At 40.4% G+C, this 72,089-nt stretch overlaps 4 protein-coding genes and 2 pseudogenes across 5 annotated transcripts; 5 read left to right on the top strand and 1 right to left on the bottom strand.

The window, feature by feature from the left end:
- Window positions 1–8,475: 8,475 nt before the first annotated feature.
- Window positions 8,476–10,351, top strand: LOC125580096 (annotated as a pseudogene).
- A 23,109-nt stretch (window positions 10,352–33,460) lies between these two features.
- On the top strand, window positions 33,461–36,307 carry LOC106382279 (cytosolic endo-beta-N-acetylglucosaminidase 2-like). The gene is made up of 7 exons (XM_048744719.1): window positions 33,461–34,444; window positions 34,524–34,633; window positions 34,701–34,812; window positions 34,888–34,995; window positions 35,081–35,193; window positions 35,278–35,359; window positions 35,516–36,307. Exons 1-7 carry the CDS (start codon window positions 34,280–34,282, stop codon window positions 35,546–35,548), a joined length of 723 nt encoding a protein of 240 aa, XP_048600676.1. The 5' UTR covers window positions 33,461–34,279; the 3' UTR covers window positions 35,549–36,307.
- An 837-nt stretch (window positions 36,308–37,144) lies between these two features.
- Window positions 37,145–40,146, top strand: LOC106382272 (receptor-like protein 35). The gene has a single exon (XM_013822273.3). It carries the CDS (start codon window positions 37,375–37,377, stop codon window positions 40,021–40,023), a length of 2,649 nt encoding a protein of 882 aa, XP_013677727.2. The 5' UTR covers window positions 37,145–37,374; the 3' UTR covers window positions 40,024–40,146.
- Window positions 40,147–59,131: 18,985 nt separating this feature from the next.
- LOC106382281 lies at window positions 59,132–62,348 on the top strand (annotated as a pseudogene).
- On the bottom strand, window positions 62,086–63,930 carry LOC111202778 (trihelix transcription factor ASIL1-like). Of its 2 annotated transcripts, XM_022695667.2 has the most exons (3): window positions 63,731–63,930; window positions 63,165–63,635; window positions 62,086–63,062 (listed from the first exon to the last, which is right to left on the bottom strand). In XM_022695667.2, the coding sequence occupies exons 1-2, from the start codon at window positions 63,794–63,796 to the stop codon at window positions 63,165–63,167; spliced, it is 537 nt and encodes a 178-aa protein (XP_022551388.1). In that variant the 5' UTR covers window positions 63,797–63,930; the 3' UTR covers window positions 62,086–63,062. The 2 variants fall into 2 exon arrangements, with proteins under 2 accessions (XP_022551388.1, XP_022551387.1); XM_022695666.2 differs by having other exon boundaries at window positions 63,165–63,845.
- Window positions 63,931–69,116: 5,186 nt separating this feature from the next.
- LOC111202654 (uncharacterized mitochondrial protein AtMg00860-like) lies at window positions 69,117–69,830 on the top strand. Its single transcript, XM_022695495.1, has one exon. The coding sequence runs from the start codon at window positions 69,117–69,119 to the stop codon at window positions 69,828–69,830; it is 714 nt and encodes a 237-aa protein (XP_022551216.1).
- Window positions 69,831–72,089: the final 2,259 nt, after the last annotated feature.

Below are 72,089 nucleotides of genomic sequence, written 5' to 3'. Positions count from 1 at the left end.
GAGCCAATTTGAATCTCCGAGCCCTAGATATCTTCATTTCCGTCAAGGCTACGCAAGATTGCTCTCCAGAGCCTCCTCGTGCCACCAATGTAGTAATCGAAGTTGTGTGAGAGCAAAAGCCCTCTCGAGAGCTGAGGTATTGCTCTATTCAGGATGATCGGCTCCTATATATGTATTTTAAGATAAGTTTTGATAAAATTATACAAAGCTCTTTTGAATTTGGATTAGGGCTAATGTTTCAGTAGGCTTTGCTCCTGTTTCAACTCTAATATTAACAATTCACTTGCTATGTTTCAGATGAGTTTGTTGTTTTCTTGAAGCTGTTTCTGCGCTTTGTATACTTGTGTGCGATCTTGTTTAATAAGTTTGTAGAGTTGGACATGAATGTAATGATGCTCTTGTAGGCTAAATCATCAAGCGTTGAAGCATCTATGTAGTTTATGGCTGTGACAACTCTGCTGAGGTTGACGTGGGGATTGTATTTACCGAAGTTCAAAAGACTTCCCACTCCTTTAAGTTCCTGTCTTTACTTTTCGACCCATGACTGGCTTAAGTTTTCTTCTTGTAAAGAAGGTTTTCTCGGACTTTCTCTTGGTCTTCTCTCAAGCAAGTACACAAGCTGCCTACAGGGTTGCGTGGCCTTAACATTATAGAACCGTCTCTCTCTCTCAGTCTGCTTCGAAATCAATGAGGAGGGAAACTGGGACATAGTATGCTTTCTGCATTGAAAGTATACTATTAAATATGACCAGAGAAATTTCCACATATCATGAACTTGATATCGATTAGGAAAGTTTTATCGCAAGTATAAACATAAGCATAGTAAGTCTTTCGTAAGTAGTTGTTTGGTTTGGAATTTTTTGTTTAAAATTTTTCGTAATTAATTTAGGGTACCAATATGTGTGGAAATTGATAGTGGATTTCGACGTGATGTATAATGGATTTTTCTGTGTAATAAATAGATGGGTATGGAAGCACGTTACTCATCACCAATTTCCTTGTTCTTTTTGCTCTTTCTTTATTTCATATTCAAGAAAGATAAATTAGCTTAAAGAAGGAATGAGAGGCTTTTGGAACTTAACGAGTACCATTTCTCTTACTCTTTCTATACTTTACTTATTCGTTTACAATGATGAGGACGTGTCTGCGGTTCCTACTAGACACTTGTGTCGTCCTGATCAAAGGGATGCACTTCTCCAGTTCAAGAACGAGTTTGAGGTTCAAAACTCTTCCATTTCTTATTATAGATGTATTTATAGTGGTATTAAACCTCATGAGAAGACCGAGTCATGGATGAATAACAGCGACTGCTGTAACTTGTTGGGTTCCTCCTAGATGGAGGTAACCCATTGGGTTTGGTTTTGACAACTAAACTTGGTGTTGGACAATGGTATTAGCCCATGAAGTTAGTATTGGGTCTTGGGAGTTAATGACCCATAATGTAAGTCTCCTAACCTAATTTGGAGAGTGGTTGCAGACACAACACGAACAGACAAGATCAGACTCACAATAATAAAGTTTAGAGAGAGAGAGAAAGAGAAGAGAGAAAAAGAGAGAAGAAAACAGTTTTCGTCTCAGTTTGTCAAGACATATTTGGAGGGTCAAACGGAACTTGATCGGGCTGATATTTTGTGGGAAGCTTCTTCAGTCAGTGGGTTAAAGGTTCACCGAAGGGATTTGGATTTCAACGGTTGGATCTTCTGTTGTCTGGGTTTTAGTGAAGCTGGTCGTCACAGCTCTTCAGCAAGGCTGTTTTGGCTGTTTGGTAAATCCAACGGTAAAATATTCTCTGATTGAGCTGAAATTTGGCAGATGTATTGTTGACTTGTTTATCTTGGATTTGTACGGTGAGATTAGTCTCTGGTTTCCGGAATCCTTATGAGCTGAGGTCGTTTGGATGCTGCCGGTTTTGAAGCTTTGTGTTGCTCTCTTGTTGTTGTTGTTTGTGTTGGAGATAACTCTTTGAAGCTAGTGTCTCTGTTCTGTTCTGATTGTTGAACAGGGAGGACGTGGTTGTACTCACAAACATTTATATAGTGGATTGTTGAGTGGACTACGGTCCCGTGGTTTTTTCTTCTCACATCGAGGAGGTTTTCCACGTAAAAAGTGATTGTCTCATTTACGTTTCTGCTTATACTATATTCTGCCATCGTCAAAGTAATTTCTTCACAGGTTCACACAAGGTCAGGGGAACACGACTTTGAGTATTTCCGCTGCGCCGTGAGACTTTCCCCAACAGAGTGGTATCAGAGCTTCTGGTTTTAGAGCTTTGGTTTTGATAACTTTGGGTTATTATTTGCTTGTGTGAAAGATGGAAAATATGAGCAGGATGATAAGCTTGAATGGTGCTAACTATCATCTATGGAAGGGCAAGATGGAGGATTTGCTCTTTGTTAAGGAATTCCATGTTCCAGTCTTTGAGGAGCAGAAACCTGAGAAGAAGACGGATGAAGAGTGGAAGCTGCAGCATCGCCAAGTGTGTGGGTTGATAAGGCAGTGGGTAGATGATAATGTGTTGCATCATATTGAGACTGAGACGGATGCTCGTTCTTTGTGGAAGAAGCTGGAGCAGTTATATGCTAGAAAGACCGGAAACAACAAGATGTACATGATCAAGAAGTTGATTGAGCTGAGGTATCAGGAGGGGACTCCGATGACGGATCACTTGAATGCGTTTCAGGGATTGCTCAACAAGTTATCTGATATGGGCATCAAGTTTGATGATGAGATTCACGGTCTGTGGCTTCTCGGTACTTTACCGGACTCTTGGGAGGTTTTCAGGATGTCTCTTTGTAACTCCGCGTCGGAAGGTGTTATTTCGATGGATTCAGTGAAGAACAGTGTTCTTAATGAGGAAGCAAGAAGACAGTCAAATGCGAGCAGTTCGCATTCAGATGTCTTTGTTACTGAGTCAAGGGGGAGAAGTACAAGTAGAGATCCCAAGAGAGACAAGAACAGGAGCAGGAGCAAGTCTAATAGATTTGCAAATATGGAGTGCTATTTCTGTCATAAGAAAGGGCACATGAAGAAGGATTGCTGGAAGTTGAAAAGCAAGCAGCAAGGAAATCAAGAAGAAAAGGTGGATCGGGTGACTCTCACCGAAGATCAGTTTCTGATTCTTCTTGAGGGTGATGCAATTAATGTCGCATGCTAGGACACCAGTTGGGTGATTGACAGTGGAGCTACTACTCATGCTACATCACAGCGGGATTTGTTTTCTACCTATACTACCGGTAATTATGGTTCTGTGAAGATGGGGAATGATGCGATGACTCAGGTTGCTGGCATTGGTGATGTTTGCTTGGAGACTAGTCTTGGTACTAGGCTGGTGCTTAAGGATGTTAAGCATGTTCCTGATATTTGGATGAATCTGATATCAACGGGAAGACTTGATGATGAGGGTTATTTCAGTTTGCACGGTGATGGTAAATGGAAGCTCTCTCGGTTCTTTGATTGTGGCTCGAGGTGAGAAGTCTTCATCTTTCTATTGGATGCAGGCTAAGGTCTCCAAAGATGTTGTTAATGCGGTGGAGAATGATAATGCCATGGAGTTATGGCATAAGAGACTCGGTCACATGAGTGAGAAGGGAATGGCTGTGTTGTCTAAGAATGAGGTGATCTCAGGAATCTCTGGTTTGCACAGTGTTCGCATTGCTTTGCGGGAAAAAAACACAGGGTATCTTTCAAGTCTTCCGCACCTTCTAGGAAACCCGAGGTACTGGATTTGGTACACTCAGATGTGTGTGGTCCAATGAAGAAAAGATCTCTTGGCGGCGCATCATATTTTGTGACTTTCATTGATGATCATTCAAGGAAGTTGTGGGTATTTCCTATGAGGACGAAGGATCAGGTGCTGGGATATTTCAAGCATTTTGTGGCATTGGTTGAGAGACAAACGGGGAAGAAGCTGAAGTGTGTCCGCAGCAATAATGGTGGAGAGTATCTTGGACCAGTTGATGCTTATTGCAAAGAGCATGAAATAAGGCATCAGTACACGCCGCCTTATACTCCACAGTTGAATGGGTTGGCTGAAAGGATGAACAGGACGATTGTCGAGAGGATGAGATGTTTGATCTCACAGTCAGGCTTATCGATGACTTTCTTGGCAGAAGCTTTGAACACGGTGGTTCATGTGCTGAATTTGTCACCAAGTGCTCCATTGGATGGTAATGTTCCAGAGAGGGTTTGGACTGGTAAGAATGTTTCTTACAGTCACTTGAGGGTCTTTGGGTGTAAGGGATTTGTTCATATTCCCAAGGTTGATAGATCGAAGCTTGAGATGAAGTCGCGGCAGTGTGTGTTCATCGGTTATGGTCAGGATGAGTTCGGGTACAGATTTTATGATCCCGTTGAGAAGAAGCTCATAAGGAGCAGAGATGTTGTGTTTATGGAAGATCAAACGATTAAGGACATTGACAAGTCCAAAAAGCCAACTCAGATTTTTGAGGGTTTGATCGATACAGAGGCTACTCCTTCTACATCGGTTCACGGTGAGGTTGAGGTTGAGGTTCAGGATAATACACCCAGTGCAGATGCTCCCGCACATGAAGATGGTAGTGGTGATCATGGTGACGATCATGGTGAGACACCAGCTGCTGAGAACCAACCTACTATTGTTAGAAGATCCGAGAGAGGTCTTAAACCGTCGACAAGGTATGATCCTAGTGAGTATGTATTACTTACTGATGGGGGAGAGCCTGAAAGCTATGATGAAGCTTTGGAGGATGAACACAAGGATATGTGGTTTGGAGCCATGGATGAGGAGATGGATTCTTTTGAGGAGAACCATACTTTTGAGTTGGTGGAATTGCCTAAGGGCAAGAAGGCTCTGCTTAATAAGTGGGTGTACAGAATTAAGCATGAGGATGACAATTTGCCACCTCGACACAAGGCTAGATTGGTTGTGAAAGGCTACAGCCAAAAGAAGGGAATTGATTATGATGAAATCTTTTCTCCTGTTGTGAAGATGTCATCCATTCGGGTTGTACTTGGATTGGCAGCGAGCCTTGATCTAGAGGTTGAGCAAATGGATGTGAAGACTGCTTTCCTTCATGGTGATTTGGAGGAAGAGATCTACATGGAACAACCGGAAGGCTATGTGGAAAAGGGCAAAGAAAATTTGGTTTGCCGCTTGAAGAAAAGCCTTTATGGATTGAAGCAAGCACCAAGGCAGTGGTACATGAAGTTCAAGTCTGTTATGGGGGAGCATGGTTATGCAGAGACTGATTCAGACCATTGTGTATTTGTGAAGGTGTTCGGTGAGGATGATTTTATCATTTTGTTGCTGTATGTCGATGATATGTTGATTGTGGGCAGGAACATGGACAGAATTAAGGAGCTGAAAGAGCAGCTAAGCATGTCCTTTGCCATGAAAGATATGGGTCCAACGAAACAGATTCTCGGTATGAGAATTATTCGAGATAGAGGTGAGAAGCTGATTCACTTATCTCAGGAGAAGTACATTGAAAAAGTACTTAAGCGGTTTCACATGGACAAGTCTAAAGTGTTGAGTACTCCTCTTACTCCACACTTAAGACTGAGCAGTCAACAAAGTCCGAAGACATATGCGGAGAAGGAAGATATGGCGAAGGTTCCATATGCTTCTGCAGTGGGTAGTTTGATGTATGCCATGGTCTGTACAAGACCAGATTTAGCCTACGCCGTTGGAGTTGTCAGCAGGTTTCTCTCCAATCCGGGAAGAGAACATTGGAATGCTGTGAAGTGGATTTTGAGATATCTCAGAGGGACTTCTGATCTGAAGATTACATTTGGGGGTAAGAAGCCTTTGCTGGTCAGTTTCACTGATTCTGACATGTCTGGAGATGTTGATTCTATCAAGTCTACTTCGGGTTACTTGATAACATTTTCGGGTGGAGCTGTGGCATGGCAGTCAAGGCTGCAAAAGTGTGTTGCACTATCTACCACTGAGGCAGAGTTCATTGCCGCAACTGAAGCTTGTAAAGAATTGTTGTGGATGAAGAACTTCTGTGAAGAGATCGGTTTCAAGCAAGAGAAGTATGTGTTGCTTTGTGATAGTCAAAGCGCTATTTGTCTCGGGAAGAATTCTACATTTCATTCGAAGTCAAAACACATTCAGAGGAGGTATGATGTGGTTGCTTCTAAGGAAGTGGAACTTGAGAAAGTTCATACGGATGATAATGGAGCTGATATGATGACGAAGTCATTACCGAGGGGGAAGCTTGAAGTATGCCGAGGGATAGCCGGAATGGCTGTTTCCTCCACCTAGTCGGAGGGGGAGTTTGTTGGGTTCCTCCTAGATGGAGGTAACCCATTGGGTTTGGTTTTGACAACCAAACTTGGTGTTGGGCAATGGTATTAGCCCATGAGGTTAGTATTGGGTCTTGGGAGTTAATGACCCATAATGTAAGTCTCCTAACCTAATTTGGAGAGTGGTTACAGACACAACACGAGCAGACAAGAACAGACTCACAATAATAGAGTTTAGAGAGAGAGAAAGAGAAGAGAGAAAAAGAGAGAAGAAAACAGTTTTCGTCTCAGTTTGTCAAGACATATTTGGAGGATCAAACGGAACTTGATCGGACTGATATTTTGTGGGAAGCTTCTTCAGTCAATGGGTTAAAGGTTCACAGAAGGGATTTGAATTTCAACGGTTGGATCTTCTGTTGTCTGGGTTTTAGTGAAACTGGTCGTCACAGCTCTTCAGCAAGGCTGTCTTGGCTGTTTGGTAAATCCAACGGTAAAATCTTCTCTGATTGAGCTGAAATTTGGCAGATGTATTGTTGACTTGTTTATCTTGGATTTGTACGGTGAGATTAGTCTCTGGTTTCCGGAATCCTTGTGAGCTGAGGTCGTTTGGATGCTGCCGGTTTTGAAGCTTTGTGTTACTCTCTTGTTGTTGTTGTTTGTGTTGGAGATAGCTCTTTGAAGCTAGTGTCTCTGTTCTGTTCTGGTTGTTGAACAGGGAGAACGTGGTTGTACTCACAAACATTTATATAGTGGATTGTTGAGTGGACTACGGTCCCGTGGTTTTTCCTTCTCACATCGAGGAGGTTTTCCACGTAAAAAGTAGTGATTGTCTCATTTACATTTCTGCTTATACTATATTCTGCCATCGTCGAAGTATTTTCTTCACAGGTTCACACAAGGTCAGGGGAACACGATCTTGAGTATTTCCGCTGCGCCTTGAGACTTTCCCCAACATAACTGGGATGGTATCACCTGGAACGGCAAGTCTAGTGAAGTGATCGGGCTAGACCTTAGTTGCAGCTACCTAGGTGGCCAGTTTCATTCCAATAGCAGTCTTCAAAACCTTCATTCTCTAACCACTCTTGACCTTACAGGAAATCGTTTTAGTGGACAGATCATGTCTTCAATTGGAAACTTTTCTCATCTCACCTCTCTCAACCTTTCACAAAATAATTTCAGCGGGTTCATTCCTTCTTCGATAGTAGACCTTTCTTATCTCATCTTTCTTGATTTTTCTATTAATAGTTTTTCGGGTCAGATTCCATCTTCGATTGGAAATCTTTCTCATCTCACCTATCTTGACCTTTCTTCTACTCAAATTTTGGGTCAGATTCTATCTTCTATTGGAAATCTTTATAAGATCACTTATCTTGACCTTTCTAACAACAATATTGTTGGTGAAATCCCATCTTCTTTTGGCTATCTAAACCAGCTGACCAGCTTATATGTTGGTCTCAATAGGCTCAATGGAAGCTTTCCCATTGCACTACTGAATCTGACAGAGTTGTCATCTTTATCACTTAGCTACAACCAGTTCACAGGCATAATTCCTCATAACATCACTTCACTCTCCAGCCTTCTTCCCTCTTCACCCTTCCTTCTATGGATGTTGTTACTTTCTCTGATAACCAACTCAACGGAACTCTTGAGTTTGGGATTATATCTTCACCACCTAAGCTACAAGTGTTAGCCGTTGGCAGTAATAACTTGAGAGGGCCAATCCCAGAAACAATATCCAAATTTACCAACCTTGAAGAACTTGACCTTTCCCATTACAATACACAAGGTCCAATTGACTTTAGTATCTTCTCACATCTCAAGTTGCTCGATTATCTTGACCTATCCCATGTGAACACGACCACTACCATTGACTTGAATGATTTCTTGTCAAATTTTAGGAGGCTCGATGGGTTGTTTCTCTCAGGCAACCATGTTTCTGCCACAAACAAGATTCCAGTTTCAGGTCCCCCATTACTGCGTTATTTGCACTTGTCAGGCTGCGGTATGACCGAGTTTCCGGAGTTTGTAAGAAACCAACAATAAAATCAAAGGTCAAGTGCCTGGCTGGTTATGGACGCTACCAAATCTTACTTACCTGAATCTTTCCAACAACACTTTCACCAGCTTTAAAAACTCAACGAAACATGGGCTATCTATGATAAACTTGTTAGCCTCCAACAACAATTTCACGGGAAATATTCCATCTTTCATATGTGGTTGGCGCAGTCTTGCCACTCTTGATTTATCAAACAACTACTTCAGTGGTTTAATCCCTCTTTGGCTGGGAACTCTCAAGGAGGAATTCCGGAGACTATATTTGAAAGCTTAAGAACGCTTGACGTTGGTCATAACCATCTGACCGGAAAACTTCCAAGATCTTTGATCCATTTCTCTAGTCTTGAAGTTCTGAACATGGAAAGCAACATTATCAATGATATGTATCCATTTTGGTTGAGTTCTCTACCAGAGTTAAAAATTCTTGTGTTACGTTCCAATGTTTTCCATGGACCGATACATCAAACTTCATTTCCTAAGTTGCAAATCATCGACATATCTCACAATCACTTCAATGGAGCTTTGCCATCAGACTTCTTTGTTAAGTGGAGTGCTATGTCATCACTTGGGACAGTTTATGATCAGCAGAACAAAATGTACATGGGGGATTCCTATTACCATGATTTAGTAGTTTTGATGAATAAAGGTTTAGAGATGAAGCTACAGCATATCCTAAAGATCTACACAGCACTCGACTTTTCAGGGAACAAACTTGAAGGAGAGATCCCAAGGTCCATCGGTCTACTAAAAGAGCTTCATGTGCTCAACTTGTCGAACAATGCTTTCACCGGCGTCATCCCTTCATCTATGGGAAACCTGACAGCTCTTGAGTCACTAGACGTTTCCCAAAACCAGTTTTCAGGAGAAATTTGCAAGAGCTAGGGAGCCTCTCATTCCTTTCCTACATGAACTTCTCTCATAACCAGCTTACAGGTCTAGTACCAGGCGGCACTCAGTTTCGAAGGCTGAATTGTACTTCCTTTGATGGTAACATGGGACTTTTTGGCCCTTCTCTTGATGAAATTTGCAAAGACATTCACACTCCAACACCACATGAAACGTCGGAATCAGAGGAAGAAGAAGAGGAAGAGGTGTTGAGTTGGATAGCAGCTGTAATAGGAGTCATACCTGGTATTGCCTTTGGATGGGTGATTGGATACATACTTGTTTCCTACAAACTAGAGTGGTTCATGAACCCTTTTCTCCGAAACAAACGCAGACGCAGCAGCAACACAACTCATTAAAGAGGTAATATATTCGAGAGTTTTAAGTCAACTTGTTAGCAAACATTTGAAGAAACAAAAATATTATAGTCAAATCTCCTGAATAAACCTCCTTGTTTTCTTTGTATAGGTCTTTTATAACCTACCTGAGGAATCTGAAAGATGAAATCGGAGGCAATCACTATGTTTATCTGTATCAATGAGGATTTGGAGTATCATCTCCGGTTTAGCTTGGTGTTTTCTCATTACTCTGTTTTTACTTTTTATTGTTAAGCTAGACGGGCTTCCAACCTAAAAGCAATTGGTGATAAGTGGAGTGGTCCATCTATCTTATATATTACTTAGGATCCCTTCCAACTACCGATGTGGGACACTTTGTGTCTAATACGCCCCCTCGAGATGATGGCTCTTTGAGCGTCAATCTCGGAATGCTCGGGAAAGGATCGATAGGCCAACTTGGGCCAGATCGATGGATCGGATTGGACTTCGTGGATCGGGCTCTGATACCATGTTAAGCTAGATGGGCTTCCAACCTAAAACCAATTGTGATAAGTGAAGTGGCCCATCTATCTTATATACTACTAAGAATCTCTTCCAACATCCGATGTGGGACTTTGTCCCTAATACGCCCACTCGAGATCATGGCTCTTTGAACATCAATCACAGAATGCTTGAGCAAGGATCGATGGACCGACTTTGGACTGGATCGATAATAGATCGGGTTGGACTGCGTGGATCGGGCTCTGATACCATGTTAAGCTAGATGGACTTCCAACCTAAAACAATTGGTATTAGACACAAAGTGTCCCACATCGGTAGTTGGAAATGATCCTAAGTAATATATAAGATAGATGGACCACTCCACTTATCACCAATTGGTTTTAGGTTGGAATCCCGTCTAGCTTAACATGGTATCAGAGCCCGATCCACGAATTCCAACCCGATCCAAACAATCCAATTCGATCCTTGTCAAAACATTCCGAGATTGACGCTCAAAGAGCCATCATCTCGAGGAGGCGTATTAGGGACAGAAGTCCCACATCGGGTATTGGAAGTGATCATTAGTAATATATAAGATAGATGGGGCACTCCACTTATCACCAATTGGTTTTAGGTTGGAAGCCCGTCTAGCTTAACATGGTATTAGAGCCCGATCCACGAAGTCCAACCCAATCCATCGATCTGGCCCAAAGTTGGCCTATCGATCCTTGCCCGAGCATTCCGAGATTGAGCCATCATCTCGAGGGGGCATATTAGACACAAAGTATCCCACATCGGTAGTTGGAAGGGATCTAAGTAATATATAAGATAGATGAGCCACTCTACTTATCACTGTTGTAAATAGAGGGTTTAGAGACTGAATATTTCTCTGTGTGTTATTATTGATCAATAGTGGTTCCTTATATAAGGATTACAAAGAGTAGATAAAAGGAAAGTATCCAAAACCTAATCCAACAGGAAATAGGAAAACTAAAGATAACAAGGAAAAAGGAAAACATCATAATCCTAAGACGGTCTAAACCGACCGTCTCTCTCTCCTCGGACGACCGACTCTCTCTCCTCTTGGTCACGGCCACGGCTGGGCCTGGTCGTGGCTGATGGGCTTTCTCCTCTTGTCTTGGTTAATGGCAATCCACTCCATGATTTATAACACTCCCCCTTGGATGCCATAACCATACAGGATTTGTAGTACGCTTCATGTTGCCTCATTAAAACCTTATCAGGAAAACCCAGTGGGACAAAACCATGATGAAGGAAAAAGAGTACAACACGAACTACTCCCCTTGATGTGAACCTCAGTGTCGGTTCTACATTCTACGCATCTTGGTGCGTGATATTTCCTATATGTATAGGATGGGAGTAATCGACCAGTTTCATTACTGAACCGTAATTAGACCACTTCGACTTCTTAGGTCGTTTCTCATGTCCTTTGACATCGAGTGTCCCGGTAAAGCTATGTGCTAAGCAATGTGAATCACATTGTCCTCGGAGATCACTATTGGGTCTTTGCAAATTGTGTTTGCATGTGTCCATGGTCTAGACGTGTTTGTCTACTGTCAAACTCTTTTCTTTGACCATTATAATCACCATCGACCATGTATCAATCTGGTCGATCTATGATCGGGTCATAGACCTCGTCTATACGTGTCCACTACTTGTCTCATGAGTGTTCAAGATCAATGATCATTACTGTGAGTTTATAATCTCTAATTATGGCTCTGTGGCCGAACACTCTCATGGATGTGGACATCGATTTCTTTGCCTTAGGTAATGCCGTATTCATTATTCTTTGCATTCCTATCTTAATGATGATGATGGCGTCTCATGACCTTAGTTGCTGTGGATCACATCACACGCTAAGTATACATTATTAGGTCATGGACTTCGGCTTTCACGAGCTTATGGACTACAATACTTTATATCCGACAGGTAAGGATAGATTAAACATCTCCTCTTACCCTTACGACAAAACTTTGTGGAGTTTATACAGCAGCAGACCGTTCTGCTATGCCGGATCCTTAAGGGATCTGATTGTCGGATTGCAACCTGATGGTTGATCTTTTCTACTAGCCCGTGATCTAGAAGAAAGGACGGACACCTTAAGCTGAAGGGCCGGACGCATTTTATGGCCGATGGGCTTAGAGCCGGATGCCATTTAGCAGAAGGGGCCGGATGCCATTTAGCAGAAGGGGCCGGACGCTTTTAGCTGAAAGCCGGATGCCTTTTAACTTAAGGGTTGGACGTCTTTAGTCGAAGGACCGGACGCCTACAGATACATTATGTATCAGTCTACTAACCTCCTTTAGGTTTAGTACAAACACAAGGGATTTCAAATGTATATGGACTGTTATTGGATTGTCTTTTATACAACTCCAAGATCATGCGTGATCGCTTTCTTTTACATACTATATGCAGCTGATTTTCAGTCGATGAATCAGCTTAGGAACAAAGCTGTTCTTTCAATTTTATCCAGTGATCCATATGCTGCTTACTACATCGTTGTATCTAATTTCTTTCTTATGACCAGACCATTTTCAATTTCGAAAATCTGTAGCAGCATCAACCACATAGGAGTTTATCTCCTTATAATATGTTCCTTTGATCTCTGTGAGTACAAGCTATAATCGAATGCTGTGAATAGGAAAACATGAACACCTTTACATCATGTACATCTCTCACGGTTTCTTTACTTCTCACAGGATCCATCTATTTCACTGGTTTATAGGATGGCGTTTCTGTATATATGTATATGGCCAATACGCCCATCACTTTCTTTAGATACTTTGAACCTCCACGTTTTACCTTTTCTAATCTCTATGATCTTTTATGATTGTATGAGTACTCTTTCGTGGGTTCATGATCCTCGTTCATCTCTTTATGTTCAAGTGCTATAACTTTATGTATCTTTATACAAATGTGTGTGTGTGTGTCGACACTTTCATGTGGTTCCATTATGTTCCAGACATGATCTATAGATTTGAGATCTTATTATCCATGACCTTTGTTACCTAGTAGCTTGGCGTCCCAATACTACATGGTTTGGTACCTTAGATGTGTAGCTGCACAGCCTTTTCTCAATGTCTGTTTGGTTTCTAGTATGATCTCGGATCTATCATTCCATGCACCATTCTTTTCTATCCGAGATCCCTTTATCTTATGGAACACTTGGCCTATCTTGTATAGACTCTATAGCAACTTGATTATGTCTCTTCTAGGACATTCATTTGGTGCTAAGCTGGTTAGTCATTTCTCGGGTCAGTGTCTGGCATTTCGATTAGCATCTTAATTAGCTATCTTTATAATCTTTCTTTGGACGTCTTAAATCATAATCTCTAGTCCGAGGATCTTTGCCAAGACAATGATGGTTAAAATCATTCTTATCATTCTTTTATCCAGCTTATAATCTTTCTCCTTTAATGTTTGGATAGATGGATGCAATCCGTGTACTTGGCCACAATCCGATCACCCATGTTTGGCTCAAGTTTTCTTTATAAATCGTGGGAGAAAGTAATACTCCTATCCAACATATATTCCCAATCCTCTTCTGAGGTTCCATCTTAGACGGCACATATATGTATGTGGTGGTTTATTCAAAATCTCTTAAGATGGTATATGTCTGGTTTTATGACCCGTATTCAATCTGAGATGGGAATATCTATGCTCACTTATATGGCCTGATGCATTTTGTCATTTATATACATGTAAATTCATAATGTCTCCAAGCTTATAGACTTTATAGTCTTATCCTTATAGGTAATGGCTTACATGGCCGATATCTTATAGGTAATAGCTTACTTGGCCGAATCCTTATAGGTAATGGAACGTGTGCGGCCAAGCCTGCACTATGCGGCCAAGTCACGACCAAGTCACGGCCGAGCCGTTTATTCTCATGGCCTCTTTGGTTTGGCCGTTTGTATCATGGCCTCTACGGCCGAGGAATGGTCATTTATGGCCGAGTAATGGCCGAGCCATACACGAACTTGTAGTATTGATCATGGGTTTATCCTCTCTCCCCCTCATGACCATACTATAAGTTCGTGGTGCTTGGGACAATTAAGCCTAATGAGTTTCCCTTTGTGTACATGTTTCACAACATGAGATCTTTTACGGGATAACTCTGTGCCTTTTCAATCTTTGCATCAAGTTTAGACTTTAGGATGGCTAATCCTATCATGCCATATAGTGTAAAATTTCGTGGTGTTATCTCAATATGGTTACCACATCTCTTGCCTCTTTATCATACTGATCTGTAGCATAGTTTTGATCAGTAGAGATCATTGGTATAGTCTCGACTACTTTCTTTCAAGGTCTTAGGCGTTTTTCTTCTTAAAAACTAAAGGAACTTGTTTCCTTCCTTACCCATTGTTTCTACTTGGAAACCATACATTATAACTTCAATGGGTCACATGTTCTTTTGGGTGTGTATAATGCCTTTTAAGGCAATGCCTTAGCCATAGTTTCTTTACTATGCTTACTATACTCATTCATGATTTCTTACTTGGTTTTATGCCCTTTAGGCAACTCTTTAAAATCATTTATATGTTCAAGTAATATCAGGCAAGACAATGAATTCAAAACCAATTCCATTGTATATATAAAATCGTGAACCCTCAAGTAGGTTAAAAGCAAATCACAAAACAAGGACTTTAAAATAAAATGTCGAGATCCCTCTTAGTTAAATAGATAAGCCGGCCTGTCCATCTATTGCATTGGACACGGCTGCCTTGGATTCATCTTGATCCATTTCCTCAGGATATTTCATCTCACTGCTTTTCTTTAGTACCTTGTCATTCTCAATCACCGTTAGGCAAGAGATCAGGTCATTGTAAGTGGTAGAACCTCTTTCTATGTAGATATGTTTTGACAACAAAAATCTTCTGGATGGAATGTGGAGTATGTCTTGAATAGACAATCATTATCTGTTACCTCTTCTCCACATGATCTCAGTTGGTACACGACCCTGGACAAGGCAAAGTGAAACTCGGCCACTGTCTCAAAGTCTTGGAATCTGAGACTCATCCATTCATGTTTGACCTTTGGTAATAATACAATAGTGTATCTGGACTTTAATTCTGTCCAAAGGTCACGAGGATTCTCAATATGTAGATACTGATTTCTCAGTTCCTTAGTGAGATGATGGCTCATAATAATTATGGCTCTTAACTTTTCACTTTCAATTTCATCATTTCTTTCAATGATACATTTCCCGAGTCCTCTAGACTTCAGGGCAATTGAAGTGTTCATTTCCCATTCTAGATAATTATCTCCGAGAGATTTAGAATGGCATAATCCATGGGTTCAAATCTCGGCATCTGAAATCATATTATCAATCAATTCATTGATTTAGAATTCTTGCAACCAATTTAAATAATCAGTGCATATGATTTCATAAGTCTATCTATGATACTTAGGCCATACGGCTTTTTCATTTGTGATGCTTATACCTCACGGCCATACAACGATCTTAAGGATCGGATCATGATGCAATCCGGTTTATAAAATCATCCGGATACTAGGCCACACGGTCACTTTGGTATGCACTAAGCCACACGGCTTTTAATCAATCAAGGGCACAAAGCCGCAAGTGTGGGCAATGTATTAGGCCACATGGCCATATACAAAAGGAGATTATTAATCTAAGTGTATTCAATCCTATTGCTTAGTTGCATATCTATTAAGATTTACCAATTTCAAGGTTGGTAATATTAGATTTTAGAATCAAGCACTCTAGCAACCTAACTCTCATTCAATATGTAAATTCTTTAAATCAATCTTTCAAGCTTTAAGTAATGAGAGATTTAAGGTTTCAAGGCCTTTAGGAATTTCAAACGAGATTAAGGGTTTCAAGGCCTTAAGGATTTCGAATTTTGAGATTAGATCTATCAATACTAAAATCTCAGATCAATCAATCAAACAATCAAACAATTTAGAAACCTCAATGATCAATAGATCAGATGAAGTCAAAACCGATTTAAGCTTTTAGGGTTTCTAGGGTATTTCGAAAACTTTGATCTTTGATCAAGGGGATTTGATTTGAGATTCAAAAACCTTTAAGGTTCTGATTTTAATTGATCAATGGATCAATCTCGAATTATGGTTTAGGGGATCGGACTTATTCGAGCTCCGATTTACTCTTTTAGGGTTTTATCTATTTATCCTAATGCTTTCATCTTAGAGATTAGTTTTAGAGTTTCAATCTTTACAAACAATCAGGTTCGATTCATGTTCTCAAATTAAGTCTGTACCTTTGTTTTGCAGGTCTGAACCGGACCACCAAAGATCAGAGACGAGCTGAGACGAACGGACGCGGAACGGCTCCTATTGGGTCGCGTTGCCGAGAGCTATCGCGAGCTTGTTTCTTCTCGCGGACGGTTTCGTCTGGTCGGGGATTTGGTCTGAGCTGGACGCAAGCTGAGCTGAGGCTGAGGACGTTGATCACGGACAGGGAACGTCTGAAGCTGAGCTTGATCAGAGTTGAGCTTGATCGGAGTTTGCAAGCCAGAACGCAAGCAAGAACAATTTAGGGTTCTTCGGGATTATATCTTTGCACGAACTCCTCTTAGCTCATGAAATAAAAACAAGGAGTATTAGATTACATGAACACCATAATCTGAACAAGATATCATCAAACAACTAAGGTATGATAAACTTATCTTTCACAGGTTTTGAATTTGGCTGGAAAATCATGTTGGTTCGGATTAGGGTTCCAAAGACCAAGACGCCGCCATGTATTGTATCTGAGATCGTGGGCGCGTCTGAGATTATATCGACGAACGGTTTGCGCTGATGGATTCGTTTCGTAAAGAGCTTCAATTTGATATGTGGCTCGTCGTCTGGTTCCTCGGGGTTTGAGAGATAGATCGATTTTAAGTTGCGTCAAAATTAGGGTTTATGTGTGACGGATTTTAGGTTAGGTTTTGTCTCAGGGTTTTGGAGTCTATCGTGCTGATAACGTGTTGTAAATAGAGGGTTTAGAGACTGAATATTTCTCTGTGTGTTATTATTGATGAATAGAGGTTCTTTATATAAGGATTACAAAGAGTAGATAAAAAGAAAATATCCAAAACCTAATCCAACAGGAAATAGGAAAACTAAAGATAACAAAGAAAAAGGAAAACGTCCTAATCCTAAGACGGTCTAAACCGACCGTCTCTCTCTCCTCGGACGACCGACTCTCTCTCCTCTTGGTCACGGCCATGGCTGGGCTTGGTCGTGGCTGATGGGTTTTCTCCTCTTGTTTTGGTTAATGGCAATCCACTCCATGATTTATAACAATCGCTAATTATTTTTAGGTTGGAAGCCCTTGCAAACTTCTTTGTTTCTCTGGCATTGTTTCCGGTTTAAGTTGGTGTGTATTTTCTCTACTTCTCTGTTTCTCTGTAATTGAACAACTATGTTTATTACGCTGAAAATTACAAGCACAGTCAAAGATGTGTGTCTTTTCCGCTCTTCTGTATCTAAACATCAACTGTATGGACGTGAGATGAGCAATAAACAGATGATCCAGATCAACGCTATAAGCAACACAGGACTTTCATCACGGAATTGGATGAAGGAAAAGCTACCTGCGATGAGATGCTTGTCCCGGAGCCAGCAAGGCGTCTGGAGCTTCAACCAAGATCATACCGTCCCTGTTCAAGATATCCTAGTGAAAGTGAATGAATCCATCGAAACCTTGTTGAATCTGGTTAGGTGTGTCTTTGGTTTAAGGGCTGAAACACCAACGGTGATCACCGTCAAGCTGCCTCCATGGATGCATGGCCCAGAAGGAGCCACAATCGCCCCACTGAACATTGTATCAAACACCGATGTGGAGATAATGATGGGTGCGCATGAGTGGAACACAGAACCAAAACTCTCGGTCATTATTGGAGCGGAGGAGGTTGCGTGGTACCAGTTCGTATGTCGAACAACGTTCACCATAGGGGACAGAACGTTCTTGACAGATGGAGTCTCCGAAGAGCAACACCTAGCAACCATCAACGGTAAGCAAAATCAAAATTAATAAAAAAGATCTATAGTTGAACCAGAAGAAGAAAAATAGATAATTAATTCTTTCCTTCCAATTTTGTGGCAGAGATAATTGGAGATGAGGAGATAAAGTGTCCTAGGCGATTTCTAGAGGAGCTTTTTAACCAGGACAAAATGGCTGTTATTTTTCGTTTTGCGATGGAGGTTGAGAAAGCAAGAAATAGTCTTGATTTGAATTTAAGCGTATTTGATGGAAACGGTGATCATATAGTCCCAGACATAGGAAATCTTAACGAGGTCGGTCCAGAGTGGGGAGCAGGAGAGCAATATGGTGGTATTGATGGATTTGGGGATATGGACGATTCAGGTAATGGACCATAGTATTCTTTAATACACAAGCATTGTTTCCTTTCGGTTACCGGAACTAAGACGTGTTAGATTTCATTTTAGATGTGCCAGCATATCAAAATGTCCCGGGGGGCCATCTTCACGCGTTGATATCGGGCCGGTGTATTGGCAAGACTTGATGTCCAGCAGTTATGCACTGCAGCTTGATCGAATTTATGGGGTGGAAGGCTCGGAGTACGTGGGATACCAACCTAGTGATATCGCTATTGGGGGACCTGAGGCTAAGCAAAGGACACAAGCTTTACCGGTTTTTCATGGGTCTCCGGTTCTATCATCATCTGCTGTTACAAATCTCCCATCGGTGGGGTCTGAAGGGAACGTCAGTGGTGCGACAGTGGTTCATAGAGGTACGTTGGTCATTGTAAATAGTATTTTGCTATACATCACATATAGACGTCCTAATGTGCATAATGTTAATAAGGTGTAATGGTTCTTTCACGGTTGCTGTTTCATAGGAGGAGCATTGACAATCGTTCTTCAGGACATTACGGGGGATGAGGAGAATAACGCTAAAGGAGGCGAGGAAGGCAATAACGACGGCCCGGGTGGTGACCAGTAAACATGAATCCAAATGCGTGTGGTAGTAAAGGGGTTGCAGTTTTTTGTTATGTTTAATATCTACGGTCTTGATGTTTCTGCATGTTGTTTCTACAAGCTGGAAAAGGCGTATTTCATAAGGTTGTCCTGTAAAATACCTGTGGCCTTGGGGTTTGTTTTTGGTTTGTTGGTCCCGGTTAAGTGTGTTCCTCTATATGTAGTGAATCCTATCGAGTAATTTAAAATACTTGGGTATGTTTCGTGTAATGTAAAATATTTGGGTATCTATCGACTATTGCAAAATATTTCGTTCTCGCCAATCTATAAGTAGGATCTTGTGTAATAAAAACCCGGGTTTAGTACTTAATAACCATAAATTTATCCTAAAATCCGGCAATGTTAATTGAACTACTCAACGATAAAGATGAAACAGTTTGACATAAGTGGTGTGGTCAATGGTACTTAGACGAAATATATTTTGGATATGTTTGATGTACAACTATCACTATGTATTAAGTCAAATATGTATTCGGTTATTAACACACCTACTATGTCGTGAAACTTTTAGTTCGAACCTGATAAATGATGACATGAGAGTTAGTAGAACGAAACAAATGGTCTCAATAAAACATGTACGAAACAAAGGAGATTGGAACAGAGTTTGGGCGATAAAAATGAAACAAGTCTAGCGTAGGACAACGGAGTTTTAACCCTAAACCCTAAAGAATCTGGTGAAACTCATTGAGCATGACAGCGGCCCTCTGGGATTCTTCGGTAAGAACTAGCGGGGTGACACACCTGAATGTGTCTGGACCAAACAAGGCATGAGTTTGCATGAGCAATGCTGCTGTAAACCCTGAATCACCAGGGGGCAGCGTTAACTGGAACGCCTTTTATTCTTTCAACCGACAGATTTTGACCATCAACTCTGTCAATGCGACCACAATACTTGAGGAGAAGGAGGAACATCTCGGCAACAGGGTACAGATCTCTTGACAACAGAGCATCAGTGCGGACAACGGGGTTGCAATCTAAAACGTATATCTTACATGATGGGCAGTCAACACAAATGCCAATCCAATGCTTGTTCGCGATGAGGAATGGGAAATAGAAACTGGTGGTGTTGCTATCTTCAGATCCAGTTTTCTTCAAACAATCTGCCAGCCCCTTACTGAACGCATAATCTTTTTTGATTTTCGCTTTCTTAAACTTGGGATAGTTCCTAGTAAACATTGTCACAAATCGGGTATCAAAGAACTCAGCGGTCTTGTCGCTCTTGGCCTGTACGTGTTTATTGAAGGTTGATCTGACTAGATGCATAAGTATATCCATCACCTAACATACTAAAAATATTAGGTTTCCCTTCCGAGAAGCAAGCATTTTGGAAGCATATTTGATTTTTATTAACAGTACCTTAGCGGGTAGGAGCCTGTTCTTATCAGCAATGCCTGATGTCCTTCGTGTTGATAGAAAAACCGTCGACGTTTATTAAACAGTCACCAATAAATAATCAGCAGGGGAGTCAGTGTACTAATGCACAACAAAAACAGAAAAATTAGGTTACGTGTTAAAATAACCGGGAGTTAGACAACCCACCGAGGCGGGGTGAAGATGTGTAGATAAACCAGTTTGGGGAAATGTTAATGCAGTTTACGTAAATGAACTCCGGCCTCTTATATTAATAACCGGTTACACAAAAAGTGTATAGGGAGTTACCATGGTCTAGTTATGAGTGTTGTGAGCTTCGTGTACTTCTCACGGAGGACCGCATTCACATAGCGGTTGTCTGCACACATCTGGGCTTCCCAAGCTCTGTTTAGGATTGCATAACTACAATGGTAGTCATTGACCAGTGCTGGTGGAACTGTCCTTAAGCGTTTGCTTTTGCGGCAAAGAGGACCGCCCTCTCCATTTTCATCGTTGTCTACATCAGCATTTACTAAAACATCGGCAACAGCATCAGTTGGTCTTCCCAGCTCATCATGAGTTAATCCGAGCGAGAAAGAATGAGCCTGCATAAGTATAATTAAAGGGCTGTGATTAACAATAAAGCGATATGACCAAAAATTCCTATTTCAAAGCAATGATTTACCAGTGGGTCGTTCTCATGCTTGGTAATGCTGGTAGCAGACAAGGATGTCTGTTGCTGAGTCTCACCTTCCTGATGACCACTAGAGTGGGTGAGAGATTTGTGCTTGTTAGATCTCGCGTCGGAAAGCTGTTATGAAAAATTTTAATAAATAGAAACTCAGCATAAGATGAAACCAGATCTGCAGACTATAATTTGGCTACAACACAGAGAAACCGGATCTATGTACTATATATATATGCTACAACCCAATAAAACATGTAGTATAAATAGGTGAGAACTAAAACAAGAAACTAGAGGCTTACCGGGCAGCGTTGGGCAGACCGAGGAGGTGTGGAATACTGACTAAGGCTCGCTCTCCATCACACTATTAATAATCTGGTCATTGGCGTCTTCACCTGATGGCTTTGCATGTCGGGAGGTACCTGACCTGCTTCTATTGTCAGCCGATGGTGTATGTTCTTGTGGCCGTTGCGAAGGGGTAATATTCCGTGTTTTTAACGGTTTTAAACTCGTTTTGGAGCAATTAAATGGTCGGTTTTAATTAATGTTTTGGTCTATTTGATGCGTTTTGGTGTTCTTAAGTGTAATATGCAGGTTACTAGATAGCTTGAAAGAAAAGAACGCATTCGGGATTTATTCAGAAGCAAGATAGACCGAACAATGATCCGAATGAAGTATTGATCGCACAGGACGTGGGATCGACCGATCCGGTAAATGTGGATCGACCGATCTTATGCTTTCATGCACTAGATCGACCGATCCGGTATATGTGGATCGACCGATCTAAGGCTCTACGGGCTCCACACGCACAAACGAGCTTTTCACTCCTTTTTACCCACTCCCCTCAATAATGAACAGAAGAACTTGACCTTTGAGACTCAGAAAAGACCAGGGGCGACCAAGGAGGAGATTTACAAGTTCTAGAGAGAAGATTTGAGTGTTTTGTACTTGTTTTGGTGTGATTTGTGAAGATTTGTAAAGGAGTTCATCTCAAAACCATTTGGAGAAGATCTTCTGAACCTTTACTCTGTTTTAATACAATCTTATCATGTTTTCTTCATCAAAATCGTTTTGTTCTTGCTTAGTTATGTGTGAGTAGTCATCTAGTTGGGTTTAGGGTTTCTCATAGGGGATTTCTTGATGTTTTGATCCATAAAACGTGTGTAGACTAAGGGATTACGTTTTGGTTCTTCATCTAATGGATTTCTTACTGCTTGAACTGAATTGATCACTTAGTTCATGATTTCAGATTGTTTGATGCACCGAAAGTGATTGTTTGAACTTCCGAAAATACTTTAGATGAGCAAAGTGTCCTTAACCCTCGGAAGTTGATGTTATTGCGCTTTGTGAACATATTGAACCTGTTCTTAATGCTTGTTCATCCTTGAAGTTGAAGTTTTTGATGTGTGGGGAATTGATTTTATGGGCCCTTTCCCATCTTCTTATGGAAATGAGTACATCTTGGTTACGGTTGATTATGTCTCCAAGTGGGTGGAAGCAGTAGCCAGCAAGACAAATGACTCTAGTGTTGTCAAGAAAATGTTCAAGACAGTCATTTTTCCAAGATTCGGGATCCCGAGAGTGGTTATAAGTGATGGAGGCTCTCACTTCATCAACAAGACGTTCAATAAACTGCTGAAGAGAGTAAAGCATAAGGTAGCTACACTTTATCATCCTCAGACAAGTGGGCAGGTTGAAATATCGAACCGAGAAATCAAGGGGATTTTGGAGAAGGCTGTAGGCAAAACAAGGAAAGACTGGGCTGTGAAGCTTGATGACGCCTTATGGGCGTATAGAACCGCCTACAAGACTCCCTTGGGCACCACTCCTTTTAATCTGGTCTATGGAAAGTCTTGTCACCTACCTGTGGAATTGGAGTACAGTGGTTTTTTGGCAACGAAGTTGATGAACTTCGACATTAAAACCGCAGCAGAAAGGAGGATGGTTCAGTTGAACGAGCTGGACGAGATTCGGTTGAACGCCTATGAGAACACCAAAATCTACAAGGAAAGAACTAAGGCATGGCATGACAGAAAGATAATCCCGAGAGACTTCGCTGCTGGAGACAAAGTCCTTCTGTTCAACTCTAGACTCAAGCTATTTCCTGGAAAGCTTAAGTCTCGTTGGTCCGGACCGTTCACCATCACAGAGGTTAGACCTTATGGAGCTATTGTCTTGGAAGACAATGGGAGGAAATTCACCGTCAATGGGCAGAGGCTAAAACCTTACTTCACAAATGCAAAACCCGAAGAAGGAACCAACATTCCTTTATCGGAACCCGATCTCGCCTAAGGACAACAAAATAGTCAGGCTCGCGACTTTAAACAAGCGCTGAGTGGGAGGCAACCCACATGGTTTGATTTTCTTTCTCTTTTGTGATTATGTTTTCTTGTGTGAATTGATTTTTGGTTGTGTTTTTAGATGATTTTCAGGCATGTATCACGATCAGGCATAGATCGATCGATCCTAAGGAAGAAGAGCGGTCGGATTCGATAAGAGATCGGTCGATCATGGATACGTAGAACGGTCGATCTCAGAAACAGATCGGTCGATCCGGGTGAAAGAGATCGGTCGATCTAAGATAATGCCTAAGAGACAGAAGAAGCAGGGTGAGCATGGGAGCTCCTCGGTACAGACTGCTAGGCTCAGCACAAAGGGAAATTTCCGAAAGACGGATAGGTCTCATCCTGCGAATCGAGAGATAACCCAGCAGTGGGATATACATGATGATGATGGAGCATTGGAGAGGCGCTCGAAGAGGCGCACTGACCGCAACGCCTGATCGGTAATTTCTCTTGGAATTATTTTCACACCGAGACGGTGTGAAGTAAGTCTGGGGGAGGATGCTACTTATGTACCATATTGCTTTTATTTCTTTTATTTTCTTAGTTTATCGGATTTGATTGTGTTTAAAAAAAAAAAAAAAAAAAACTCTCTACGTATTTTTCTCAGACCCTGTGATGATTATTAGACTATTTCCTTGTGTGTTGTGTATTACATTATATATTGACCATTTTTCAGGACTGTTGGCGCAGACAAACCGAGGAACTACTTGACCAAGCAACCTCTCCTTAAATCTTTTATCAAGTCTCGGTGAATTGTAATCGACTCAACTATTTTTGACCATTAATGAATTTAATTTCTTTTGACCAGGAATCAACATCAGGAAACGGTACACCATATACACATTCAGGATTTTCTTTACCACATTTTACCACTCTTTAATAATCCTGAATGGCCAGACTCATCAATAGTTTGGTACCACACCTACACCTTACCCTTTTATTTCATCTCCATGCATTCTTACACACTGATCATATGTGCATACATGTGCAAAAACAATGGAGAGATTAGGGTAGACATGGTTCATCCGACTGCTTAGGTAGGATCGGAACATTTAGGTGGTTAGACACGGACCTGTGTGTCTAGAGGTGTAAATAGAAAAAGTGGGTGTTGTAAGTGTGTGATTGCATCGCAGTGTATATATTCGATTTCGGTTTGTATAAGTTTTCGTTCTGAAATTAAAAAAAAAAAAAAAAATCCAGATATGAATCGATTGATTACCACAAAACATTTGCAAGTAATCGGTCGATTCTAAAAAAAAAAAAAAAAAAAAAAAAAAAAAAAAGTTCATGTTTATATCTCATTCAATAGATTTGATTTAGACATTTTATTTTTATTTTGTGTACCAGAGATGATGCGTTGTTTAAATTTGGGGTTAGAGTTTGAGATTTGTTGGGTTTTGATCATTTGAGACTTGAGCAGTTCGAAAACGTGGTTATCAATATACTCGGTTTCTCCAGCGATTTTGCATAATGTTTTGCATTTTTTGTTATCGCTGATACCCACAAACACTTGAGCCTCACCTAATTAAACACTAAAACAGCCTCCCAAACACCGAGCCCGTTATACCTGATGGAGATATCTTTGGTGGAAAGGTCACGCCCTTTTTAATGAATGTAAAGAGTTGATTACTTGAAATTGAGACTTGCAGGTCTGAAATATGGAAAGGTTTGCGCGGTCTTGGTGGGGATTTGGAATGAATGCCTTGACAGTCTCTGATTCAAGTGGTTAGCGAAATCACAAGGTAAGGTCTACTGAGGGTTAGTGAGCTCCCAAATTTTAATCCTCTTTACTTGAGGACAAGCAAAGATTCAAGTCTGGGGGAGTTGATATTCCGTGTTTTTAACGGTTTTAAACTCGTTTTGGAGCAATTAAATGGTCGGTTTTAATTAATGTTTTGGTCTATTTGATGCGTTTTGGTGTTCTTAAGTGTAATATGCAGGTTACTAGATAGCTTGAAAGAAAAGAACGCATTCGGGATTTATTCAGAAGCAAGATAGACCGAACAATGATCCGAATGAAGTATTGATCGCACAGGACGTGGGATCAACCGATCCGGTAAATGTGGATCGACCGATCTTATGCTTTCATGCACTAGATCGACCGATCCGGTATATGTGGATCGACCGATCTAAGGCTCTACGGGCTCCACACGCACAAACGAGCTTTTCACTCCTTTTTACCCACTCCCCTCAATAATGAACAGAAGAACTCGACCTTTGAGACTCAGAAAAGACCAGGGGCGACCAAGGAGGAGATTTACAAGTTCTAGAGAGAAGATTTGAGTGTTTTGTACTTGTTTTGGTGTGATTTGTGAAGATTTGTAAAGGAGTTCATCTCAAAACCATTTGGAGAAGATCTTCTGAACCTTTACTCTGTTTTAATACAATCTTATCATGTTTTCTTCATCAAAATCGTTTTGTTCTTGCTTAGTTATGTGTGAGTAGTCATCTAGTTGGGTTTAGGGTTTCTCATAGGGGATTTCTTGATGTTTTGATCCATAAAACGTGTGTAGACTAAGGGATTACGTTTTGGTTCTTCATCTAATGGATTTCTTACTGCTTGAACTGAATTGATCACTTAGTTCATGATTTCAGATTGTTTGATGCACCGAAAGTGATTGTTTGAACTTCCGAAAATACTTTAGATGAGCAAAGTGTCCTTAACCCTCGGAAGTTGATGTTATTGCGCTTTGTGAACATATTGAACCTGTTCTTAATGCTTGTTTAGAAATTGAAACTCAGCGGAAGTTAGTGTGGAGATTTCTATAACATAGAGAATTAGCGCTACGGAAGTAGGTTAATTCTAATATCGTGTTTGAGTTCTAGACGGTTCTTAATATATCTCTGTGTCTTCCATTAATTGTATCTTGATTAAAAAGAAATCCCTGAGAATTCCCAATGCCCAACGTTTGTTTTAAAATAGTTTTCAAATCGTTTAAATCATCTTTTTACATGCTTGTTTATGTTTTGTGACACCTAAGAAAATTAAATAAGAACCATCAAAAATATATCTTGATTCGCTGTAGCTATTAACTTGTCTGCAACTCTACGTGTGATCATCGGTCCCTGTGGATTCGATCCCGCATTACTACTGCGTACTTTATTGTGCACTTGCAGTTAGATAATCGGGTTAAAACTCGACACATCAAGGGGGACAGTGTCCTTCGTGTTCTCCAAAAACTCGGGTCTGGGATGTCTGAAGGTTGTCGTTGTTCTGTTCAGCAACCTCTAGAGGTGACTTGACAATGGACGCCATAATTTCCTGTTTGAAAGCTACAAGCATTGCATCGAGTGGTCCAAGCACAGTAGCTTGTTGTTGGGCCTCTGCGCTCCGGATTATTGATGCAATTGAGGCATCTATTTTTGAAATCTCGGGTTTCATGACAGCAAGAACAATTGGCTTGATAGTAGATTCATCTATGACTCCAGCGGTGGTTTCCTTCGAAGTGGTTTGCTTCGATGTGGGTTGCTTGCGTTTGGCCGCAACTTTCGCTGACTCCCTCATTCTCTCAACTTCCTGTTTTGTTAGGCCCCCTTTAAACATGTACTTTGAAAAACAATGATTCGCATGAATCAGCTTGTCGACTTTAGTATCTTCGACATGGTCTTTTACAACAAGAATGGATTCATCAACCGGGTGAAGAGGGTCTTGGGGGAATGATACTCATATGGGCTAGCCAATAAAACCGTGAACTTTTGTTGACTTTTTTAGTTTATTAAGAAACTTACGATTGACTGACCATATTAACACACCGTTAACCGAGTTAACAGATAAATAAGCGGATGTTAATTTTGGGTGTTAAAGCATACGACGTCGTTTCATATCTTTGTCTGATTAAAGACAAACGACGTCGTTTATATAGGTTTGTTATTAAAAATATGTGTTTCCAACGGGTCGAACTCGTGTACTCGGGTTTAATGGTAGGGGTTTTTGCCACTGAGCTAGTGGACTTTGCAATAGATTTACGAACACAGTTTCTTTTATTCTCTTCGAAGCCGAGTTAAAAGACAAATGAATGAAACGACGCGTTTTATATAGCTTTTTTATTAAAAAGATGGGCTTCCATCGGCTCGAACTCGTGCACTCGGGTTTAATGGTAGGGGTTTTTGCCACTGAGCTAGTGGACTTTGCAATAGATTTACGAACACAGTTTCTTTTATTCTCTTTGAATCCGAGTTAAATGAATCAAAAATCATAAATCCAGCTCGATTCTCTTCGATCTCGTCCTTAAGAATCTCGATTCTCACCTTTCCTTCTTCGAGTATCGCATGATGAGTTCGGATCCTTCAACGCTTTTACGGATCCTCGATCTCTCCGGCGATGACAAACTCACAGAAGCATCGCGTTCTCCACCCTTCTTCGACTCTTGAATAGCTTCGTCACTCCCGTAATCGAAATTCCTCATCGCTCCGAAAATCATTACCTCCCTTCCATTCCTTGTGAACTTCGTCTTTACCATCTCCTCACATCACAAGATAAATCCCCAAATTGATTTGAGAAATTAGGGTTACGTTCAAACACGGGTTTCGTTTTCTTTGATTTCAATCAAACACATCTTTTGATCAATAAAAATAAACATGTGTGGTAATCTTCCGAAAAGTCCACTAGCTCAGTGGCAAAACCCCCTAAGGACCACGACTGCACGGGTTCGACTCCAGCCAACAACAATTTTAATTAAGCAAAACGACGTCGTCTTGACATTTTGTCTTTAACAAAACAATTGGATGAAACGACGTCGTTTCACTAAACGACAGTAATTAACAGTGAGTTAACACTGTCTTAACTGTCGGTTAACGGTGTGTTAATCTGGTAAGTCAACCGTAAGTTTGTGAATTAACAAAAAATGTCAACAAAAGATCTGAATTTTATTGGTCAGGCTCGAGTACATGTTTCTTTTGGCAATTTCTGCAAAGTTCAGTGTTTTTTGGCCGATTTCTCAAAGTAAAATCCCTTTAGTTTCTCACACTACACGCATGATCTCCCAAACCATTATTTTTTTCTCGACACGAATTAACTCTCGATCAGAAACTGTAAAATTTTAAATTATTTGCAACAACTCCATTAAATTGTTTTTTTTTTTGAATGAAAGTAAAATTATAATCAAACAAAAACTGTGTTACATCTTGTGCTTCTGTTTTACTTATGAACTCATAAGGCAATAAAAATAAAAGATTCTAACCACCTATTACGATGGTGTTAGATCTTTTCTCGTGCCAAACCAAGTACGCAGACTTCTCTCCAAATAGGCTTGGCCTCTTGCTTTGACTGCAAGCAGATGCAATCTGATCGTTTTATCAACGAGTTTGCTCAGAGTAATGGCATCCTTTGGTTCTTCACCATGTCTCCTCGAGTTTCTTTCCCTCCAGATACTGTGAACTGCTGCCTGCAGGGAGTATCTGATAAGGAACAATTCTGTGGCAGGAAAGGTCGAGCCAGATATTATAGTGATAATGGTATTCCAGTCTGTGGTAAAGCCATCTTTGAGAAGCCCTTGTACCAATGATTTCCAAACCTTAGATGAGTAGGTACATTGAAAAAAGAGATGATGGCAAGTCTCTTGCACTTCATGACATAGAGTACACTCTGCGTTTATGGTAGCATTCCTTGCTTGCATTTTATCTCCTGTTTGCAACCTGTTCTTTATTGCAATCCAGATCATAAATGAGTATTTCGGGGTGGACTCGGGGAACCATATGCCTCTGCTCCAAGGACAGATAGATTGCCTCGTCCTCAGCTGATGCCATGTCTTTTTAGTGGAGAATCGGTTTCCAAATTTTCCTTCTTCGCTTCTCCATAACGGGACATCATCCATGTCCCTTAACCCTCCAATGCGCAATTTATTTATGTCTTCCTCTATATCATTTAGAATGCGCTCTCTATGTCTTCGCCTCCTGTTATTTGAGAGGACATCTGCCATCGTAGCATTTTCCACAATACCAAGCGCTATTTTACCTCTATCACCTACGGCTTCCTTTAGGCAACCAATCTGCGACCAGACATTATACCAAAAGGATGTATGGTTCCCATTTCTGACATCTATACGCAGAAATTGCCTTGCTATGTCTCTCATTCGTAGAATCTTCTTCCATATCCAAGACCCCAAATTTGTCTTAACTGAGATCGACCAGAAAGACCCTTTCCTTATCAAATAACAATGTATCCACTTGACCCACAAGGAGGATCTAGCAGATGATATTCTCCAGATTAGCTTCAGGCAGTGAACTTTGTTTATCTCCTTTAAAGACCTGATTCCCAAGCCTCCTTCATTCTTTGGTAAGCAAATGTCTTGCCAGCTCACTTTTGCTTTTGTAGGTTTTAAAACAGGGCCTGACCAGAGAAAGGCTGCGCATAGACTTTCTATTTCCTTCAAACAACTACCTGGGAGTCGAAAAGCCGCTAGCCAGAAGTTTGCTAGACTCATGATTACCGAGTTGATCAGCTGTAGCCGCCCTGCATGGGAAAGGAAACGACCAGTCCACGAGCTCATGCGCTTTCTTATCTTTTCCACCAATGGCATGTAGTCACTTACTGTCATTCTCTTTGTGAGGAGGGGAAGACCTAAGTAGCGGACTGGTAGCTGTCCTGAGGCGAAGGGGAAGCTTTCGAGGGTCTCTGCTTCTTGTTCCACTGTTGGACCTGCCATGTAGAGAACTGTTTTCTCCAAGTTGATTTTCAGACCCGATATCACTTCAAAGTCTGCAAAGATCCTAAGAATACCTGCAATAGACCTTCGTGTGCCATCAGTGAAGACAAGCAGATCATCAGCAAAGCATAAATGTGTCAAGAGGATGTTCCGACATCTCGGATGGTACCCTATTTCTTTTCTTTCTACTGCCTTGTCAAGCATATTTGATAATACATTCATGCATATGACAAAGAGGTATGGCGATAGTGCACAACCCTGCCTCAGCCCCCTCTTGCTTTGAAAGAAACCCGCTAGTTCCCCATTTACTTGTACAGAAAACGAAGGCGTGCACACACATAGCTCAATCCAATGGATAAATTGCTCCGGCATGTTCAAGGCTCGAAGGGTATTCAAGAGAAATGGCCACTGAACAGAATCGAAAGCTTTTGCTATATCAATCTTCATGGCACATCTTAATGAGATGTCCTCCTTGTGGTAGTCTTTTACAATTTCAGTGGCGAGAAGTAGATTTTCCACAAGCAATCTGTCCTTCACAAATGCGGACTGATTGTAAGATACACAGCGAGGGAGGGTGCCTTTCAGCCTGTTTGCGATGATCTTTGAGATGACCTTATACAAGACATTACAGCAGGCTATGGGTCTGTAGTCTTTCATCTCCATCGCCTCATCTTTCTTTGGTATCAACGCAAGGATTGTGGTGTTGAGGCCCTTTGGAAGAAACCCCTTGCTGAAAAAAGAATGCACCGCTGTGGTAAAATCCTTTGAGATGATACTCCATGAAACCTTGAAGAATTCAACAGTAAACCCATCAGGTCCCGGAGATTTTCCACTAGGCATTCGAAATAGGACTTGTTTGATTTCTGCATCCGTTACCGGTTTAATGAGAGTATTATGTTCTTCGTCGGAGCAGCGGAAGTTGATGATTTGCTGCATCTCCTCTACTGTTTTCTGTTTCAACCCATCCGGTATATGAGATAGGGATTTAGAGAAAAACCTCTCAGCCTCATTTTTTATTTCTTCTTGAGATCGTACCACCTGCCCCGATGCACATCTAATTTCTCTGATTGCATTTCTTGTCTCCCGAATCTTAACGGCGTTGTGGAAGGCTTTATTGTTTTTGTCTCCTACTTGCAACCAGTGTAACTTCGATCTTTGCTTTAGAATTTTTTCCTCAATTCCAGAAACCTTCTGCCACCTCTCAGCTGCTAATAGTTCTGCTTGTATATGATCGTGGGAGGGATCACTTAAGGTAGCTTCTTGCTTCTCACATAGATCTTGATATGCTTCCCTGACCTTCTTGGTCAAGTCACCCAGCTTCTCCTTGCTCAAACTTCTTATCAGTGGTTTCAGGCCTTTGAGAACCTTTGAAAACCGAAACAGAGCTGATGTGGACTGAAACAATGGTATCTTATCTCTCCAATATTCTTCTAGCCTTCTAAGAAACTCTGGCATTTCTGCCACTGCATTCGTAAACTTAAATGGTCTGCGTTTCCCAACAGCTTCAGGCTTCAAGTGGAACCTTCCTCTCAGGTGGTCTGAGCAACCTCCAGATTCAAAGACATTATAGGCTTGAGTTCTCCTGTGAAGCCACACTTCATTAACTAGGATTCGATCCAGTTTCTTACATATGATCCCTTCATCCCTCCTATTGCACCAAGTGAACTTAGGGCCTTGATACCCCATATCAGTGAAATGACAATACTGAACCACACTTTCAAACTCTCTCATTCCTGTGGTTGTGATCCCAGAGTCCTGATAATTTGAGTGCTCTCCTCCCCCCAGTATTTCATTAAAATCTCCCATGACTATCCACTCCTTATTTCTGAATAAGGGTGAGCTTTGATGTGACTTTATATCGTCCCATAGCTCTCTTCTCTGCTCTACTGTGTTCTCCGCATAGACGAAAGAACAAAAGAACTCTTCCTCCTCACCCTCCAGCAGAACTGAGACCGTGATCATTTGTTCTGACTTGAAAACAGGTGTGAGCCTGACGCGAGGGCTCCAAAGAACCCATATCCTTCCCTTCCTACTAAACTCGTAATTGCTTATACAAGACCATCCTCTGCAGACTGAATCAACAATTGCAGCTGATTTCCTTTCCTTCACTCTTGTTTCCAGCAAGCACCCAAACTGAAAATCTTTACTTCTTATCCAATTATGGACCACTGTGTGTTTTGATGGCTTGTTGAAGCCTCTTACATTCCAAAAAAACCCAGTCATTGGGAAGATTTGTTGGAGCTTCTTCTTCCTGAATTACCAGGCATGTTGATCGCAAGGATGACCTTATGATTCGTCTTGGAGTTTCGTGGGATATAGGGTCTTTTGTAAGTACTCTCTCCCTTTTCCGACTTTTCCTCATCCCCTTTTGTCCCTTTCGTTTCACACTTTTGTTTTCCTCCTTGTACTGTCTGTCCCCCTGCTACTTCAACTTGAGCTGGGTCTGATGTCACATCTTCCTCCAAAAGCTCTCCTCCTTCACGTTCTTCTGCCATGTCCTTCCTTTCATTTTTCTCACTCACCCCGATTTCCTTCTGCTTTACATTCCCCTCCAATATCACAGTTTCCTCCGGTATTTTTGTAGTTTCAGATTTCTCATCCTGCTTCAAACTCTCAGATTCCTCCATATTATCTTTAACACTTTGCTTCTCTGGTTCTTCCACCTTCTCAGTTTCCTCTAGATCATTTAGCACTTCAGATTTCTCATCCTGCTTCAAACTCTCGGATTCCTCCATATTATCTTTAACACTTTGCTTCTCTGGTTCTTCCACCTTCTCAGTTTCCTCTAGATCATTTAACACTTCAAATCTGGAAGCTAATTTGACATGACCGTACTTCAGCTCTTGCCTTTTGCTACTACTTTTACCATTTGAGACATTATACCACTCTTCTACCACCTGTCCCTCTTCAATTTCATCATCCTGCTCAATGTTTTGCAATTCTAATTTATCATTCTCTACTACGAACACATCGACCTCATTGCCTCCACTCTCTCCTTGCTTTTTACTTGATGTCTCCGTAGCTACTTTGGCTAGTTCCTTTGCCATATCCTGAACTGACAATTCGTTACTCTCCTTTTTGCTCCTGACACATGATTTCTCGGCATGTCCCCATTTTGCACACGTGAGACACCGTAGAGGAAGCCATGGATAGATGAACTCAACATTGAAAGCCTTGCCATTTTTTGTGAATGTCATCTGCTGCGGTAGCTCCTTTGTTAAGTCGGCATTAATAAACACCTTTGCTAGCTTGAAGTTTGTGCAAGACGCCGTCTCAGGGTGTAGTCTCACAGGGTAGCCAGCTGCACTTGTGATAAAACTAAGCCCCTGCCAAGAGAACATATGCATTGGAACATTTTTGAGGTGGACCCATAGTGGTATAGACTTCACTTCTGGCTTCTCCTTTAGTTCATCTGGAGTCCATTTGGTAACTACCAAAGGTATGTTCCCAATGTTCCACATGCCTCTTCGGAGAACCCTTGCTCTCACATTAGCGTTTGTAATGCGAAACTTCATTGTAGTACCATCAACCTCTTGTACATCAATCACTTGCTTCTTGTCCCCGTACGACCAAATCTTGTTTACCACCGCATGAATACGAGCAATATGGGGAGCTGTGTCCAGGAATTTTCCAATCAAGTAATCTTTCCATAGTGGATTTGCGTTGTTGATAACCTCATCTGGTATCTCCACCGTTTGCTGTCCCTCAGACTCAGTGATAGCTAGATCGTATTTTCTCAAGATCTTCTTCTCTTGAGCCGCTGTAACCCATGACATCCCTTTTGATGTCGTCGACCCCGATTGACTCTTCGCAGCCATACCCGGACCCTCTTTCTGTGTTTGTAACACCTGAACCGCCTCCTGACCCTCACCGCAGCATCCCCCCTCGACGTTTGTTTATTTTCCAGCCATCGACCCAGCTCCCGATCCGGGTCCCAGATCCTCCTTTTGCACTTCTGCCACTCGCCCTACCCCCTGAGCACCTTCAACACTCGCCAGCACCCTTGAGCCGTCCGGCGGCTTCGTCATGACGTAACCGCAGGTCGGAGTCCTTCGAAATCGCCTATCTCGCGATCGCGTTGGATGGAACCGACCGAAGATCTGGAGTGTGGAGGAGGAAGTTGCCGGACGATCTTGAAAAAATCGCAGTTTGTTTCGCAATCACTGTTCACTCAATCGTTACTGTTCACTCAATCCAACTCCTTTTGTCTATATTCACCATTTTCAACTCCATTAAATTGGGGTTGAGTGTTTGCACTTACTTTCTTGTGTGTTTATGGAAACGTTAAAAAGGTGTTGGGGACTTTCATCACGGAATGGGATGAAGGTAAAGCTACCTGCAAAGGAGATGCTTGCCACTAAGGAGTCTGCTCTGATGTATGCTGAGCGTTTGGTTGAGCTTGCTACTTCTCTAGGTTTTGATGGTTGGCTGATGAGTTTTGTAACATATCTGCATCCAAAACATACTACTAGTTAAGTGGAGAGAAGGTCATTTCGTTTATGTAAGCTGTTACATGCAGATTAATATAGAGAACGAAATAGATGAAGAACAGATTCCTAATTTGAAGGAATTCGTAAGCCATCTAACAAAAGTCTTGCATTCATCTACTCTTGGGGCTTTGGTTATATGGTGAGTTGTTAACAAGTTCTTTCTTTTGGTATAACCACTTTGATCTGATCACCCTTTTTAATTGCAGGTACGACAGTGTCACTGTTTCTGGCGATCTCAAATGGCAAGATCATTTGAATGAGAAGAATAAACCTTTCTTTGACTTGTGTGATGGAATCTTCATGAACTATACATGGAAGGTACCGTTTTGGTTTTCGGTTTGTGTTTCTTCTATTTGCCTTTGCATGTTATTTGAGTAAGTGATGATATTTCAGGAGAGCTACCCCAACCTATCAGCTGAAGTTGCTGGGGACAGAAAATACGATGTCTACATGGGGATTGATGTCTTCGGTCGCGGATCCTTTGGTGGTGGGCAATGGACTGTATGTTTTCAGAAACTCTTGCGAACACCAATTATTTTGTCATTGTTTTTCTTCACTGTCTCATCAATATCTATATATATGCTAGGTTGATACTTCTCTTGATTTGCTGAAGAGAAACAATGTATCAGCTGCCATTTTCGCTCCCGGATGGGTATATGAGACTGCACAACCTCCTAATTTTCATACAGCTCAGAATAAGTACTACTCTTCTTTTGCCTGTTTGTTTGTAAAATAAATTGCCATTTATTTGTCATCTTATTATCGTTCATTCGTTCTCTTCAGATGGTGGTCACTTGTTGAGAAGTCATGGGGAATAGTCCAAACATATCCACAAATCTTGCCTTTTTACTCGGATTTCAATCAGGTAAACTGAGATTGATCTAGTCTTTCTTCCTATCAGTTATCTGATGCTCCATGGTACAACATATCTTGCCAAAGTCTCCAGGTTCAACCATCTTATAGTCATTCATTGTACATATAATATTATCTTCTCATCTGATTGTTGTGTTATTCACGTCAGCCACTCCTAGAGTTCAAGGAAGACAAGTTCTAAACTTGGACTCCTGCTTCGTTTCTCATCCCCATCACACGAAACTAAATCAATACTTGTGGCCCCACAAGAACCAATCCCCATATTAGTAGATCACATGTTCTTGAAGTGCCTTGTCATGGATGGACACACACTGATTGAAATCTTTGCCTTTTGCTACGGACCATAGAACTCGACAAAGACATCAGAGTACGTTGCATTGCTCGGTCACATCTCAATCAAAGATCATGTTCAGCTCCTCCAGCAAAACTTCGTTTCCTTACATCATGGGTCATCGAGGCTCATAACATACAGCTTGTACCGTGTAATTCCGGTTCTAAGATCCTCAGGGTTAAGCTAGAATGGAGACAGAAACAGCGTGAAGACTCTGTTCTCCCAGTGTACAATGTGTATGCAGAGAGTGTGAAGTCAACTGATGTACTAAGATCGAGGAAGGTTTTGGAGAAACCAAGAAGCGAGAGAGTGTTCCTCGGAATCTCTCACGTACCAGCCTACTACGTTTCGGAACTGGTGCTAGATTCGGACGTGAAAGGAGTCAGCTTCGTGGTTCAATCCTGTGGTGAAGATGGTTCATGGATGAAGGTAGATGATTCCCCTAACCTTCTTGTGGACTTGGAAGGTCTCTCGTAGGTTGCTTGAAACTATGTATGAAACGATTAATAATGTATATTACAAAATTACATTAATCTAGAAAGTGGGGAAAAACATAATAAAAAAATCTGAACCAAGTCTCTTCCGTATGGAAGTTTTGGTTTCTCATCACTAGTAGTCTCTTTTCTGTATATTTTATCGAATGAAAGTGAGATGATTATCACCAAAACTTGTTATTTATGGACGTGAGAAAGAACAAATGCGGAAACTGATTGGTTCATCAACATTTTTTTTTTTTGTTTACTACTGCCATATATTGAAGAAACAAAATAGCGATGGAGTAAAATCTTGGCTTCTTCCCGACGATCTCGCCCTGAGAAATATTATTTGAAGAATATACTCACTATTATATGGCTCGATCGTGAGTACATTTAATTCACGACGAAGAGTTGATTCTTCTGTCACGAAGAATGTTCTCATTATTATATGACTTCGAGCAGATTGATATTTTTGTTCATTTTGATTGATTCTTTTATTCTTTTTGTCATTTTGCATATATTTCTCATTTTGGAAGTCATGAGGAATAAACCAAAAATAAAAATAAGACCATTCGCCGTTGAGTTTTCTTGAAAAGGTTGATGTTTGTTTTCTTCTTACTAAATGTAAGAGATTCATTCTTATTTTGAAATTCTATCAAAATTAAACTAGTTTAGCAGTTAAATTAGTTCTTTTTTCAAAGCAAGGAATGTCATAAAATCTTGAACTTTTAAATAATAAGTAAAAAAGATAAAACATTTAATATCAAATCGAAAGACTACAATATATGCAAATATGCATGGGTCTCGTAGTCGTAAACGTTAGTACTTTTGGGTCAATATGCATGGGTCGTTAGTATACGTTAGATTAAATCCAAATGTAAACCTAAGCAAAATAAAACTTCATAAATTACGTTTTCTTTGGTTTAGACAATTCTTTTTTTTTTTTTGAAAATTCATGTAATTAGTGTAGGGGACCAATATGTGTAGAAAATTGACTATCCGACACAAAGATTTTGCTTTCGACGTGACGAATAATGTATTTTTCTCTATGGATTTTTTTTTGTGGGGAGTAAATACAGAGTCTATTATTGTGTATATAAAGAAATGACCATGGAAGCATATTACTCATCACCAATTTCCCTTTTCTTTTTGCTCTTTCAGTTTTTGATATTCAAGAAAGTTAAATAAGCTTAAAGAAGAATGAAAGGCTATTGGAACTTAACGAGTACCATTTCTCTTACTCTTTCTATACTTTTTTTATTCGGCTACAGTTATGAGGACGTGTCTGCGGTTCCAACTACGCACTTGTGTCGTCCAGATCAAAGGGATGCACTTCTTCAGTTCAAGAACGAGTTTGAGGTTCTAAACTCTTCCTTTGCTTATGATTGTTATTTAGATGATTATATAGTAAAGCGTCATCCAAAAACGGAATCATGGCGGAATAACAGCGACTGTTGTACTTGGGAGGGTATCACGTGCAACGTCAAGTCCGGTGAAGTGATCGAGCTAGACCTTAGTTGCAGCTACCTAGGTGGCAGGTTTCATTCCAATAGCAGTCTTCAAAACCTTCATTCTCTCACCACCCTAGACCTTTCAAGTAATCGTTTTAGTGGTCAAATCATGTCTTCTATCAGAAACCTTTCTCATATCACCTCTCTCGACCTTTCAGAAAATGTTTTCAGCGAGTTCATTCTTTCTTCGATTGTAGACCTTTCGTATCTCACCTATCTCGATCTTTCATGGAACTTTCTTTCTGGTCAGATTCCATCTTCGATTGGAAATCTTTCTCATCTCACTTCTCTTGACCTTTCTGGGAACAATATTGTTGGTGAAATCCCATCTTCTTTTGGCAATCTAAACCATCTGACCAGCTTAGATGTTGCTGTAAATAGGCTCAATGGAAGCTTTCCCATTGCACTACTAAATTTGACGAAGTTGTCATCTTTAGAACTCTATTACAATCAGTTCACAGGAACAATTCCTCATAACATCACTTCACTATCCAAATTGACGACCTTTTATGCAAGTAACAATGCTTTCACTGGAACCCTGCCTTCTTCTCTCTTCACCATTCCTTCTATTGATTACGTTAATTTGTCTGATAACCAACTCAACGGTAATCTTGAGCTTGGGAATATATCTTCACCACCTAAGCTACGAGTGTTAGTCGTTGGCAATAACAAGTTGAGAGGGCTGATTCCGGGCACGATATCTAAATTTACCAACCTTGTCAGACTTGACCTTTCCCGTTACACAACACAAGGTCAAGTTGACTTTAGTATCTTCTCACATCTCAAGTGGCTCAAACTTCTTGATCTATCCGATTTGAACGCGACCACTACGATTGACATGAATGATTTCTTGTCATATTTTAAGAGGCTCGGTGTGTTGGATCTCTCAGGCAACCATGTTTCAGCCACAAACAAGAGTCCAATTTCAGATCCCTCTTCTTTGTATCAGTTGTACTTGTCAGGCTGCGGTATCACCGAGCTCCCGGAGTTTGTAAGATTGCAAAATATGGAGAAGCTAGACATTTCTAACAATAAAATCAAAGGACAAGTGCCTGGCTGGTTATGGAAGATACCAAAGCTGATTTACCTGAATCTTTCCAACAACACCTTCACTGGCTTCGAAAACTCAACGAAACATGGGCTATCTTTAATGGCCTTGTTAGCCTCCAACAACAATTTCACGGGAAAGATTCCCTCTTTAATATGTGATTTGCGCTTTGTATTCATTCTTGATTTATCAAACAACAACTTCAATGGTTCAATCCCTCGTTGTCTGGGAAATCTCAACTATACTCTTACAGATCTAAACCTTGGTCAAAATCATCTTCATGGAGGTCTTCCGGAGAATATATTTGGAAACTTAAGAGCGCTTGACGTCGGTCATAACCAACTTACGGGAAAGCTTCCAAGATCTTTGATCCGGTTCTCTAGTCTTGAAGTTCTGAACGTGGAAAGCAACTTCTTCAATGATACGTTTCCATTTTGGTTGAGTTTTCTACCAGAGTTAAAAATTCTTGTGTTACGCTCCAATGCCTTCTATGGAACGATACATCATACTTCGTTCCCTAAATTGCAAATCATCGACATATCGCACAATCACTTCAATGGAGCTTTGCCTTCACACTACTTTGTGAAGTGGAGTGCTATGTCATCACTTGGGTCAATTTATTATCAGCCTGATGAAATGTACATGGGAGATTCATATTACCATGATTCAGTGGTGTTGATGAATAAAGGTATAGAGATGGAGCTTGTACGTATCCTAAAGATCTACACAGCACTCGACTTTTCAGGGAACAAATTTGAAGGAGAGATCCCAAGGTCCATTGGTCTATTAAAAGAGCTTCTTGTGCTCAACTTGTCGAACAATGCTTTCACTGGCCACATCCCTTCATCTATGGGAAACTTGACAGCTCTTGAGTCATTGCACGTTTCCCAAAACCAGCTTTCAGGAGAAATTCCGCAAGAGCTAGGGGAACTCTCATTCCTTTCGTACATGAACTTCTCTCATAACAAGCTTACAGGTCTAGTACCAGGAGGCACTCAGTTTCGAAGGCTGAACTGCACTTCTTTTGAGGATAATCCGGAACTTTCTGGCCCTTCTCTTGACGAAATTTGCAGAGATATTCACACGCCAACACCGCATGAACCGTCGGAAGAAGAAGAAGAAGAAGAGGAAGAGGTGTTGAGTTGGAAAGCAGCTGTAATAGGATTCATACCTGGTATTGCCTTTGGATGGGTGATTGGATATATACTTTTTTCCTACAAACCACAGTGGTTCTTCATGAACCCTTTTGCCCGAAACAAGCGCAGAATCAGCAGCACCACTACTCATTAAAGTTCTTTGTTGGCAGTTTTTTTTTACGTTTTATTAAACTTCTTTGTTTCTCTGTAATTGAACAACTATGTTTCTTAAGCTGAAAGTTACAAGCACAGTCAAAGATGTGTCGTTTTTTCCCCTCTTGTGAATCTAAACATCAACTGTTTAGACGTGAGACGAGCAATGAACAGATGATCCACATCAACGTTATAATCAACACAGGGCTTTAGAAAAGGATCAATACTATTAAAAAGGAAAAAGTTTTAAAAAATCTACTTAAAAAAAATTGTTGCATCCTTTCATTTTTAGTCCAACCTATAATATATAACCAAATATTATAATAACATTTATTATAACAACCAAATAAGATTCTAGCGAATATCTTTCTCTAATAGTTTTGGTAATATATTAATTCTCTAATTGTTAGATATTTGTTCATTATTTAGAAAATCTGTGTGACATATCTGGTCTATTAAAAATATGTATCACTAGATATTACGGATTACGGTTACCAAATAACATTTGAAAAGAGTTTTTGTATATATGTCGATATGTTACATTGCATTCAAATATATAGGTTACTTTCGTGGTTTTCAAATGAATCAGTCCAAATCTTATAGTTTTCTAGATTCCCTAATAATATAATTGTACAATATTATACTATATTTTCTTATATCACACATTAGTATATTAAATATATATTTACTTATCCCATGCGGTAATATAGTTAAAGGGATAATGATGTATTCCTATATACTAGGGACTTAGGTTTATCTACACGTTCATAGATTCTATATTCTCGTTGTATAAGTACCAAGATTGGTTGATGAATAAACACAGACTTTACATTATATTTTATGGTATCAGAGCTAAGATTTCATAACCTAATTTTTTTTTTCAATACTATTGATCTTCTTCTATCTTCTACTACTACGGTTCATCAACCATAATGGCTGAGCACGACACGCCAGCTGTTTCTACAACTACGCAGGCGACTTCCAGAGATTCGTCACCATACTATCTACACCCATCAGACAATCCTGGAGCCCTTATTACTTCTGTTCTACTTAAACAAGACAACTATACTGAATGGGCTACAGAACTCCGAAATTCTCTCCAAGCGAAACAGAAAACATGTTTTATTGATGCTACCATTCCAAAACCTACAGACGGACCAGACTTATCGCGATGGCTTGCAGCAAATTCTATGATTGTCGGATGGATTCGCACTTCAATCGATTCAAAACTCAGATCAACAGTTACTCATGTGCCTGAAGCACACAAGCTTTGGGAATCTCTGCGTTTTCGTTTTTCTGTCAAAAACGGGACCCGTCTACATCAGCTACAAGATGAAATAACAAATTGCAAGCAAGATGGACAGACGGTCCTTGACTACTATGGTCGGTTAACTAAACTCTGGGAAGAGTTGCAAAATATGAAGACAACTCGACCTTGTACGTGTGCTGCTGCGACTGATATTGAAAAAGAAAGAGAAGACGCGAAAGTTCATAAATTCTTGTTTGGTCTAGACGACTCGCGATTCTCTGCCATCCGTTCTCGCATCACCGACGAAGATCCATTACCGGATCTCAATATTGTTTACTCAAGGGTGATTCGTGAGGAGCAAAACATGGCAACTACCCGATCTAAAGAGCAACGAACCGAAGCTTTAGGGTTCTCAGTTCAAACCGAGAATTCCAAAGAGTTGGTTTCTGCCAAAACTGATACTACTCCACGACCAAGAGATCCTTCTCGAACTTGTACCCATTGTGGTCGTACAGGTCACGATATAACAGAGTGCTTCTTGGTCCATGGCTTTCCTGACTGGTACACTGAACAACAACAACAACGCAATGGTTCATCATCATATCGAGGTGGACGTGGTGGTCGTTCTAACAACAATCGTGGGCGTGGCCGCGGAAGAGCTAATGCTGCACAAAGCAATTCTCACCAACAATCGGATCAGATTGCATCTCTGATCGCACTTCTCCAAAACCAACAAAGCAATTTATCATCGGAACGCTTGTCGGGTAAAACAATGCTTACTGACGTTATTATTGATACAGGGGCATCACACCATATGACGGGTGATATATCATTATTACATGATGTCTATGATATCCCATCATCATCGGTTACATTTCCTAATGGACGTGATTCTCTTGCTACGAAGCAAGGATCTCTGCGTCTCAGCAAGGATTATGTGCTTCACGATGTTCTCTGTGTCCCCGATTTCTATTGCACACTCATATCAGTTTCGAAACTTTTAAAACAAACTGGATGCATAGCAATATTTACTGATACATTGTGTGTTTTACAGGACCGTTTTTCGAGGACTCTGATTGGAGCAGGTGAAGAACGTGAGGGGGTGTACTATTTTACGGGGGTTAAGGTTGCACGAATTCATGGAGCTTCTAAGACAAAATCTTCTTCTTCAACTCTGTGGCATCGTCGACTTGGCCATCCATCCTACAAAGCTTTGTCTTCTTTACCGGTGTTTCAGAATTTTAAAATAGATTTTAGTGAGTCTAAATGTGATATTTGTTTCAAAGCAAAACAGACTCGCCAAGTGTTTCCCGATAGTCTTAATAAAGCTGTTTTTCCTTTTGCATTAATCCACTGCGATGTTTGGGGACCTTATAGAACACCAGCCTCTTGTGGGGCTGTATACTTTCTTACCATAGTGGATGATTACTCGCGAGCTGTATGGACTTATTTGATGCTTGAAAAATCAGAAGTCTCTTCTCTTATACGCAACTTTTGTGCGATGAGTGAACGCCAGTTTGGACATAAAGTACAGACCATACGGACAGATAATGGAACGGAATTCATGACACTCGGACCTTACTTTCGCGAGACCGGTATCATTCATCAGACATCTTGTACCTATACACCCCAACAAAACGGTAGAGTGGAAAGGAAACACAGACACATATTGAATGTGGCTCGTGCCTGCATGTTCCAGTCACGATTACCTATTGAATTTTGGGGAGAGAGCATCTTGGCTGCGGCTCACGTCATTAACCGAACACCTACTAACATTCTTAATGGTAAAACGCCTTATGAAGTTCTTCATGGTCGACCACCTATCTATGAGCAGTTAAGAGTGTTTGGTTGCCTCTGTTACGCTCACCTAAGACCTCGTGACAGAGACAAATTTGCTACAAGAAGTCGAAAATGCATATTCGTAGGTTACCCCTTTGGCAAGAAAGCTTGGCGCTTGTATGATGTCGAAACTAATGAGTTTATTGTTAGCCGGGATGTGGTGTTTTTCGAGGATCAGTTTCCAGGTATTGAAGACTTACCTTCGGTTACAGTACCAGTTTCACAAACTGCTCTTCCTATTGACGACTGGTTGATAAATTTTGAAACTCCAGTTCTCTCTACTACACCTGAACCTTCTCCTACTATACCCACGACTTCCTCTCCTACTCACAATACTACTACTACACCTGATGTTTCTTCTCCGCCTTTACCATCTACACCTACTGCCCCGTCTACAAGCAATTCCCCACCAGATACTGTTGTCCAACCAACTCCTAACCCTACTTCTGCATCTCCACTACCGTCTCCATCTTCACCAATACGTGATCATGACATATCGGGATCTTCTCCTGGCCTACTTGATCTTCTTGGACGTGGTCATCGAACAAAGAAACCATCGGTCTTATTGAAGAATTTTCTCACGAACTCTGCAACTACAAACACCCCTCACGTTCTCAACAAGCAATATCAGAGTTCTCCATCAACGGTCTCAGGTAAGACACTGTATCCCATTGCTGATTACTCATCTACCTCTGCTTTTACTGCTAACCACCAGGCGTTTCTAGCAAAAATTACTACAGATTTTGTTCCAAAGAATTATAAAGAAGCCGTCAATGATCCAAGGTTCAACGGTGCAATGAAAACAGAGGTAACAGCTTTAGAAGCTAACCATACTTGGGACATTACAGCTCTCCCTCCTGGCAAGAAGGCAATCGGGTGTGGCTGGATTTATACAAACAAGTATAAAGCAGATGGTACTCTTGAACGACCAAAAGCTCGCCTGGTTGCTCGTGGTAATAGACAAAAAGAGGGACTTGATTACAAAGATACATTCGCCCCTGTGGCAAAGATGAATACGGTTCGGTTTCTTCTGAAAGTTGCGGCTGCTAAGCGATGGGAGATCCACCAAATGGATGTCCACAACGCGTTTCTACATGGAGATCTCGAAGAAGAAATATATATGGAACTTCCTCCTGGTTTTAAATCTGATGATCCATCCAAAGTTTGTCGTCTTCGGAAGTCTTTGTATGGTCTTAAACAATCTCCTCGCTGCTGGTTTGCGAAACTTAGTCAAGCTCTCAAGTCGTTTGGCTTTGTTCAAAGCTACGAGGATTACTCTCTGTTCTCATTCATGGAAGCTAACATATGTCTCCATATTCTGGTTTATGTGGATGATTTTATAATTGCTGGCAATGACGCTGCTACTATTCAAAGATTCAAGGATTACTTACATCGATGCTTCAAAATGAAAGACTTAGGCAAACTTAAATATTTTTTGGGTTTGGAAATTGCTAGAGGACCTGAAGGGATATTTGTCTCTCAGAGGAAGTATGCACTCGATATCATAACCGAGTGTGGCTTACTTGGAGCGAAACCAGCGCCAGTCCCAACTGAACTCAACCACAAACTTGCACTCGCCAAGGGCATGAGACTTCAGGATCCGGGCAAGTATCGTCGTCTTGTTGGACGATTGATATATCTTACTTTCACACGTCCGGAGCTAAGCTACATTGTTCACATTCTATCACAATTTATGCATAAACCGCTTGAAGATCACTGGGCAGCTGCGTTACGAGTCATCCGCTATCTTAAAGGCTGTCCAGACCAAGGTATCATGCTGTCTTCCGACGCAAACCTTACTCTTACCGCATACTCTGACTCGGATTGGTCTGCGTGTCCTATAACACGTCGTTCTCTAAGTGCCTACGTTGTTCTTCTTGGTGATTCTCTTGTTTCGTGGAAAACAAAGAAGCAACGGACAGTGTCTAGATCATCAGCTGAAGCTGAGTATAGATCAATGGCAGATACTACATGTGAGTTAAAATGGCTCAAACGACTTCTTCTCCAGTTCGGCTTCTTTCATCCTCAACCCATGAGACTTTTCTGTGACAGTCAATCTGCGCTCCATATTGCTAAGAATCCTGTGTTCCATGAACGTACCAAACATGTCGAAAATGATTGTCACTTTGTTCGAGATGCTGTGCGTGACAAGCTTATTACTACTGAACACATTACAACGAGGAATCAGCCTGCGGACTTACTTACCAAAGCCTTGCCCACTCCGACATTTCATCATTTGTTGTCCAAGTTGGGAATTCGAGATATGTCATTACCAACTTGAAGGGGGGTAAAGGGATAATGATGTATTCCTATATACTAGGGACTTAGGTTTATCTACACGTTCATAGATTCTATATTCTCGTTGTATAAGTACCAAGATTGGTTGATGAATAAACACAGACTTTACATTATATTTTAATAGTACTCATTTTCAAACTGTACTATTAATCAATTTTCACTGTTTGGCTTCTTAAAATATTGGCTAGGTAATTTAAAATATATGAATAGTAGCCAATCAAAAACTTTAAGTTCTAAACTAATATTTGATTGTTTAAACTTTTACTAAACTATCCTAGATTTTTTCCAATTCTAATAATAATAATAATAATAATAATAATAATAATAATAATAGAAAAGAGAGTAGGCTTAGGCATTCGATTTTTAGGTCAGGTACGGATCAGTTTCTTTCGCGCATAGGTCTTTCGGATCCTAGACATTTAGACCTAAGTAGGTATTTGAATTTTTTTTTTGTTTTGGGTTGGTGTCAGTTCTTCTTGTGTTTGGATCAATAATTAAGATACATGTAAACTACATATAATTTTTGGATACCTAATGAGTTCAGATCGGTTCAGATATTTAGGATCTAAAAAAGATTCGAAGTACCAAAAACTTTAAAAATACATGAAACACAAAAATATTCAAAAGTATTTAAATACTCAAAATGATGTGAATATATTATTCATTAATATAATTGTTTTTGTACTGTTTTTATCTTGTGCAGTTTTGAAAGTGCAATATGTATTATACTAATTTATGTCATTAATTTAAATGACTAACAAATGATTGAAAAAAAAAAATTTCATATGAACATGTTTATTTTCAATCTGTTCATCATCAAATGTAATGGCATGTATAAATGTTAATTGTATAACGTGATGTATCATAGATGAAAGATTGCAAAAAAAAAAAATTAACATCGAAAACTCATTGCAAATAATCTAAGAGTTTTGGAGTAATACAACCAAACAATTAAACTCTAAATCACCAATATACAACATAATAAACCTCAATAAAACAGAGATAATGTAGAAAAATACAGATTTAAAATGACAATGACAATGACAAAGATGATACATTACCATTTTTGGTTCAATTATTAAATGAAACATACTTTTTATGAATCAGACTTAGTATAGGTTATTGAGTCAAATATTTAAATCATACAAATAATTCAATATCACATATATGTATGGCCAAAACCTATATATAGGTTAACATAGATGTATGTCAAAAATCTAAAATACAAGTATACCATCAATGAAATATCTAAGTTAGTGTTAAATTAAGTGTCATTTTTCGTTAATATAACTTAAACTTAATAAGAAAAATACCACTAACAATTTTTTTTTGACAACAATACCACTAACAATTTAAAACAATAAATTAAATTATTGCATGTGAACTATAAAATTTTATATCACTAATCATGTAAAACAAATATGTATATGTTATGAACCAGATTGTGGATGGTTCATAACCAAGAGATTATGATTTGTAATCTTTCCATTTATTTATGACGGTGTAATCTTCTATATAAGAAACCTCTATGTTATGAATAAAGATAGATTTTTCCATTACTTTTATAACACGTTATCAGCACGAAACTCTAAATCTCTAAGCTAATACCCAAATAGGAAAACCCTAAAACCCTAACCCTAGCCGGTGATCCGACGAACCCTAAACCCCGATCGCGTCTCTTGTTCCCGCATCTGTTCCAGCTCGCGTCCCCGATCAACTTCAGCCCAAGGCATTCATGATCCTAGCTCAGACGTTCGCGGCCCGAGAGCAGCTCCAGCACGCGACATCTTCCTCGTTCGCTACAACATCAGACAGCTCGCGTCCCGTTCGTGCCCAGCTCGTGGCTCAACTCCTTTGGTGGTCCGATTCAACAATCATCTAAGGTTAAAAGGTATTTCAAAACCTAAGAACCCATAATCGAACATGGATTGATTGATAAAAAATGAAACCCTAAAACCCTAATCTTTATGAATCAAAACCATAGGGGGTAATAGATCAAAAATCCTAATTGAGTAAATCGAAGCTCTAAAAGTTCAATACCCTAAACCCTAAATCATGTTCTTACATGATTAAAACCCCAAATCGGTTTTTTACAAGTTAAAATCCGATAAACCCTAACTCTATATCTATAAACCCTAAATAATATAAGTATCAAAATTAATTATACTATAATTATCAAATCACATATTAAAACCCTAATCGAATATTTTGAAAATAAAACTGTTTTCGGTTTTGATCATTGAGGTTTTAAATCTGATTGAATCTGATGCTATATATGTTGCTAGAATTGTTTGACCGTTAAATTGATAGATTTATTTTCTCATCCTGCTTGGTTAATTGTTCATCTGATTCAAAATTGTTTAAACCGACTAGCCTCTTAAAACATTGATTGAATCCGATAGGTTGCTAGCTTGCTTTGCTTATATAATCCGATAGATTGATAGATTGATTGAGGTTTACTTGTTTAAAATCCGAATGATCTGATTGCATGATTCTTGAGGTTTAAATCCGTGTGAGTTAGGATTGATAGTTTTATAACCTGATTGAATGATTTGAGGTTTAATATTGCATGTTAGAATCGGTTATAATATAAACCCTAATTCGAATTGATAAACCCTAAAATAGAATCTGTGTATTGCATAATCCGAATTGAATGTTTTGAGGTTTCATATTATACTAGGTTGATAGTTTCATGATATAATCAATTGTTCTGAGGTTTAATATTATTTGCTAGAAGCTGATTGATTGATAAAACCCTAATTTCGATTGAAACCCTAAACCCTAATTTGCGTATTCCTAAAATCAGATTGCTTGATTCCATCTTGCTAATATCAGCCTTGAAACGGATAAATATCAGCCTTGAAACGGATTAATAAAATTGATAGAATCAGCCTTGAAACTGATTGTTTTGGTTTTTCATGCTTCAAACCCTATTTTTGGATCGAAACCCTAAATTGTGTAATGCTTAAATCCGTTTGATTACTTTTGATTATTGATCCAATTGCTACTCTTGATAAAACCTAATTGAATCTGATTGTTAGTCTAGCTAAATCTCATACCTGAAACTGATTGATTAATTGTTAAATCTTGATTGAATGTTTTAATATTACCCTTGCACATATAGAATCCGATTGCTAAGATTGAGTGCATCATATCTACTTGGCCGTGTGGCCAGTTTGCATCATATCTACTTGGCTGATTGATTACGCGTTTAAGCACACACCAATTAACCTAATGTGCCAACAATACCACAATCGAATGGTATGTCATTGTAGCATTTTAGGATCGAATCCACAGAGAACTAGAGACTTATAACACCAAGAATACACAAACCTTCCTAATCTAAGCAAACAAGAAGATAGATGATTTGTAACAAACTAATATCCTAGAAATATAAACAAGTGAATCCATGGGCTAAGGGAATTGACTTCAAGTAACTAAGATCCAATCTAGGTGACAAGCTTTCAATCAAAGTAATCTCTTAAGTCTAAACACAATTTTAGACAAGTCCTATGTCTAGGTAAATGTCCATTTGCTTAGAAATCATTAAACATCAAATGTCTTTGGCTTAATTCAATCAAGCAATCTTTAAGTTCAAGTTTAATAACTATCTAGCAATTTTAACATCAAGTGTCCTTGGCTAATCTCACTAGAGCTTAGTTGAGTTGATTCAAACACTTCATCTAATCATGTCTGATGAGAAGTGTTTAGATATCAGGTTTAGAGTGATCAAGACTAAACAAGCATTAAAAATACTCAACAAGCAAGTTCATACAAGGATCTAATACAATAACACCATAGATCTTCACTAAGTTACTCTAATCTCCCTAACCCATGAATTCTTAAGGAAACTACTCACTAATCTTCATGAAAACACTTAATCTCATAATAGATTGAAGCATATTCAAGTAGATACAACAGAGAATAAAGATAAACAAGGATTAAATAAGCAAAACGAAATTAAAACTCAAGAACAGATGATGAACAATTGAAGAACAGCTCAAGAACACTAAGAACAATGATATTTCAAAGAGAGAGAGTTTTGACAAGTTAAATTATTACAAAGTTGGATAATGATTGTTTCTTGCCCACTCCTCTGATAATAAGAAAGCAAATATTATACAGAAAAGTAGGAAAAATCGTGCAAAGGAAAGGTGGGTGGAAGAAAGTGGGAAGTTGGTTAATCCCATCAACTTTCCAGTGGTCCCCGGCAAGGGTTGATACACCTATAGTAAATCGATTATAACTTATCCAATACAGCTCCAAATGACTTGAAACCACTTCCATTGGAAAGCTAACTCAATTTCCAGTGTCTCCACAAATTTTGAGCTTCAGAAAAGATCTTTAAGGCTTTCATCCGTGTTCATCTTTCACTCTCCGGATTCGGGAGCGACCTCGCTGTGTCGCTGCGAGAGGTCGCTCCGGATTCGTTGTCTCCGGGTGATCAATACGCGAGCGACTCTTCCCTGTCGCTCTAGTAAGGTCGCTCTGATAGGGAGATCATAGCGACGTCAAGGTGTCGCTCCGGACTGGTCGCTCCGGGCGATCAATACGCGAGCGACTCTTCCCTGTCGCTCTAGTAAGGTCGCTCTGATAGGGAGATCAGAGCGACGTCAAGGTGTCGCTCCGGACTGGTCGCTCCCATGCCTTGCTCGCCGAATGACCACTCTAAACACTACTTTTTGACTCCAATTGCACTCAAAATCCCACCAATGGTCCTCTAATTCATCCATGGTGCTCTCCAACACCTGATATGTACAAATGCAATGATATGCAACCTAAATGTGCCTAAATGATGCTCTAAATGACCAAACCATGCAAGAATAAGAAGTTAAAAACATGTAAATTCACAAGATATCACTGTGTGGCCAGTTTGCATCGTATATCATCATGACCAACATGTTTATGTTATACGCATGATCTGATTATTATCACCTTTGCATGATCTGATTGTTTTAAATTAAGGTTCCATAATTCCACTCATGTACATATAGAATCAGTATGCTAGGTTTGCATTATAACCATATGACCACATATTGATCAAAAAAAAAACATATGGCCACATGAAAACATATAGAAATTGCTTGTTTTGTCGATACCCTTGCTTGATAAATCTGTGTGACTTATTATGCATCATATATCACTTTGGCCGTGTGGCCTTATTGCATTATATCACATTTGGCCGTGTGGCTTGTTTGCTTATTAGAAATGTATTGACTTGATAGCATGTCTTGTTTATGGCCGTGTTTTAAATATTTTATGAGATCTAAAATTGATTGATATATTATTTGAGATGTCGAAAATCAACTTGGATTTTGCTGCCCTAAATCTCTCATGAGATAATTATTTGAAATAGGCACTGGATACTGAGTTTATCTTAAAGTCAAAGGACTTGGTGAATGAATCACAAAAGGCGATAATGCCAAATGAGAAAGATTGATACATGGCAATATTAATTATTAGCCATCATCTTAAAAAGAGCCTCAAAGATCAGTATCTGACTATAGAGAATCATCTAGACCTTTGGACAGAGTTAAAAAAAATCGAGAAATGATCACCAAAGAACGGTGTTATTACCAACGACCCTATTTGATTGGAGGAATCCCAGATTCCAGGACTATAAGTCCGTGGATGAGTCTATTGCTACCTGGGAAAAATAATGGATTACTGATGAGAAACAGTGAATTGAGACCTCCTGTATTAACCCCATTACCTGATACCAATAAGGCCGCAGAAGAAAAAAAGAGGGTAACCACGTCCAGAATGATAGACCACACGGTCATAGCCGTGGAGGGTGGAAAGGACGTGGCCATGGCCACTATAACACATTTGGCCGTGGTAATCACTATGGCAGAGGCCGTGGGTATCAACCCAATTTGAGCCATGGTCAAGGCAGTGGCCGTGGTATATCCTTTAAACCACAAAGCTCGACCAAGTCAGTGTGCCATAGATGGAATGGGAAACCATTGGGCTAAGATATGAAGGACTCCCAAACATTTTTGTGACCTCTATCAAAGAGGGTCTGAAAGGGAAGAATCCTGAAACACACTTGGTCTATAAAGATGGTGAAAATAATCTCGAACATGATCAAGATGATCTTATGGAATATGAGACTTATGATTATCTAAAAGAATCAAGTTGATAATCTGATTTCGACATCAAACTTGTGTGATTGCTTTGCTTGTATGCTTTCTCTGATTTTTATCTCCTTGAATTTATTTCTATTACATTGTCTGCTTAGATTAAATGAATGAATGATTTTTCTATATGAGTACACTGAAAAATGCCAATATAAGTATTAAAGCAGGTATCGCCAGTCTGAAAGAAGACTATGGCTAGGCTAATATATTATTGCCTAAGGGTATGCATCTAGAAATCAGTGATGCCTTATATTCACCCAGCTCTAAGAGCAAGAGCAGCCTATTGAGTTTTAAAGATATAAGAATGAATGGTTTCCATATTGAAACAATGGGCGAAGGAAACAAAGAGTCCTTCAGATATATGTATAAAATCGCCCAAGGCCATAATAAGTCCTAAAGACTATACATGCATTCTCTACCGACCTAGACTATGCATAAATCAGTATGATTGAGGCTAAAAGCCTGCGAAAATATACACTTTATGGCACGACCAGATTGGCCATCCTGGTCCAAACATGATGTGAAAATTGATATTCAAAAGGCACACATTAAAAGATAAGAAGAGTTATCCCAAAGAATCTCACGTGTGTAGCATGTACACAAGGAAAACTCATTAGGCCATCACCAGTAAAACGGCTACGAGCCCCTTTTTCATAATAAATACTATATGTATAGATACTACTGGTGAATACATGTCCCAAGCGTTTAAATGATTATGGTATGTCCATAGGGGTAAGTGTGGACAATTCTGTGATACATGTCCATACCAAGAAAGGATATACCATAACTTATGAGGTCAAAACTCCCATTCACAGCTTGGGCCACACGAAATTTACATGCACCTAAGCTAATACGCATCATGCTATTTAGTGAGCATAGATATCCCGTATCACAATTATTAACGGGTCAAAAGCCAGACATACCCCATCATAAGACATTTGGATGTGCTGTCTATGTACTAATTGCTCCACCACAGAGAACTAAGATGAGACCTCAAAAGGAGGATGGGGATATATGTTGGATATGATTCTCCCACAATAATAAAATACTTTGAGCCAACTATGAGTGATTAAATTTGAGGCCAGGTACACGGATTATTTTAAGACTAGGAGGAGAGAAAAATAATAAAGCTGGTAAAAGAATGGTAAAAGAAATAGAATGGAATCAACCATCAATGTCTTGGCAAGATCCTCGGACTAAAGAATGTGAAATAGACGTCTAAAGATTATACATTTACAAAGCTAGCTAATCAAATGCCAGACACATTTGCTGACCCGGAAAAGAATGACTAAGTCATATATAAACCAGCTTGTAAAGCACCAACGAATTTGATGTCGAAGAAGAGACACAGTCAAGTTGATACAGATTCTAGACAACGTATGAACGTGGTGGACCAATAGGTTCCAAAAGATAAGAATCCTCGGAAACAAAAGAAATGTGCAGAGAATGATAATCAAAATCCAAATCCGAGGTTACTAAGGAAACCATCCCAGACATGGAGATAAGGCCGGCCGGCTCTAAGGTAGAGGTACCAAACAATGTAGCTTGGGACGCCAAGCTGCAAAATATAAAGGTCCTGATAATAATGAATCTCAATCGATTATATCAAGTATGGAACATAATGGAACCAATAAGGAATGTCGACATAAGATGATTTATTTGCATACAAGGTAGCACTTGAATTTATGAATATAAGCGAAGATCATGAACCCACGTCAATATAAGAGTGCGCACTCGTAGAACAGATTGGATTTAATGGAAACATGGGGTTAAATAGTTTAAAGAATAAAGGTATATTTGGCCATATGATTAAGACGCCATATGATGTTAAAACCAGTGGATATAAATGGGTCTTGTGAGAAATAGAAATAGTGAGATATAAAGCTGATGTTGCACAAGGATTCTCACAAAGACCAGTAATAGATTAGGAGGAGACATACTCTTATGTGGTGGATGCAACTACTTTTAGATTTCTCATAAGTCTGGCTATATAAGAGAGAAAATTAGACTTGCAGCAAGTTGATGTAGTGACTGCATATTTATATGGTCCACTGGATAATGAAAGTACTAGAGGGTATTGAGCTGAAAGTACAACAAGTTCTCGAGAACGATATTGATAATCATCAAAGTATATGATCTGAATATCCTAGAAACCTCTGGATACAATTTCCCAAACAGTTGAATATCTCAAGAAAGAGTTTGAGATGAAAGATCTTTAAAAAAAACAAAGTTTTGTTTGGGATTACAGCTTGAGTACATTAACAATGAAATCCTTGTGCATCAAATAGTATATACAGAAAAGGGTACTCAAGAGATTTAATATGGACCAGTCTCAACATTTATCTAGTACATGGGCGTGAGATCACTTGTTTTGGACACTGATCCATTCAGTCCAAAGGTGGATGATAAAGAAGTCCATTTAGTCCTGAGATGGACGATGCAGAAGTCTTGTTTTAGACACTGATCTGATTGGTCTATAAGAAGGACGATGAAGAAACCTTTGATTTTGATTTATTTTATACTAACCAGCCCAAAGAGGGGTTATTTGGTTTTGTTGATTTGTTTTCAGACATGTTATGTTTTACACATGGTGGTACACGCATATCACGGCAACATCATCCAAGATTTCGTGTGTGTGTATTTGAGGTTGATGACTCAATATGTTCGATCAGATTGTGGCATGGCCGATGGTAAAGAAGAACCAACTATCATGTTCGAGGACGAAGCATATTCTGCCCAAGATCTTCATCACCCACGGATTGCAAAAAATTGGAGAAGTCCAAGGGACCTTCAGTAATGTCCAAATCAGGGGGAGTAATGTGTGTTGTACTATTTTTCCTTCACCATGGTTTTGTCCCAATTGGGTTTTCCTGGTGAGATTTTAATGATGCAACATTAAAGCACATTACAAGCTCTAAATGGTTATGGCATCCAAGGGAGAGTGTTATGAACCAGATTGTGGATGGCTCATAACCAAGAGATTATGATTTGTAATCTTTCCATTTATCTATGACGGTGTAATCTCTTATATAAGGAACCTCTATGTTATGAATAAAGATAGACTTTTCCATTATTACTTTTATAACAGTATACTTATAAAAATTGAAATAATTACCCACACGGTTGTGCGGGTAGAGATCTAGTTTCTTATTAAATGTTTTGTTTTCTCCATGTCCACACTCCCTTGTTTCTGATTCAACCTTTGATTGTTTGATTAAATATGTATAATCTAAATCAACAATAACCAAATATATATATATACTCAACTAAAATTTGGGTTTAACGATCATCGTCCATTTTATAAGAAAATTCCTCTTGGATCGATCTTTTTATATTTTTCTTGATTGACTTTTTAATCGAATCCAAGTCTTGCTTCTCTTTGTTTTGGTGTCCACGATCTCGAAAAAGAAACAGCCAACTGATTGGTCACTTTCACAGTCCCTCTGGTACGTTATCCTTTGATTTTTCAACATTATACTTAAAGGTCAATACCAAAATCTCAAAGATAAGCCACTACATGATCATGATGTGTGTGACCTACGAGCTTGGACTCGAACCCACGAGCCAATCATGTAAGTAGCAATGAAAAGATCAAGCCAACACAAATGATGAATAGGCCCATGCCTTGCCCCCATTCTGTTCCCTTCTTTATTAATCTACAGAAACAAAATCTTCTTCAGAAGAAGATGCGTGAGCTTTCAACACGATAAAGATTGATGCAAAGTCATATAAGGAAACAGCCAAATCAATAGCTTGGTGGGTTTGGTCTTCCAAAAGTAAATTATGGAAGAACATGAATGTCTCTTATGTACATTGTCCTGGAAAGAGAGCTCTGAGACCTGATTACGCAAAAGACTAATTGCAGATCACAAAAAAGGAGAAGAGAACGCTATTTGGAACTGCAGGCATTGATACACAAACCATAATACATTAAACACTTGACAAAAGTACATGTTGATATGTCTGTCAGATTACTACAAGAGTTTCTTTCACCAATCTGCTTTGCTACCAATGTACCCTATGTAAGAGAGATACTATAAAGATCTCCTCTCAACTATAGTATATACACATTCCTCTGTTTTAGGAAATGTTAGTTATTATCTAACTTAGTCTCCAAGACTAAACTCTGTATATAAACCTCTATTGTACATTACGTTCAAGATATCATAATACATTTCCTATACCCTAAATAAGATAAGTAAACACACAAAAAAAAAGCATTGCTCTAACTTGAAACCTAGTGAGTAAGAATAATAACAGTTGTCTCCAATTTCGATGATCTCTCAGATCCAACCATTGCTCCCTTGCTCAACCACAGTATAGCTTCTCCACAATCTAATCCCTACAAATTCTTATCTGTACAGCAACAACAACAAGGCACAATTCACGTTTTCAGTAACTCATTTGAGCAGATGCTCAAAGTTATGGTTCCAAATCAACAATCTGAGACCTCACAAGCTAACATAGAGTTTCAATCTTCAAAATCACATAAGAATGAAAATTCTAACCATATATTCACAATTGCTTAGCAGAAACAGAGACCAAGAAAGTTCCCATCCTCTGCTTCTATAACTCAATCATCATCCTCTACTTCACTAAAACAATCCACTACCAATTAAATTGGTAAAAACAGGGTGAAGCTATCAAGAAAATATCAGACTACGTTGCACAGCTAAGAAGAATCGGAAAGGGTCACTAAGATCATATTTTAAAAGTAAGACTGCACTTTCTTGTGGATGTGTTTATACGTTAATAACACCGTTTCTGGTGTGAAAAACTGCAGGAGTGTGGCATTTTGATCAAATGCTTCTGAATGAGGTTTAAGGAAGAAAGTTGGAGCTTTTGATGACATATCTTTTCCTTGTGCTACGGCACTCTTCTATGTTTAGTTTACATAGACGTCTCTAAAGTTTGATATGGATAATGGATTTTCACTTTTTCTGTTCTTGTGTTGTTTTAACTTTTAACTGAATGCTTTGTGAGTATGTTAATAGTATAAGTCGTAGTAGTCTGAGAATAAATGCATATCCAATGCTTGTCCATAAAAAGTTGGTTTAATTTTGGGTGTCCATAAAAGTCAGTGACGTGTTGTTTTTGACATAGGAATCGTATTTGAACAAAGATTGTCTCCTTGAGTAGCCTCACGAATTCTAAAACAGAGCAAAAACTGGGTTCTGCAATAAACATATTGATTCACCGAGTTTGGTTACATCTACAGACAAAACAAAATTATTATTGGAGACGATTTTCAGAATTAAATTAGTTATTAGAATTAGTTAGAACACAAGATATATATAGAATATCTCTAATCTTGAAAGATCTTAGTGTGCATCAGACTCATGGGTTTAGGTCTCACAATCGACACAACTTCCAATGATGTAATGCATTTGATGCATATCAGCAAAACCATCGATCCATCTTTTGTTTTATTTTTGTTATAAGAGAGAATAGCTACTGGCCATATATTGAAGAAACAAGAACAGGATCGAGCAAAGTCTGGGGTTTTCCTTACCATCTCGCCCTGAGGAATACTAGTTGAATAATGTACTCACGATGATATGGCTCGATCATAAGTAGATTCACGAGAAAGAGTTGGTTCTTCTGTCATGAAGCATGTACTCACTATTTATTTGATTTCAAGCAGGTTAATATTTTGTTCATTTTGATTGATTCTTAGAAAATATTTGATTTTTTCTTTGTCATGTTTGCATATATTTCTCATTATGAAAGTTATGAGGAATAAACCAAAAATAAGACTTTTCTCTGTTGATTTTTTTTGAAAACGTTGATGTTTGTTTTTATTCTTATTTTTTAAAAAGAGATTCTTTCTTATTTTGAAATCCCATCAAAATTAAACTAGTTTAGCAGTTATCTCAATTAGTTCTTTTTTTAATTAAAGCAAGAGGAATGTCATAAAATCCTGAATTTTTAAAAAGATAAAACATTTACTATCAAATCGAAAGATTACAATATATGCAAATGCAGGGGTCTCGTAAACGTTAGTTTTTAGGTCAATATGCATGCGTCTTGTAAACGTTAATTTAACTCCAAACATACACCTAAGCAAAATAAGACTTCGTAAATTACGTCTTCTATGGTGTGGACAATTTTTTTTAAAAAAAATTCTTGTAATTAGTAAAGGGGACCAATATGCGTGGAAATTTGACCTAATACTTTTCTCTCTGGCCGGATAATCGAGGCGCCGTCTCAACCGTTTCACTCCGACGCCGGCGAGTAGAGCCATGGCTCGCCGGCGTCGGGTGCTTCAACCTCCGCGTCGTCCTCTTTCTTTTCGTATCTGTTCAAGCTCAAGATCCCGTGCTCTGTTCACCGTTCGTATGACCCTTTCTTGGTCGAAGTTGTCTTCCATTTCGTATTTTTCCGGGGGTTCCCGACTACAGTTTTCACTCCCCTCCTCTACTCAACGCCATCAACGCCATAGCTCTGCTGGTCCGGCTTCCGTCAAGAATCAGATCTGTGAGGCTCAATCTTCCTCTCCTCCCTACGTGTCTCCTCGGCTAGAAAGCCCCCTCCGACATTCGTCTTCCATACCACCACAAGTCCAACTTCAAGCTTCGGCTTCCGACGTCTACAAACCCGGTGTCCGTGGGGCTCCACAATTAACTCGGATTTTAGATCTGGAATTTTGTCAGTTGTCTCGGTTGTGCTCACCTTATGTCTCCTCTCTATCACCACTGTCGCTGGCCTTCCTACTCCTCTCACCGCTCCATTGTCATCATCTCAGCCATATCAGCTAAACATCGCCGCTTCTTTGCTCCGCCGTGATTCCTCGCAGTTCATCGGGTTCTTTGACCGACGAAGGCTGAGTCATTTTGTTCATGAGATGGGCTACTTTCATTTTGCAGTGAGCTTGACAAGCCCAATAAAGCTCCAAGGCTCCCATCTCTTCCTAGCAGTTTCACAGCCCACTTTGATGTGGGGTGGATTCGTCTCCTTGACTAATCTTCTAAAAATGTTTGGCGGGTTCACTAGCGTTTTTACAGAGACATATATACACACAAAGTTTCATCTCTCTTGTTTGAAGAGTAGCCTTTCTTTCCATTTACCGGTGGGTTCACCGGGACCATCATGTTCATCCTTTGCTTCCTTTTTAAGGAGTACTTTCCCTCCAATCTTGTGGAGGTGTTTGTCCATATCTATAACCGTCTTGCTATCTTGTGCAGCGGTCCGTTCGGGGCCTGAAAATGCAGCGGGATTCGTTTCGACGAGTTTCCGAGGTGCGGATTGGATGTCAACGCCACAATTTAATGTGACTATTTCTCTGCTGTCCGACCATGTCGTGAAAGCTACACTGACGCATTCAAGCATTGTCTTGAGTTCGTTGTCATCTTCTTCTTTTGAAGACCTATCCTTTTTATCTTATGTTGGTGTAGTTTATGTTTTCAATTAAAGCGGATGGATAATTCCCTCTATTATTTGTAATCAAGCAAGTTGAACTTAATGAAAAAGTTGTGTTTCAAAAAAAAAAAGATTTTGCTTTCGACGTGATGAATATTGGATTTATCTCTGTGGGTATTTTTTGTGTGGAATAAAAACGAAGTCTATTATTGTGCTATAAAGAGGTGGCCATGGAAGCATGTTACTCATCACCAATTTCCCTGTTCTTTTTTGCTCTTTCATTTTAAAGTTAAATAAGCTTAAAAGAAGAATGAAAGGCTTTTGGAACATAACGAGTACCATTTCTCTTACTCTTTCCATACTTTTCTTATTCAGCTACAGTTATGAGGACGTGTCTGCGGTTCCAACTAGGCACTTGTGTCGTCCGGAACAAAGGGATGCACTTCCCCAATTCAAGACCGAGTTCGAGGTTCTAAACTCTTCCTTTTCTTCTTATAATTGTTATATCAATGATGATATACTAGTGTCTTATCGGAAGACGGACTCATGGGCGAATAACAGCGACTGCTGTAATTGGGAGGGTGTCACGTGCGATGCCAAATCCGGTGAAGTGATCGAGCTAGACCTTAGTTGCAGCAACCTACGTGGCGAGTTTCATTCCAATAGCAGTCTTCAAAGCCTTCATTCTCTAAACACTCTAAACCTTTCACGTAATGATTTCAATGGTCAAATCATGTCTTCAATTGGAAACCTTTCTCATATCACCTCTCTCGACCTTTCACAAAATTATTTCAGCGAGTTCATTCCTTCTTCGATAGTAGACCTTTCTCATCTCACCTTTCTCGATCTTTCATTTAATAGCTTTTCTGGTCAGATTCCATCTTCGATTGGAAATCATTCTCATCTCACCAATCTTGGCCTTTCTTATAACCAGATTTCTGGTCAGATTCCATCTTCTATTGGAAATCTTTATAAGCTCACTCGTCTTGATCTTTCTGATAACAATATTGTTGGAGAAACCCCATCTTCTTTTGGCAATCTAAACCAGTTGACCAGCTTAAATGTTGGTCTCAATAGGCTCAATGGAAGCTTTCCCATTGCACTACTGAATTTGACAAAGTTGTCATCTTTGCTACTCTTATGACAATCAGTTCACAGGAACAATTCCTCATAACATCACTTCACTATCCAAATTGACGACCTTTTATGCAAGCGACAACGCTTTCACTGGGACCCTGCCTTCTTCTCTCTTCACCATTCCTTCTATGGAACGTGTTGATTTGTCTGATAACCAACTCAACGGTAATCTTGAGCTTGGGAATATATCTTCACCACCTAAGCTACGAGAGTTAACAATAACAACTTGAGAGGGCCAATCCCAGTCACGATATCAAAATTTACCAACCTTGTCCGACTTGACCTTTCCCACTACAAGACACAAGGTCCAATTGATTTTAGTATCTTCTCGCATCTCAAGTGGCTGGAAGTTCTTGACCTATCCTATTTGAACACGACCACTACCATTGACTTGAATGATATCTTGTCGTATTTTAAGAGGCTCAGTTACTTGCTTCTCTCAGGCAACCTTGTTTCATTCAACCTTTGCTGCGTTATTTGGAATTGTCAGGCTGTGGTATCACCGAGTTTCCAGAGTTTGCAAGATCGCAAAATATGAGGAGTCTAGACATTTCCAACAATAAAATCAAAGGACAAGTGCCTGGCTGGTTATGGACACTACCAAATCTGTATCACCTGGATCTTTCCAACAACACTTTCATTGGCTTCGAAAAACCAACAACAGTTTTAGTTTCAAGGCTATCCTTGCTTGCCTCCAACAACAATTTTACGGGAAAGATTCCCTCTTTCATATGTGATTTGCGCAATGTAGACACTCTTGATTTATCAAACAACAACTTCAGTGGTTTAATCCCTAGTTGTCTGGGAAATCTCAAGCCTACTCTTGAATATCTAAACCTTCGTCAGAATCGTCTTCATGGAGGTCTTCCAGAGAATATATTTGGAAACTTAAGAACGCTTGACATCGGTCATAACCAACTGACGGGAAAGCTTCCAAGATCTTTGATCCGGTTCTCTAGTCTTGAAGTTCTGAACGTGGAAAGCAACATTATCAATGGTACGTTTCCGTTTTGGTTGAGTTCTCTACCGGAACTCAAAGTTCTTGTGTTACGCTTTAATGCCTTCCATGGACCGATACATCAAACTTCGTTCCCTGAGTTGCAAATCATCGACATATCACACAATCACTTCAATGGAGCTTTGCCATCAGACTTCTTTGTGAAGTGGAGTGCTATGTCATCACTTGGGACTGTTTATTATGATCAGCATGATCAGCTGGATGACAAGTACATGGGAGGTTCCTATTACCATGATTCAATGGTGTTGATGAATAAAGGTATAGAGATGGAGTTTGTACGTATCCTAAAGATCTACACAGCACTCGACTTTTCAGGAAACAAATTTGAAGGAGAGATCCCAAGGTCCATTGGCCTATTAAAAGAGCTTCTTGTGCTCAACTTGTCTAACAATGCTTTCTCTGGCCACATCCCTTCATCTATGGGAAACCTGACGGCTCTTGAGTCACTGGACGTTTCCCAAAACCAGCTTTCAGGAGAAATACCGCAAGAGCTAGGGGAACTCTCATTCCTTTCCTACATGAACTTCTCTCATAACAAGCTTACAGGTCTAGTACCAGGAGGCACTCAGTTTCTAAGGCTCAACTGCACTTCTTTTGAGGATAATCCGGGACTTTCTGGCCCTTCTCTTGAAGAAATTTGCAGAGATATGCACACGCCAACACCGCATGAAACGCTGGAATCTGTTGAAGAAGAAGAGGAAGAGGTGTTGAGTTGGATAGCAGCTGTCATAGGAGTCATACCTGGTATTGCCTTTGGATGGGTGATTGGATACATACTTTTTTCCTACAAACCACAGTGGTTCATGAACCCTTTTGCCCGAAACAAGCGCAGAATCAGCAGCACCACAACTCATTAAAAAGGTAATTTTCCAGAGTTTTAAATCAACTTGTTAGAAAACACTGGAAGAAACAAAAATATTATAGTGAAATCACCTGAGTTAACCTTTTCTTTTTTTTTGGTACATGTCTTTTATAAGCTACCTGAGGAATCTGGAAGAAGAAATCCAAAGGAACCACTATGTCTATCGTATCAAATAAGATTTGGGGTATCGTTTCTGGTTTAGCTTGGTGTTTTTCTCATTACTCTGTTTTTACTCTCTCTTTTTTTTCTAGCAAACTTCTTTGTTCCTCTGGTATTGTTTCTGTTTTAGCTTGGTGTGTTTTTTCTCTATCTCTATTTTTTTTTTACGTTTTATTAAACTTCTTTGTTTCTCTGTAATTGAACAACCATGTTGCTTACGCTGAAAATTACAAGCACCAGTCAAAGATGTGTCGTCTTTTCCCCTCTTGTGAATCTAAACATCAACTGTTTAGACGTGAGATGAGCAATGAACAGATGATCCAGATCAACGCTATAAACCTTGCAGGGTTTTAGAAAAGGATATACATATTATATATGGATATTTCGATTTCTTATATCACTGAGACACATAAATTCATAGAAACTATAGATTAATAATGACCAGAAAAAAGATATATGCTCAACTTAATTTGTTTTAACGATCATATGAAAATTCTTCTTTGATCAGTGTGAAATCTATTTTATATTTTCTTTAACTGACTTTTACATCTACTCTCAAGTCTTGCTTCTCTTTAATTTGATGTCCACAATCTCAAATAGAGACATCAATAGCTTGGTGGGTTTGATCAGTTCCAAAAAGTGAATTATGGAAAGAACATCTATGATGTCAATATGAATGTCTCCAAAGAACCCCTTTATGCATTGTGTTAAATCTGTTAAGGCAATTCTGAGACCTGATTACGCAAAAAGACTAACTGCAGATCATAAAAAAAAAAAAAAAAAGAGAAATGAGACCACAGGCGTTGATACAGAAACCATAATACATTAAACACTTGACAAAAGTACATGTTGATATGTCAGTCAGATTACTACAAGAGTTTCTTTCCCCAATCTCGATCAGCTTCTCAGAACCAACGAGTGTTCCTTTGCTCTACCACAGTATAGCTTCTCCACAAATCTAATCCCTACAACTTCTTCCCTGTACAACAGCACCACAAAATTCAAGTTTCAGTAACTCATCATCATATATGATGAACAAATATAACATTAACAAACAGAACCTGAAACCTCAGAAGCTTACCTAAAGTTTCAACATGTTCATCCGTTGCAACTCAAGCTCCTTTGCAGCTTCCATCCTCTGCTTCTCCAACTCAACCATCATCCTCTGCTTCACACCTTCAATCCTCTCGTACACCTCTCCCAACTTCAAAATCGCTCTCGCCAGCTCCCTACACGACGACCCTTCGCCTCCACTCGGATCCACATCCTCCACTCTCCGATGCTTCCTCACCACAAACCCCCAATCTCCCACCTCATCATCATCATCCTCCTCCTCCAAAGAGCTCCCACTCGATTTAGATCCCGTCGGATTCTTCAACGCCGGTCTCACAACTCCGGTGGATTTCTTCGCCGCGACGGGACCGATCAAGAAATCGAGCCTCTCGAAGAAGCACCAAGACGACGGAGAAGGCTTACTTCTTCTCTCATAACCAGCTTGTCGGTCTAGTACTGCACTTCCTTTGACGGTAATCCGGGACTTTCTGGCCCTTCTCTTGAAGAAATTTGCAGAGATATTCACAAGCCAGTCAGAGGAAGAAGAAGAGGAAGAGGTGTTGAGTTGGATAGCAGTTGTAATAGGAGTCATACCTGGTTTTGCCTTTGGTTGGGTGATTGGATACATATTTGTTTCCCACAAGCCACAGAGGGATTCATGAATCCTTTTGTCCGAAACAAACGCAGACGCAGCAGTACAACAACTCATTAAAGAGGTAATATTCCAGAGTTTTAAATCAACTTGTTATTACCAAACATTGGAAGAAACAAAATTATTATAGTGAAATCACCTGAATAAACCTGACAAATATGGAAGACTGGGATTGGGAAAAGAGTGGGACAGAGTTCTGTGAAGTTAAATGGAGTGAAGACTGAATGAAGATGGAAAAACATGGACAGTGCCCCTGAACTAACACAAAACAAGGGGTCGTGTCTACATCAATAGTGGTTGGAGATGTTTTTGCCGCTCAATTTGAAAAAGAGCCAACGTTTTATTGGCTTTTAATCTTGTGCAAACGCTCATCAGAGCAATCCAAAACAAACTCCAGATTAAAGAAATCTTCGGTATCGTCTCAGATATCATGCAGATCTCCTCGGCGTTTGAATCTATCTCTTTCTCCTTTGTTCCACAATCAGAAAACCAAAAGGCTGACTGTTTAGCCAAACGGGCTCTGATCTCTTCTGTTTCTGCACTTGTTTGAACATCTGGGTATTGGGCTTTGTTTTCGGCCCTTTATCTTTCCTTTGCTTTTAATATAATCTCGTTGCACAAAAAAAAAAAAAAATCTTGTGCAAACAGGTACAAACCCTGTTCTCCAGTTGTGTTCGTCCTACAACCGAAACTGTCTCCGAGCTTCTTCTTCATCTTCATCTTCAACAAGCCAAGAAAGATTCTTGACACTGACTCCAACACCATACACTCTCAAGAAGTCTAATTTGGTAAGTTTTCATCAATACACCCAGCATTGTATCTGAGTTGTTTTAATGTTTTGAAGTCTTTATTAAGTCTACCGGGCAAGCTTGTGTGGTTGAATGGTAGTGAGAAGGCAAGGACGATAACTCTCGTGGACAGATACGGTTTCAAAAGGTCAACGAGTCTTGAAGCTGATAACAAATCTGGAAGAATGTGACTGGGAAAAGAGTGTAGAGCGTTCTGTGAAGCTAATGGAGTGAAGGCTGGTGAGTCCTTTAAGCTAGAATTCATCAAAGATGAAAAATTCACAGCGACTCAACTACTTAAGCTATGTTCTAAAGTCTTAAACTCTCTCTGAGTTCGTTTTGATTATGTAATATCTACGTACAGTGTGTATTTTGATTTTTGGCAGGCTTGTCAGGCAAGGCTGTAGTAACTTGGTATGAGACGAACCTAGGCTATGTTAAATTGACTCTCCTTTGGAGAATAGACCCTCAAAAATACATTGTCATTCAGTATAATATTTTTTTTTTTGATCTATAATAACGTTTACAAAAACACCAATGAATACTAACTAACTTTTTACTCTGCCCCCTGAACGCTCATCTTCTCATAGTAGAGAGGCAAATTTGATTACATCATCCAGTGTATCAAACAACTTACCATCCAAATCCAAACCATTCTTTTGATTGCTTTCTTTATACGAATTTGTGCTTTAGCTCATGTTTTGTTCTTGGTTTTTCACTAAATTAGCAGCTTATATGTATTCTTCCTATAAAGAACGTTCTCTCGGACTTTCTCTCAAGCAAGTACACGAGCAGGTCTACACGGTTGCGTGGCGTAACCTGATAGACCCGTCTGTCAGTCTCAGTCTGCTTCGAAATCAATGAGGAGGGCAACTGGTGCATATAGTCTGCTTTCTGACTATTAAATATGACCAGAGAAATTTCCACACATGAACTTAATATTGATTAGGAAAGTTGTTTTGCTTTCGCTGTAATGTATAGTGAATTTTTCTTTGTGTAATAAATATACAGTTAAATTAGCTTAAAGAAAAATGAGAGGCTTTTGGAACTTAACGTGTACCATTTCTCTTATTCTTTCTATAATTTTCTTATTCTGCTACAATTATGAGGACGTGTCTGCGGATACTACTAGGCACTTGTGTCGTCCTGATCAAAGGGATGCACTTCTCCATCTTCGATTGGAAATCTTTCTCATCTCATCTCACCTACCTTGACTTTTCTTCTACTCAAATTTTGGGTCAGATTCCATCTTCTACTGGAAATCTTTATAAGCTCACTTATCTTGACCTTTCTAACAACAATAGCTATGTTCTTTTGATTAACGCAGCTTCTCGCGTCAGCGACTCCAAATCTTATGGTGGCTGCTTCGTGTGAAACGACGCGGACAATGGTGATGACATAAAAAGTGTTGCCGTAATAGTAAAAAATAGTCGCCGCGTGAGTCGTAACTGACGCTACAATTTTTAGCGATCAATTATCATCCCAAAACTAACGCTGCGTCTCTTATAATTAACTTCGGCAAAGTGGGTTTTCAGCAATCTTGCTTTTAAAGTAACGGAAATACAGAGCGAAAAAGAGACGCAGACGCTAACGCAGCGTTTATCAAAAGAACATGACTATTGTTGGTGATATCCAATCTTCTATTGGCTATCTAAACCAGCTGACCACCTTAAGTGTTTATAAAAATAAGCTCAATGGAAGCTTGCCCATTACACTACTGAATCTGACAGAGTTGTCATATTTAGTACTCAGCGTCAATCAGTTTACAGGAATAGTTCCTCATAACATGTTACGTATGAGGCTAGAAGGCCACCAATACTGTACCAGTGCGAGAGGAGAAAGAAAGGCCCAGTTCAGAAAAAGTGACTAAGCACAAGAAGCATCTAGAAGAAATCAATAAAAGAGGAGAAAGGATGAATCACAGCAACGGCCTTGGGCACGAGCACATGGGTTGTCTGTGACGTGTCCCCTGCTTTTTCACTTTATAAGTAGTAGTAAGGAATAATAGTTTGTGATCGAGAGAGAGGATCGATCTGGTAGTGATTGGAGAGAGAGTACTCCTGTCTAAAAACTCTAAATCATTGTATTTGCTTGTTCTTTAAGGAATCTTCATAAAGTTCTTTACACGATCGAGCTTTTACAATACTAGTCGTAACAAACTTGGTATCAGAGCAAGACGAACCTGAGGGCTTGTGATGGGACCGAAGAAGAATGACGACAAGGTAGCGGAGCAGATCCATCGCGATGATGACCGTATCGTGGTGGTGGAGAGCAAGATATCTGCGGTGGAGGACCGATTGAACGAGATGATGAAGTTCATCGCCAGTGGGTTTGAGAGGATCGAGCCGCGGAAGGAGGATCAGACGGAGGGAAAGGATCGGCGAGGAGAAGGGCTGATACCCTCTGGTCTGACCTCCAACCCAGCCGGTGCTTCTAAACCTATGGTGCTGCAAGGTGAAGGCTCGGGGAAGCAGATCCTCGAAGAACCGAGAAGCATCTCCGGAGTGAGGTCGACGGCGGCGTCAGGACCAGGAGCGGATTCTGTCAACACCCAAACCTCATACCGGAGTATCTTGGGAGGCAAGGAAGAGTGGTTACCAAAGAGATTGGAGATCCCAACGTTTGACGGAGAAGAGCCGGAGAACTGGGTGTTACGTGTGGAACATTATTTTGAGTTGGGAGATTTTACGGAGGAAGAAAAGTTGCGCGCCGTCAGGATGTGTTTTATCGGCGACGCGTTACCTTGGTACCGATGGGAAAGGAGTCGGAATCCGTTCCTGAGCTGGGAACAGATGAAGACAAGGGTATTGGAGCAGTTTTTGGCGGTGCGCGATACGAGCGCCGGTGAGCATATCCTGTGTCCCCGACAGACCGGGACGGTGCGAAGCTTTCGCAGCGAGTTTATCGCGTTAGCTTCCAACGCTCTGGGGATTCCCGATCCGATCTTAGAGATGGCTTTTATGAACGGGTTGAAGCCTAAAATAAAAGCGGGAGTGAGGATGATGAGTGTAAGAGGGTTAGAGAAGGTGATGGACGCCGCGAAATTGTTGGAGGACTGGTCCGAAGGAGGGGAGACGACGGAGGAGACGACAGAGACGTCGTCTAAGACTGGCCGTGTTACGAGTGGTTGTCATCTAGCCCAAACAAATAAACCGGCCCAATCAACCGGTCAAATCCCAAACCTTAACAAGGGAAGGCCCACTTTCAATGGAACGACGGCGTCGAGCAATACCCAGACGAAACCTAATCACAATCGATTGAAACCATCCTTTCGGCGGTTGACTCCGGCAGAGGTGGCGAAATGGAAGGCGGAGGGGTTGTGTTACCGGTGCGACGAGAAGTACATATATCCTCACCGTTGCGCCCAGCCCGAGGTGGTGGTCTTGATGGTGCTGGAGGACGGAACAGAGATAGATGTGCTAAACTGTTCCGTCGAGTTAGAGGAAGAGGAGATCGCAGAGGAAGTGGAAGTAGCAGCGATTTCGATCAGCTCCATTGTGGGAATCTCCTCAACTCATACAATCAAGCTCAAAGGAAAGTTGATGGGAAGAGAAGTGGTGGTTTTGATCGACAGCGGGGCCACCCACAATTTCGTATCGAAGGAGCTAGTGACACAGTTGAAGTTACAGACGGATAGAACTCGCGGCTATAGTGTGATGACAGCCGGTGGAGTGACCTTCAAGGGAGCAGGGTTGTGTAGCGAGTTAGAGCTGGAGCTACAAGGTTGTACGATCACCTCAAGTTTCCTACCATTGGAATTAGGAAGCGCTGATGTCATATTAGGCATTCAGTGGTTGGAAACACTCGGGAATATGAAGGTCAATTGGAAGCTACAAATTCTACGTTTCAAGGTGGGATCGCATAAGTATGTCCTACAAGGAGATCCCAGCCTCTGTTGTTCAGCGGCGTCTCTCAAATCTATTCTGAAGACGTTACAGCAGGACGGAGAGGTGATGTTGATTGAATACAACGGGATGCAGTTGGAGGGAGAAGAATCCGGGAAAGCCTCTCAGATTCCTCAGTCCTTACAAGACATCTTGAAAGAGTTTACAGAGGTCTTTGATGAACCTAGGGGGCTCCTTCCGTCAAGAGGAAAGGCGCACGCTATTGAGTTGAAGAAGGAAGCAAGCCCCGTGAGCGTCAGGCCCTTTCGATACCCTCAAGCTCAACGTGAGGAGATTGAGAAACAAATCGCAGCTATACTCACTGCAGGGATCATCAGAGACAGTAACAGCCCATTCTCGAGCCCTGTGCTGTTGGTGAAGAAGAAGGACGGAAGCTGGCGGTTCTGCGTTGATTACCGCGCCCTTAACAAGGTCACCATCGCAGACTGCTACCATATACCGATGATAGATCAACTGCTGGATGAGTTGCAAGGAGCAGTCGTCTTTTCGAAGTTGGATTTGAAGTCAGGTTACCATCAAATTCTGGTGAAAGCGGAGGACGTGCAGAAGACAGCGTTCCGTACTCACGACGGCCACTATGAGTTCCTAGTGTGCCGTTCGGACTGTCAAACGTACCAGCTACATTCCAGTCGTTGATGAATGAGATATTCCGAAGCTATTTAAGGAAATTCGTCCTCGTCTTCTTTGACGACATATTAGTTTATAGTAAGACAGAGAAGGAACACGCGGTGCATCTCAGACTGGTGCTAGAGAAACTAAAGGCACAGAAGTTATATGCCAACCAAAAAAAGTGCGAATTTGGGAGCTCTCGAATAGAGTACTTGGGGCATGTAATCAGTAAGGAAGGAGTAGTAGCTGATGAGGGGAAGATTCAAGCCATGACAAATTGGACGACGCCAAGAACCGTGAAGGAGTTGCGCAGGTTCTTGGGTTTAACCGGGTACTATCGGAAGTTTGTACAAAGCTATGGAGAGATTGCAAGACCTTTAACATCATTTCTCCGCAAGGACCAGTTCAGATGGTCTGAAGGAGCGACGGGTGCTTTCCAACAGCTGAAGAGAGCCATGACAACGGTACCGGTGCTTGCCTTGCCTGATTTCAAGGAGCAGTTTGTAGTGGAATCAGATGCATCGGGAGTGGGATTGGGAGCGGTCTTGATGCAGAAGCAGCGACCCATCACGTACTTCAGTCAAGCACTGACAGAGAAGCAACAGCTGAAGTCAGTATATGAGAGGGAGTTAATGGCTATAGTCTTTGCCATACAGAAGTGGGCGACATTACTTACTCGGAAGAAAGTTTCTAGTAAGAACGGACCAGAAGAGTCTCAAGTTTTTATTGGAGCAACGTGAAATCAACATGGAGTATCAGAAATGGCTGACGAAGATTCTTGGTTTCGACTTCGACATTCATTACAAGCCCGGACTCGAGAATAAAGCCGCAGACGGCCTTTCTCGAAAAAGTGCAATACTAGAGTTATTTGCAGTATCGGTTCCAGTATCTATTCAGTTGGAGGAACTAGGTTCTGAGGTGGGGAGGGATGAAGAGTTGTCTAAGATAATGGAAGACCTGTCTCGAGATCTGAATTCACATCCTAACTACTCTATGGTACAAGGGAGACTGCTGAGACAGGGGAAGCTTGTACTACCTAAGACGTCTCAGTTGATTGGAGTTATCTTGAAAGAATACCACGACAGCAAGTATGGGGGGCATGGCGGAGTATTAAAGACACAAAAACGCATTGGAGCTTTGTTCTATTGGCAGGGCATGATGACTGACATCAGGAAGTATGTGGCGTCATGTCAGACTTGCCAACGACAGAAGTACTCCACGTTGGCACCGGGGGGGGGGGGGGGGGGGGGTCTCCTCCAGCCTCTACTGATACCGTCCAACGTGTGGGAAGACATTTCGCTTGATTTCATTGAGGGGCTGCCTAAGTCGGGAGGAGTCAACACTGTTCTCGTGGTGATAGACCGTCTTACAAAGTATGCTCACTTTGTGGGTCTCAGGCATCCGTTCACTGCTGTTGATGTGGCTATGGTCTTCATGCAGGAGATAGTCAGACTACACGGGTTCCCTAAGACCATAGTGTCAGATCGTGACAGGATATTCACAGGGCAGTTTTGGAAGGAGCTGTTCCGTTTAGCAGGGACCAGTCTATGCTTTTCAACGGCTTACCACCCACAGTCTGACGGACAGACCGAGGTTACCAATAGGGGATTAGAAACATATCTACGTTGCTTTGCGGGAGAGAAACCACGAACGTGGGCAAGCTACTTGCAGTGGGCGGAGTTTAGCTACAACACGTCGTTCCACTCTGCTATTAATATGTCACCGTTCCAAGGCTTGTATGGTAGAGAGCCACCTTCGCTGTTACAGTACGAGAATGGCTCTACCAACAATGCTGAGTTGGAAGCACGGCTGCAGGAGCGTGACGACAATTTGGCATTGCTTCGCCAACAGTTGTTGAAAGCTCAACAAACTATGAAGGCAAGAGCAGATGAGCACAGGAGGGAGGTGGAATTTCAAGTAGGGGATAAGGTCTTTGTGAAACTCAGGCCTTACAGAGAGAAGACGTTGGCTAAGAGAATTAATGAGAAGCTATCGGCTCGCTTCTATGGGCCGTACGAGATAGAGAGACGCATGGGGAAGGTGGCGTATAAACTACGGTTACCAGCAGAGGCCCGCATTTATCCCACTGTTCATGTTTCACAGCTAAAGAAAGCGGTGGGTGAGTCCTTCGAGTCAGTGACCCTGCCATCACAGCTCACCGCTGACGGGGTATTGGAGGTAGTTCCAGAGGCCGTGCGAGCTCACAGGTTCAACACCACGACAGGCCACGAAGAGTTGTTGATCAAATGGGTCGGGTTGACAGAAGCTGACTGCACGTGGGAATGGAAGAGTATGATTGAGAAGCAGTTTCCAGAGCTTGACCTTGAGGACAAGATCAGTTTCAATGGAGGGAGTAATGTTACGTATGAGGCTAGAAGGCCACCAATACTGTACCAGTACGAGAGGAGAAAGAAAGGCCCAGTTCAGAAAGAGTGACTAAGCACAAGAAGCATCAAGAAGAAATCAATAAAAGAGGAGGAAGGATGAATCACAGCAACCGCCTTGGGCACGAGCACATGGGTTGTCTGTGACGTGTCCCCTGCTTTTTCACTTTATAAGTAGTAGTAAGGAATAATAGTTTGTGATTGAGAGAGAGGATCGATCTGGTAGTGATTGGAGAGAGAGTACTCCTGTGTAAAAACTCTAAATCATTGTATTTGCTTGTTCTTTAAGGAATCTTCATAAAGTTCTTTACACGATCGAGCTTTTACAATACTAGTCGTAACATATCATCACTTCACTATCCAAATTGAGAATTTTCGATGCAAGTAACAATGCTTTCACTGGAACCCTGCCTTCTTCTCTCTTCACAATTCCTTCTATTGATTACGTTAATTTGTCTAATAACCAACTCAACGGTATTCTTGAGCTTGGGAATATATCTTCACCATCTAAGCTACAAGTGTTAAACGTTGGCAGAAACAACTTCACAGGGCCAATTCCAAGCACGATATCCAAATTTACCAACCTCGTACGGCTTGACCTTTTCCATTACAAGC

Source organism: Brassica napus, chromosome C1 (genome assembly GCF_020379485.1).
Source record: "Brassica napus cultivar Da-Ae chromosome C1, Da-Ae, whole genome shotgun sequence".
NCBI classification, from domain to species: domain Eukaryota; kingdom Viridiplantae; phylum Streptophyta; class Magnoliopsida; order Brassicales; family Brassicaceae; genus Brassica; species Brassica napus.
This window is presented reverse-complemented; position numbering and strand designations above follow the sequence as displayed.

What these genes read in the sequence shown, in the direction of transcription:
- LOC106382272 (XM_013822273.3), top strand. Translation starts at nt 37,375, where the DNA reads ATGAAAGGCTATTGGAACTTAACGAGTACCATTTCTCTTACTCTTTCT.
- LOC106382279 (XM_048744719.1), top strand. Translation starts at nt 34,280, where the DNA reads ATGGAAACGTTAAAAAGGTGTTGGGGACTTTCATCACGGAATGGGATG. An exon ending in TTGGTGGTGGGCAATGGACT is followed by an intron (nt 34,996 to 35,080) that starts GTATGTTTTCAG and finishes TATATATGCTAG; the next exon opens with GTTGATACTTCTCTTGATTT. An exon ending in TTTCATACAGCTCAGAATAA is followed by an intron (nt 35,194 to 35,277) that starts GTACTACTCTTC and finishes CGTTCTCTTCAG; the next exon opens with ATGGTGGTCACTTGTTGAGA.
- LOC111202778 (XM_022695666.2), bottom strand. Translation starts at nt 63,845, where the DNA reads ATGAGTTGTTGTACTGCTGCGTCTGCGTTTGTTTCGGACAAAAGGATT.
- LOC111202654 (XM_022695495.1), top strand. Translation starts at nt 69,117, where the DNA reads ATGAATGAGATATTCCGAAGCTATTTAAGGAAATTCGTCCTCGTCTTC.